Source organism: Buteo buteo, chromosome 14 (assembly GCF_964188355.1).
Source record: "Buteo buteo chromosome 14, bButBut1.hap1.1, whole genome shotgun sequence".
Classification (NCBI taxonomy): domain Eukaryota; kingdom Metazoa; phylum Chordata; class Aves; order Accipitriformes; family Accipitridae; genus Buteo; species Buteo buteo.
In genome coordinates this window covers 25459844-25530291 of record NC_134184.1, presented here as the reverse complement: position 1 = coordinate 25530291, position 70448 = coordinate 25459844, and positions in this window count along the sequence as shown.

Below are 70448 nucleotides of genomic sequence, written 5' to 3'. Positions count from 1 at the left end.
GCATAGACAGCTTCGCGAGGCAAAATGCCTCGGGGCACGTCACTGAGCCCGACCCGTGCCCTCTCTCCTCTTCTCCGCGTCTGCGCAACGGACACGGAAGGAGCAACCTGCATTTCGCACGGAAACAAGGCGGAAAGGTAAATGCTCCTTCCTCCCGCTGGCTTACCTGTGGGGTTGCTCTCGGGCTCGCGCACAGGAACGGACCAAGAAGTCGCGAAGCCACCAACGTCGAGAGGATCTTAAGGAAAATTGCACAGGCATAAGCTCTTGCCACATTGTCAATGTTTATTCTTGCAAGGAGAGGGACATTGAGAACTTACCTGCAGGATGCCCCAAGGGCTCCAAACCAGCATCCAGCCGAGAAGCTGGATAACCACTGCCACCACCCTCGTCTAGAAGCAAGCACAGATGAGAAACGTTTCCATTGCGTGCTGGGATCCACTTGTCCCTTGCTGAAGTGCAGGCACTGGAAGGGGGTCAGGCAACAACATGGGAGCCAGACAAAGGTGGAGACTGCCAAAGCTGCAGAGGGGCCTGGTGACCTCTTGGCCGGCACGTGGCAGCTCTCCCAACGCTCTTTCCAGGCCACGTGCAACGCCCCTCGAGGAGCGGCTGGACCAACGTCGGGCCCCGCGGCGCTTTCTTACTGGGAGAGCTCTCACGCACGCCGAGGAAGCCCTCGCTAAAGCACTGCAGGGAAATACCATCATCCACGCTTCTCGGGGACAAGAGCCCGCTGGTCTGTGAAAGGCTGCACCAGCGCCGCCCGCTTACCTGCTCCCCGTGCTCGCCACGGAGCAGCCCTGGCAGCCCTGACATGCAGGGCCACCAGGAGGACGACGAGGACGAGGAGGTGGCCGGCAGGGGCCATGGCTCCCTGCACTCACACCGTGATGATGCTGCCGCTGCTGCTGCTGCTGCTGCTGCTGCTGCCGCCGCCGCCGCCGCAGTGAGGGCCGGGGGCTGAGCGGTTGGTGCTCATGTCTGGCGCGTCACCGCGGGGCTCTGTGACCTCACATTCCCGCTGTGACCTCACGGTTGGGCCGAGAAGGTGTGAGGACGGCTCTCATCACGGGGTGCTCGTGGACAGCCGCTGGAGCCCAGCCAGGGGAGCTGCCCTCCCGGGCCAATTATTTGACAGGCAAAAGGAAACCTTGAGAGAGCACGTGGTGGGTATATGCTGCCTGACCAACCTAGTGGCCTTCTAGGATGGAGTGGCTACATCAGTGGACCAGGGAAACGCTACGGATGTCATCCCTCTGGACTTCTGCAAGGCCTTTGACACGGTCCCCCACAACGTCCTTCGCTTGGAGACATGTGGATCTGACGGATGGACTGTTCGGTGGAGGAGGAATTGGTTGCATGGTCACATCCAGGGGGTAGTGCTCAACGGCTCAATGTCTGGATGGAGATCCGTGACCAGGGGTGTCCCTCAGGGGTCCGTATTGGGACCAGTGCTGTTTAGTATCTTCCTCAGTGACACAGGCAGCGGGATCAAGTGCACCCTCAGCAGGTTTGCAGGCGACACCAAGCTGAGTCGTGTGGTTGACACGCCTGAGGGACGGGATGCCATCCAGAGGGATCTGGACGAGCTCGAGAAGCGAGCCCACGTGAACCTCACAAGGTTCAACAAGACCAAGTCCAAAGTCCTGCACCTGGGTCAGGAGAAGCTCCGGTGTACCGATACAGGCTGGGGGATGAAGGGACTGAGAGCAGCCCTGGCCAGAAGCACTTGCGGGTGCTGGTGGATGAAAAACGGGGCATCAGCCGGCAGCCTGCGGTTGCAGCCCAGAAGGCCAACCGTATCCTGGGTTGCATCAAAAGAAGCGTGGCCAGCAGGTCAAGGGAAGTAATTCTGCCCCTCTACTCCACTCTGGTGACATTCCACCTGCAGTCCTGGGTCCAGCTCTGGGGTCCTCAGCACAGGACGGACACGGACATTACTGCCACCATTACTGTCCCTCTTTATTTTGAAGCAAAGGGCTGAACCCGCGGCTGTCGGCAGGGCTTCTCTCAGCGCAAACCCAAGCCCTACCCCGGCGGGGCTGCCTTCATCCCCTGCTGGAGGGTCAGAGCAGCGTGCTGCGGGGGCGGGATGGCCGTGTTGGTTGGTCCTGGAGGCTGCTGGCCTCGTCCCGCTGCAGCAGAGCCGCCAGGGACGGGCTGGGGGGCCGCGGGGGCCGCGGGGAGGGCGAGCGCGCCGGTTTTTCCGGCAGCACCGTCGGCTGCTGTCGTTCATTCCATCTCTCAGCGGTGCCGGGGCGGCTGGTCCGGCTCTCCCGGCGCGAGGGGTAGGCTGAAGCGGCAGAGGCACGCCTGTGGAGAGAGGAGGCCGCTGAGGCCCTCAGCTGCAGACGGGACAGAGGGTCTCAGCTCCACAGCACGGCCCAGAGCTGGCAAGGCTCACCACCACGGGCAGAGCCGCTGGCACATCTCGGCCGAGGTGGACACTCGCACCTCACGGCACCAGCGAGCAGGGGCATTCCTGCGGGCAGGTTTGCTGGTCAGGAGCGGGCGCTTGTGCGCGTCTCGTGTTCTACGGCAACCTTATCCCCCGCTCTTTCGCGTCCTGACCTTGCTTTGCCTATAGCTCTCCCTCCGGGGGGGCTGCCCTTCTCCCGGCAGGGTCACTTGGAGCTAACACTGGCTCCAGCCAGAGTGGGCTCCCGAGAAGAGGGCCCGCGAATTAAGAGGCCTCAGCAGAAAGAGTCTTTTGGCCAGCCACTAACTCGTCACTCCACAGCAGCCTGACTAGAAATGCTTCGTGGCTACGAGCAGCCGTCGAAGGAAGCAGTGGGGGAGGGAAATCAAGAACTCACTCTTTCCTCTTCCTCCGCCGCCGGATCATGAAACAGCAAAACACCAGTCCAAGTGGCAGGACAATCATGAGAACTGCCGTGACTATCATGCAGCGCCTCCGCACATCTTGGGGACAGAGGACACTGCCGGAGCTCTGCGGCTCGTTATCACTCGTGGTTCTCTCGCTGACCACGTCTGCAGGAGCAATTGGGAACGTTAGATTGTCCTGGGCACCACTGGCAAGCTTGCTGCATGTTTGATAGGGCCAGGAAGGTCCCTCTTTCCCCCCAGTGCTGGTGTCTGGGGGCACGCTCCCACCCTTTGGGACACATTGTCCCACCAAAGAAAACTGGGAAGGCCAGAAGAGGAGCGCGGCGGGGAGCGCAGCTGCTCCTTTGAGGGACATGCCAAAAAACATCCCTGCAGCAGGCAGTGCCCCCCCCAGCTCTCCCTCCCCCTGGGCCAGCTCCCACCCCGAGGGGACAGAGTCAGGCCCTCTCAGGAGACACCTGGACCTTGCTCTCCCCTTCAGCCTTTTCTCCAGCATGCGCAGCCGCTCCCAGATTTTAGGACGTCTCTCCCACTTAGGGACCCCAGCAAGACTGCTCGGTACCTGAGTCCGCTCGAAGAAATTCATATACGCTGCCGCGGTGGTCTTCTCCGGGCTTTGACAGCGCTGCCAAAAACCAGAGACGGCAGCTGAAGCCTCAGCATGGCTCGGGCACAGAGGATGCAGGAGGACGGGGAGGCTCCCCCTAAGCCCCTGCCCAGTCTGCGAGTCAGGGCATCGCTCTGGACCTCAGCTCACGGGAGGGATCCCGCTCTGGGCTGCCTTTGTGCCTTGGGCCTCTAGAGACTCCGGGCAACCTCTGGGATGCAGCTACGGCGGGAGCCACATTCCATTAAGAGGCACATCTCCCACCATCTGCAGGACGTGGCCCAGAGGCCTCGAACCCAAAACACTTGCAGCTTTGGCTGCTGGCGTGACGTGCAAGAGCGAACGCGCGGGGAAGAGCCTGCTGACACGCAGCCATCCTGATGGGGGACACCAGCCGGCCACGGGACACCAATTACCTGGCGTGCCAGGGGCCTGCCTCGCCTCCAGTTCTTCAGCGGAGCCTGGCAGTGAGCCGCTGCTTTCTCCCGAAATCACCTCCTTCTGCGCAGCCTCTCGGTCCGTCTCTTGAGAAAGCAAGCGGGACAGTTGGATCAGACAGAACCGTTCCCCACGAGGGCGATGGCATCTTCAGGAGGCAGTCCTTCTCAAGGACATTGACGGGCTTTAGAAACAGCGCCTGGGCTTTCGGGGCTGCGCCTAGTCACCACTCCAGACAACAGCCACCCCTGAGCTGCTGGGAGACCAGCACATTGCACGCAACCTTCTGCTTTGCATTGCACGCAGTGCATTCCTGGCAAACCGCAAGGTGATGCTCAATGCCTTCCTTCAAAGAGGACGGGAAGAAGCTGCAGCCAGGACAGCCGGGGAAACAGCCCTTCCGAGAAGGGCTCCTCCGCAAGGCCCTCATGCCCTTCCCTGTAAGCACCGGCAACGGTCACATTCGTCCCATCCCAGCTCTCGGTCCGCAGACGGGAAGTCGAGCACACCCCAGAAAGCCTGCCAAACCAGCATCTCCACCTGACTTCCAGCATCAGGAAAGGGCAGCCAGCGTTGCTGGGGACCTCGCTCCCGCCTGGAACTGGCCCAGCGGCAAGCTGTGCTGCGTGTGAGCTGAACACAAGTTCAGCGCGCGCCAGGCCCTCAGATCTGCCTACCGACGTCTGCACGAGCCAGCTCGGACCCGTAACGGTAAAACCGGGGCAGCGGCTGCCCCTGTCACGCGGCTTGAACCACAACTGGCGGCACAGGCTCTGCACCATCTCTGTGCCTCACCAGCACCTGCAAGGCGCGAAACCCAGCATCGCTGCTGCGAGGCTCTGATCGACCCCTTCCCGCTGTGCAGGCTACGGCGTGTCCAGACAGCTACCTAAAACCTCTGGCTGCCGAGCCTCACCGCTAAGGCAGAGTGAAACACACCCACCGTGTCCTCTCTCCAGTTCCTCCAGCATTCGTCTTATGTATTCAGATGGCTGCAGGGACTTTTTTCCTCCGCCAGCTGGGTACTTGGCTCTCGGAGGACCTTAACGGAAAATACGTGGTTCAATTTCATGCAAATAAATTACAGAAAACCAGCGCTTAGCCTGTGAGGCCGGCAGAGACAGACTACTCACCCCTGCGATGCCGGCCGGGCTGTAGAACAGCATCCAGCCGAGGAGCTGCAAGAGTCCTCCCTACAGGCCCATCTGTAACTAAACACCCAGAGAAGCTTCCGTCATCTATCGTGATCTACATCGGCAGAACTGAACCGCAGGAGCGGTAAGGGGATCACGCAAGGAGAGGGCACGCACGTGCAGGTCTCCGTCCTCACACCTGCAGAGCCGCCCGGCTGGCAGCTCTCAAAGGGAGGGAAAAGCCGGGACGTACCCATGCCATCTCCCGGACCCTCAGTCCTGGAGCCCAGACGGGAAGCTGCATCGCCTTCGCCTGCCAGCACGGCTGCAAAAAAGCACAGGACAGAACAGCTCCCGTGACACGGTTCAAGATACTTCTTCAGATCGGAGTGGCAGTGAGCGCAGCTCAAAGACAAGATTGCCCCACGGCACTCATCTCTCCCTTCCACTCAGGAGCACGGCACGAAGAGTTGCTGCGTGCCTGCAGCGGCACCATGCTGGGGCAAAACGACCCACGCGCGGAGCTGCCAGCAGAAAAGACTCCCTGGAGCTCACGCCAGCTCTAAACTCAACCCCGACAAGCCCGCTGGCTCGGCACCCAGCACCGGGAGCAGCTCAGGCTCCGAGGGGCCGGCATAGACAGCTTCGCGAGGCAAAATGCCTCGGGGCACGTCACTGAGCCCGACCCGTGCCCTCTCTCCTCTTCTCCGCGTCTGCGCAACGGACACGGAAGGAGCAACCTGCATTTCGCACGGAAACAAGGCGGAAAGGTAAATGCTCCTTCCTCCCGCTGGCTTACCTGTGGGGTTGCTCTCGGGCTCGCGCACAGGAACGGACCAAGAAGTCGCGAAGCCACCAACGTCGAGAGGATCTTAAGGAAAATTGCACAGGCATAAGCTCTTGCCACATTGTCAATGTTTATTCTTGCAAGGAGAGGGACATTGAGAACTTACCTGCAGGATGCCCCAAGGGCTCCAAACCAGCATCCAGCCGAGAAGCTGGATAACCACTGCCACCACCCTCGTCTAGAAGCAAGCACAGATGAGAAACGTTTCCATTGCGTGCTGGGATCCACTTGTCCCTTGCTGAAGTGCAGGCACTGGAAGGGGGTCAGGCAACAACATGGGAGCCAGACAAAGGTGGAGACTGCCAAAGCTGCAGAGGGGCCTGGTGACCTCTTGGCCGGCACGTGGCAGCTCTCCCAACGCTCTTTCCAGGCCACGTGCAACGCCCCTCGAGGAGCGGCTGGACCAACGTCGGGCCCCGCGGCGCTTTCTTACTGGGAGAGCTCTCACGCACGCCGAGGAAGCCCTCGCTAAAGCACTGCAGGGAAATACCATCATCCACGCTTCTCGGGGACAAGAGCCCGCTGGTCTGTGAAAGGCTGCACCAGCGCCGCCCGCTTACCTGCTCCCCGTGCTCGCCACGGAGCAGCCCTGGCAGCCCTGACATGCAGGGCCACCAGGAGGACGACGAGGACGAGGAGGTGGCCGGCAGGGGCCATGGCTCCCTGCACTCACACCGTGATGCTGCTGCCGCTGCTGCTGCTGCTGCTGCTGCTGCTGCTGCTGCTGCTGCCGCCGCCGCCGCCGCCGCAGTGAGGGCCGGGGGCTGAGCGGTTGGTGCTCATGTCTGGCGCGTCACCGCGGGGCTCTGTGACCTCACATTCCCGCTGTGACCTCACGGTCGGGCCGAGAAGGTGTGAGGACGGCTCTCATCACGGGGTGCTCGTGGACAGCCGCTGGAGCCCAGCCAGGGGAGCTGCCCTCCCGGGCCAATTATTTGACAGGCAAAAGGAAACCTTGAGAGAGCACGTGGTGGGTATATGCTGCCTGACCAACCTAGTGGCCTTCTAGGATGGAGTGGCTACATCAGTGGACCAGGGAAACGCTACGGATGTCATCCCTCTGGACTTCTGCAAGGCCTTTGACACGGTCCCCCACAACGTCCTTCGCTTGGAGACATGTGGATCTGACGGATGGACTGTTCGGTGGAGGAGGAATTGGTTGCATGGTCACATCCAGGGGGTAGTGCTCAACGGCTCAATGTCTGGATGGAGATCCGTGACCAGGGGTGTCCCTCAGGGGTCCGTATTGGGACCAGTGCTGTTTAGTATCTTCCTCAGTGACACAGGCAGCGGGATCAAGTGCACCCTCAGCAGGTTTGCAGGCGACACCAAGCTGAGTCGTGTGGTTGACACGCCTGAGGGACGGGATGCCATCCAGAGGGATCTGGACGAGCTCGAGAAGCGAGCCCACGTGAACCTCACAAGGTTCAACAAGACCAAGTCCAAAGTCCTGCACCTGGGTCAGGAGAAGCTCCGGTGTACCGATACAGGCTGGGGGATGAAGGGACTGAGAGCAGCCCTGGCCAGAAGCACTTGCGGGTGCTGGTGGATGAAAAACGGGGCATCAGCCGGCAGCCTGCGGTTGCAGCCCAGAAGGCCAACCATAGCCTGGGTTGCATCAAAAGAAGCGTGGCCAGCAGGTCAAGGGAAGTAATTCTGCCCCTCTACTCCACTCTGGTGACATTCCACCTGCAGTCCTGGGTCCAGCTCTGGGGTCCTCAGCACAGGACGGACACGGACATTACTGCCACCATTACTGTCCCTCTTTATTTTGAAGCAAAGGGCTGAACCCGCGGCTGTCGGCAGGGCTTCTCTCAGCGCAAACCCAAGCCCTCCACCTGCAGGCTGCTGGCCATGTCCCGCTGCAGCAGAGCCGCCAGGGACGGGCTGGGGGGCCGCGGGGGCCGCTGGGAGGGCGAGCGCGCCGGTTTTTCCGGCAGGACCGTCGGCTGCTGTCGTTCTTTCCATCTCTCGGCGGTGCCGGGGCGGCTGGTCCGGCTCTCCCGGCGCGAGGGGTAGGCTGAAGCGGCAGAGGCACGCCTGTGGAGAGAGGAGGCCGCTGAGGCCCTCAGCTGCAGACGGGACAGAGGGTCTCAGCTCCACAGCACGGCCCAGAGCTGGCAAGGCTCACCACCACGGGCAGAGCCGCTGGCACATCTCGGCCGAGGTGGACACTCGCACCTCACGGCACCAGCGAGCAGGGGCATTCCTGCGGGCAGGTTTGCTGGTCAGGAGCGGGCGCTTGTGCGCGTCTCGTGTTCTACGGCAACCTTATCCCCCGCTCTTTCGCGTCCTGACCTTGCTTTGCCTATAGCTCTCCCTCCGGGGGGGCTGCCCTTCTCCCGGCAGGGTCACTTGGAGCTAACAGCCAGAGTGGGCTCCCAAGAAGAGGGCCCGCGAATTAAGAGGCCTCAGCAGAAAGAGTCTTTTGGCCAGCCACTAACTCGCCACTCCACAGCAGCCTGACTAGAAATGCTTCGTGGCTACGAGCAGCCGTCGAAGGAAGCAGTGGGGGAGGGAAATCAAGAACTCACTCTTTCCTCTTCCTCCGCCGCCGGATCATGAAACAGCAAAACACCAGTCCAAGTGGCAGGACAATCATGAGAACTGCCGTGACTATCATGCAGCGCCTCCGCACATCTTGGGGACAGAGGACACTGCCGGAGCTCTGCGGCTCGTTATCACTCGTGGTTCTCTCGCTGACCACGTCTGCAGGAGCAATTGGGAACGTTAGATTGTCCTGGGCACCACTGGCAAGCTTGCTGCATGTTTGATAGGGCCAGGAAGGTCCCTCTTTCCCCCCAGTGCTGGTGTCTGGGGGCACGCTCCCACCCTTTGGGACACATTGTCCCACCAAAGAAAACTGGGAAGGCCAGAAGAGGAGCGCGGCGGGGAGCGCAGCTGCTCCTTTGAGGGACATGCCAAAAAACATCCCTGCAGCAGGCAGTGCCCCCCCCAGCTCTCCCTCCCCCTGGGCCAGCTCCCACCCCGAGGGGACAGAGTCAGGCCCTCTCAGGAGACACCTGGACCTTGCTCTCCCCTTCAGCCTTTTCTCCAGCATGCGCAGCCGCTCCCAGATTTTAGGACGTCTCTCCCACTTAGGGACCCCAGCAAGACTGCTCGGTACCTGAGTCCGCTCGAAGAAATTCATATACGCTGCCGCGGTGGTCTTCTCCGGGCTTTGACAGCGCTGCCAAAAACCAGAGACGGCAGCTGAAGCCTCAGCATGGCTCGGGCACAGAGGATGCAGGAGGACGGGGAGGCTCCCCCTAAGCCCCTGCCCAGTCTGCGAGTCAGGGCATCGCTCTGGACCTCAGCTCACGGGAGGGATCCCGCTCTGGGCTGCCTTTGTGCCTTGGGCCTCTAGAGACTCCGGGCAACCTCTGGGATGCAGCTACGGCGGGAGCCACATTCCATTAAGAGGCACATCTCCCACCATCTGCAGGACGTGGCCCAGAGGCCTCGAACCCAAAACGCTTGCAGCTTTGGCTGCTGGCGTGACGTGCAAGAGCGAACGCGCGGGGAAGAGCCTGCTGACACGCAGCCATCCTGATGGGGGACACCAGCCGGCCACGGGACACCAATTACCTGGCGTGCCAGGGGCCTGCCTCGCCTCCAGTTCTTCAGCGGAGCCTGGCAGTGAGCCGCTGCTTTCTCCCGAAATCACCTCCTTCTGCGCAGCCTCTCGGTCCGTCTCTTGAGAAAGCAAGCGGGACAGTTGGATCAGACAGAACCGTTCCCCACGAGGGCGATGGCATCTTCAGGAGGCAGTCCTTCTCAAGGACATTGACGGGCTTTAGAAACAGCGCCTGGGCTTTCGGGGCTGCGCCTAGTCACCACTCCAGACAACAGCCACCCCTGAGCTGCTGGGAGACCAGCACATTGCACGCAACCTTCTGCTTTGCATTGCACGCAGTGCATTCCTGGCAAACCGCAAGGTGATGCTCAATGCCTTCCTTCAAAGAGGACGGGAAGAAGCTGCAGCCAGGACAGCCGGGGAAACAGCCCTTCCGAGAAGGGCTCCTCCGCAAGGCCCTCATGCCCTTCCCTGTAAGCACCGGCAACGGTCACATTCGTCCCATCCCAGCTCTCGGTCCGCAGACGGGAAGTCGAGCACACCCCAGAAAGCCTGCCAAACCAGCATCTCCACCTGACTTCCAGCATCAGGAAAGGGCAGCCAGCGTTGCTGGGGACCTCGCTCCCGCCTGGAACTGGCCCAGCGGCAAGCTGTGCTGCGTGTGAGCTGAACACAAGTTCAGCGCGCGCCAGGCCCTCAGATCTGCCTACCGACGTCTGCACGAGCCAGCTCGGACCCGTAACGGTAAAACCGGGGCAGCGGCTGCCCCTGTCACGCGGCTTGAACCACAACTGGCGGCACAGGCTCTGCACCATCTCTGTGCCTCACCAGCACCTGCAAGGCGCGAAACCCAGCATCGCTGCTGCGAGGCTCTGATCGACCCCTTCCCGCTGTGCAGGCTACGGCGTGTCCAGACAGCTACCTAAAACCTCTGGTTGCCGAGCCTCACCGCTAAGGCAGAGTGAAACACACCCACCGTGTCCTCTCTCCAGTTCCTCCAGCATTCGTCTTATGTATTCAGATGGCTGCAGGGACTTTTTTCCTCCGCCAGCTGGGTACTTGGCTCTCGGAGGACCTTAACGGAAAATACGTGGTTCAATTTCATGCAAATAAATTACAGAAAACCAGCGCTTAGCCTGTGAGGCCGGCAGAGACAGACTACTCACCCCTGCGATGCCGGCCGGGCTGTAGAACAGCATCCAGCCGAGGAGCTGCAAGAGTCCTCCCTACAGGCCCATCTGTAACTAAACACCCAGAGAAGCTTCCGTCATCTATCGTGATCTACATCGGCAGAACTGAACCGCAGGAGCGGTAAGGGGATCACGCAAGGAGAGGGCACGCACGTGCAGGTCTCCGTCCTCACACCTGCAGAGCCGCCCGGCTGGCAGCTCTCAAAGGGAGGGAAAAGCCGGGACGTACCCATGCCATCTCCCGGACCCTCAGTCCTGGAGCCCAGACGGGAAGCTGCATCGCCTTCGCCTGCCAGCACGGCTGCAAAAAAGCACAGGACAGAACAGCTCCCGTGACACGGTTCAAGATACTTCTTCAGATCGGAGTGGCAGTGAGCGCAGCTCAAAGACAAGATTGCCCCACGGCACTCATCTCTCCCTTCCACTCAGGAGCACGGCACGAAGAGTTGCTGCGTGCCTGCAGCGGCACCATGCTGGGGCAAAACGACCCACGCGCGGAGCTGCCAGCAGAAAAGACTCCCTGGAGCTCACGCCAGCTCTAAACTCAACCCCGACAAGCCCGCTGGCTCGGCACCCAGCACCGGGAGCAGCTCAGGCTCCGAGGGGCCGGCATAGACAGCTTCGCGAGGCAAAATGCCTCGGGGCACGTCACTGAGCCCGACCCGTGCCCTCTCTCCTCTTCTCCGCGTCTGCGCAACGGACACGGAAGGAGCAACCTGCATTTCGCACGGAAACAAGGCGGAAAGGTAAATGCTCCTTCCTCCCGCTGGCTTACCTGTGGGGTTGCTCTCGGGCTCGCGCACAGGAACGGACCAAGAAGTCGCGAAGCCACCAACGTCGAGAGGATCTTAAGGAAAATTGCACAGGCATAAGCTCTTGCCACATTGTCAATGTTTATTCTTGCAAGGAGAGGGACATTGAGAACTTACCTGCAGGATGCCCCAAGGGCTCCAAACCAGCATCCAGCCGAGAAGCTGGATAACCACTGCCACCACCCTCGTCTAGAAGCAAGCACAGATGAGAAACGTTTCCATTGCGTGCTGGGATCCACTTGTCCCTTGCTGAAGTGCAGGCACTGGAAGGGGGTCAGGCAACAACATGGGAGCCAGACAAAGGTGGAGACTGCCAAAGCTGCAGAGGGGCCTGGTGACCTCTTGGCCGGCACGTGGCAGCTCTCCCAACGCTCTTTCCAGGCCACGTGCAACGCCCCTCGAGGAGCGGCTGGACCAACGTCGGGCCCCGCGGCGCTTTCTTACTGGGAGAGCTCTCACGCACGCCGAGGAAGCCCTCGCTAAAGCACTGCAGGGAAATACCATCATCCACGCTTCTCGGGGACAAGAGCCCGCTGGTCTGTGAAAGGCTGCACCAGCGCCGCCCGCTTACCTGCTCCCCGTGCTCGCCACGGAGCAGCCCTGGCAGCCCTGACATGCAGGGCCACCAGGAGGACGACGAGGACGAGGAGGTGGCCGGCAGGGGCCATGGCTCCCTGCACTCACACCGTGATGATGCTGCCGCTGCTGCTGCTGCTGCTGCTGCTGCTGCTGCTGCTGCTGCTGCTGCCGCCGCCGCCGCAGTGAGGGCCGGGGGCTGAGCGGTTGGTGCTCATGTCTGGCGCGTCACCGCGGGGCTCTGTGACCTCACATTCCCGCTGTGACCTCACGGTCGGGCCGAGAAGGTGTGAGGACGGCTCTCATCACGGGGTGCTCGTGGACAGCTGCTGGAGCCCAGCCAGGGGAGCTGCCCTCCCGGGCCAATTATTTGACAGGCAAAAGGAAACCTTGAGAGAGCACGTGGTGGGTATATGCTGCCTGACCAACCTAGTGGCCTTCTAGGATGGAGTGGCTACATCAGTGGACCAGGGAAACGCTACGGATGTCATCCCTCTGGACTTCTGCAAGGCCTTTGACACGGTCCCCCACAACGTCCTTCGCTTGGAGACATGTGGATCTGACGGATGGACTGTTCGGTGGAGGAGGAATTGGTTGCATGGTCGCATCCAGGGGGTAGTGCTCAACGGCTCAATGTCTGGATGGAGATCCGTGACCAGGGGTGTCCCTCAGGGGTCCGTATTGGGACCAGTGCTGTTTAGTATCTTCCTCAGTGACACAGGCAGCGGGATCAAGTGCACCCTCAGCAGGTTTGCAGGCGACACCAAGCTGAGTCGTGTGGTTGACACGCCTGAGGGACGGGATGCCATCCAGAGGGATCTGGACGAGCTCGAGAAGCGAGCCCACGTGAACCTCACAAGGTTCAACAAGACCAAGTCCAAAGTCCTGCACCTGGGTCAGGAGAAGCTCCGGTGTACCGATACAGGCTGGGGGATGAAGGGACTGAGAGCAGCCCTGGCCAGAAGCACTTGCGGGTGCTGGTGGATGAAAAACGGGGCATCAGCCGGCAGCCTGCGGTTGCAGCCCAGAAGGCCAACCGTATCCTGGGTTGCATCAAAAGAAGCGTGGCCAGCAGGTCAAGGGAAGTAATTCTGCCCCTCTACTCCACTCTGGTGACATTCCACCTGCAGTCCTGGGTCCAGCTCTGGGGTCCTCAGCACAGGACGGACACGGACATTACTGCCACCATTACTGTCCCTCTTTATTTTGAAGCAAAGGGCTGAACCCGTGGCTGTCGGCAGGGCTTCTCTCAGCGCAAACCCAAGCCCTACCCCGGCGGGGCTGCCTTCATCCCCTGCTGGAGGGTCAGAGCAGCGTGCTGCGGGGGCGGGATGGCCGTGTTGGTTGGTCCTGGAGGCTGCTGGCCTCGTCCCGCTGCAGCAGAGCCGCCAGGGACGGGCTGGGGGGCCGCGGGGGCCGCTGGGAGGGCGAGCGCGCCGGTTTTTCCGGCAGGACCGTCGGCTGCTGTCGTTCATTCCATCTCTCAGCGGTGCCGGGGCGGCTGGTCCGGCTCTCCCGGCGCGAGGGGTAGGCTGAAGCGGCAGAGGCACGCCTGTGGAGAGAGGAGGCCGCTGAGGCCCTCAGCTGCAGACGGGACAGAGGGTCTCAGCTCCACAGCACGGCCCAGAGCTGGCAAGGCTCACCACCACGGGCAGAGCCGCTGGCACATCTCGGCCGAGGTGGACACTCGCACCTCACGGCACCAGCGAGCAGGGGCATTCCTGCGGGCAGGTTTGCTGGTCAGGAGCGGGCGCTTGTGCGCGTCTCGTGTTCTACGGCAACCTTATCCCCCGCTCTTTCGCGTCCTGACCTTGCTTTGCCTATAGCTCTCCCTCCGGGGGGGCTGCCCTTCTCCCGGCAGGGTCACTTGGAGCTAACACTGGCTCCAGCCAGAGTGGGCTCCCGAGAAGAGGGCCCGCGAATTAAGAGGCCTCAGCAGAAAGAGTCTTTTGGCCAGCCACTAACTCGTCACTCCACAGCAGCCTGACTAGAAATGCTTCGTGGCTACGAGCAGCCGTCGAAGGAAGCAGTGGGGGAGGGAAATCAAGAACTCACTCTTTCCTCTTCCTCCGCCGCCGGATCATGAAACAGCAAAACACCAGTCCAAGTGGCAGGACAATCATGAGAACTGCCGTGACTATCATGCAGCGCCTCCGCACATCTTGGGGACAGAGGACACTGCCGGAGCTCTGGGGCTCGTTATCACTCGTGGTTCTCTCGCTGACCACGTCTGCAGGAGCAATTGGGAACGTTAGATTGTCCTGGGCACCACTGGCAAGCTTGCTGCATGTTTGATAGGGCCAGGAAGGTCCCTCTTTCCCCCCAGTGCTGGTGTCTGGGGGCACGCTCCCACCCTTTGGGACACATTGTCCCACCAAAGAAAACTGGGAAGGCCAGAAGAGGAGCGTGGCGGGGAGCGCAGCTGCTCCTTTGAGGGACATGCCAAAAAACATCCCTGCAGCAGGCAGTGCCCCCCCCAGCTCTCCCTCCCCCTGGGCCAGCTCCCACCCCGAGGGGACAGAGTCAGGCCCTCTCAGGAGACACCTGGACCTTGCTCTCCCCTTCAGCCTTTTCTCCAGCATGCGCAGCCGCTCCCAGATTTTAGGACGTCTCTCCCACTTAGGGACCCCAGCAAGACTGCTCGGTACCTGAGTCCGCTCGAAGAAATTCATATACGCTGCCGCGGTGGTCTTCTCCGGGCTTTGACAGCGCTGCCAAAAACCAGAGACGGCAGCTGAAGCCTCAGCATGGCTCGGGCACAGAGGATGCAGGAGGACGGGGAGGCTCCCCCTAAGCCCCTGCCCAGTCTGCGAGTCAGGGCATCGCTCTGGACCTCAGCTCACGGGAGGGATCCCGCTCTGGGCTGCCTTTGTGCCTTGGGCCTCTAGAGACTCCGGGCAACCTCTGGGATGCAGCTACGGCGGGAGCCACATTCCATTAAGAGGCACATCTCCCACCATCTGCAGGACGTGGCCCAGAGGCCTCGAACCCAAAACGCTTGCAGCTTTGGCTGCTGGCGTGACGTGCAAGAGCGAACGCGCGGGGAAGAGCCTGCTGACACGCAGCCATCCTGATGGGGGACACCAGCCGGCCACGGGACACCAATTACCTGGCGTGCCAGGGGCCTGCCTCGCCTCCAGTTCTTCAGCGGAGCCTGGCAGTGAGCCGCTGCTTTCTCCCGAAATCACCTCCTTCTGCGCAGCCTCTCGGTCCGTCTCTTGAGAAAGCAAGCGGGACAGTTGGATCAGACAGAACCGTTCCCCACGAGGGCGATGGCATCTTCAGGAGGCAGTCCTTCTCAAGGACATTGACGGGCTTTAGAAACAGCGCCTGGGCTTTCGGGGCTGCGCCTAGTCACCACTCCAGACAACAGCCACCCCTGAGCTGCTGGGAGACCAGCACATTGCACGCAACCTTCTGCTTTGCATTGCACGCAGTGCATTCCTGGCAAACCGCAAGGTGATGCTCAATGCCTTCCTTCAAAGAGGACGGGAAGAAGCTGCAGCCAGGACAGCCGGGGAAACAGCCCTTCCGAGAAGGGCTCCTCCGCAAGGCCCTCATGCCCTTCCCTGTAAGCACCGGCAACGGTCACATTCGTCCCATCCCAGCTCTCGGTCCGCAGACGGGAAGTCGAGCACACCCCAGAAAGCCTGCCAAACCAGCATCTCCACCTGACTTCCAGCATCAGGAAAGGGCAGCCAGCGTTGCTGGGGACCTCGCTCCCGCCTGGAACTGGCCCAGCGGCAAGCTGTGCTGCGTGTGAGCTGAACACAAGTTCAGCGCGCGCCAGGCCCTCAGATCTGCCTACCGACGTCTGCACGAGCCAGCTCGGACCCGTAACGGTAAAACCGGGGCAGCGGCTGCCCCTGTCACGCGGCTTGAACCACAACTGGCGGCACAGGCTCTGCACCATCTCTGTGCCTCACCAGCACCTGCAAGGCGCGAAACCCAGCATCGCTGCTGCGAGGCTCTGATCGACCCCTTCCCGCTGTGCAGGCTACGGCGTGTCCAGACAGCTACCTAAAACCTCTGGTTGCCGAGCCTCACCGCTAAGGCAGAGTGAAACACACCCACCGTGTCCTCTCTCCAGTTCCTCCAGCATTCGTCTTATGTATTCAGATGGCTGCAGGGACTTTTTTCCTCCGCCAGCTGGGTACTTGGCTCTCGGAGGACCTTAACGGAAAATACGTGGTTCAATTTCATGCAAATAAATTACAGAAAACCAGCGCTTAGCCTGTGAGGCCGGCAGAGACAGACTACTCACCCCTGCGATGCCGGCCGGGCTGTAGAACAGCATCCAGCCGAGGAGCTGCAAGAGTCCTCCCTACAGGCCCATCTGTAACTAAACACCCAGAGAAGCTTCCGTCATCTATCGTGATCTACATCGGCAGAACTGAACCGCAGGAGCGGTAAGGGGATCACGCAAGGAGAGGGCACGCACGTGCAGGTCTCCGTCCTCACACCTGCAGAGCCGCCCGGCTGGCAGCTCTCAAAGGGAGGGAAAAGCCGGGACGTACCCATGCCATCTCCCGGACCCTCAGTCCTGGAGCCCAGACGGGAAGCTGCATCGCCTTCGCCTGCCAGCACGGCTGCAAAAAAGCACAGGACAGAACAGCTCCCGTGACACGGTTCAAGATACTTCTTCAGATCGGAGTGGCAGTGAGCGCAGCTCAAAGACAAGATTGCCCCACGGCACTCATCTCTCCCTTCCACTCAGGAGCACGGCACGAAGAGTTGCTGCGTGCCTGCAGCGGCACCATGCTGGGGCAAAACGACCCACGCGCGGAGCTGCCAGCAGAAAAGACTCCCTGGAGCTCACGCCAGCTCTAAACTCAACCCCGACAAGCCCGCTGGCTCGGCACCCAGCACCGGGAGCAGCTCAGGCTCCGAGGGGCCGGCATAGACAGCTTCGCGAGGCAAAATGCCTCGGGGCACGTCACTGAGCCCGACCCGTGCCCTCTCTCCTCTTCTCCGCGTCTGCGCAACGGACACGGAAGGAGCAACCTGCATTTCGCACGGAAACAAGGCGGAAAGGTAAATGCTCCTTCCTCCCGCTGGCTTACCTGTGGGGTTGCTCTCGGGCTCGCGCACAGGAACGGACCAAGAAGTCGCGAAGCCACCAACGTCGAGAGGATCTTAAGGAAAATTGCACAGGCATAAGCTCTTGCCACATTGTCAATGTTTATTCTTGCAAGGAGAGGGACATTGAGAACTTACCTGCAGGATGCCCCAAGGGCTCCAAACCAGCATCCAGCCGAGAAGCTGGATAACCACTGCCACCACCCTCGTCTAGAAGCAAGCACAGATGAGAAACGTTTCCATTGCGTGCTGGGATCCACTTGTCCCTTGCTGAAGTGCAGGCACTGGAAGGGGGTCAGGCAACAACATGGGAGCCAGACAAAGGTGGAGACTGCCAAAGCTGCAGAGGGGCCTGGTGACCTCTTGGCCGGCACGTGGCAGCTCTCCCAACGCTCTTTCCAGGCCACGTGCAACGCCCCTCGAGGAGCGGCTGGACCAACGTCGGGCCCCGCGGCGCTTTCTTACTGGGAGAGCTCTCACGCACGCCGAGGAAGCCCTCGCTAAAGCACTGCAGGGAAATACCATCATCCACGCTTCTCGGGGACAAGAGCCCGCTGGTCTGTGAAAGGCTGCACCAGCGCCGCCCGCTTACCTGCTCCCCGTGCTCGCCACGGAGCAGCCCTGGCAGCCCTGACATGCAGGGCCACCAGGAGGACGACGAGGACGAGGAGGTGGCCGGCAGGGGCCATGGCTCCCTGCACTCACACCGTGATGATGCTGCCGCTGCTGCTGCTGCTGCTGCTGCTGCTGCTGCTGCTGCTGCTGCTGCTGCCGCCGCCGCCGCCGCAGTGAGGGCCGGGGGCTGAGCGGTTGGTGCTCATGTCTGGCGCGTCACCGCGGGGCTCTGTGACCTCACATTCCCGCTGTGACCTCACGGTCGGGCCGAGAAGGTGTGAGGACGGCTCTCATCACGGGGTGCTCGTGGACAGCCGCTGGAGCCCAGCCAGGGGAGCTGCCCTCCCGGGGCAATTATTTGACAGGCAAAAGGAAACCTTGAGAGAGCACGTGGTGGGTATATGCTGCCTGACCAACCTAGTGGCCTTCTAGGATGGAGTGGCTACATCAGTGGACCAGGGAAACGCTACGGATGTCATCCCTCTGGACTTCTGCAAGGCCTTTGACACGGTCCCCCACAACGTCCTTCGCTTGGAGACATGTGGATCTGACGGATGGACTGTTCGGTGGAGGAGGAATTGGTTGCATGGTCACATCCAGGGGGTAGTGCTCAACGGCTCAATGTCTGGATGGAGATCCGTGACCAGGGGTGTCCCTCAGGGGTCCGTATTGGGACCAGTGCTGTTTAGTATCTTCCTCAGTGACACAGGCAGCGGGATCAAGTGCACCCTCAGCAGGTTTGCAGGCGACACCAAGCTGAGTCGTGTGGTTGACACGCCTGAGGGACGGGATGCCATCCAGAGGGATCTGGACGAGCTCGAGAAGCGAGCCCACGTGAACCTCACAAGGTTCAACAAGACCAAGTCCAAAGTCCTGCACCTGGGTCAGGAGAAGCTCCGGTGTACCGATACAGGCTGGGGGATGAAGGGACTGAGAGCAGCCCTGGCCAGAAGCACTTGCGGGTGCTGGTGGATGAAAAACGGGGCATCAGCCGGCAGCCTGCGGTTGCAGCCCAGAAGGCCAACCGTATCCTGGGTTGCATCAAAAGAAGCGTGGCCAGCAGGTCAAGGGAAGTAATTCTGCCCCTCTACTCCACTCTGGTGACATTCCACCTGCAGTCCTGGGTCCAGCTCTGGGGTCCTCAGCACAGGACGGACACGGACATTACTGCCACCATTACTGTCCCTCTTTATTTTGAAGCAAAGGGCTGAACCCGCGGCTGTCGGCAGGGCTTCTCTCAGCGCAAACCCAAGCCCTCCACCTGCAGGCTGCTGGCCATGTCCCGCTGCAGCAGAGCCGCCAGGGATGGGCTGGGGGGCCGCGGGGGCCGCGGGGAGGGCGAGCGCGCCGGTTTTTCCGGCAGGACCGTCGGCTGCTGTCGTTCTTTCCATCTCTCGGCGGTGCCGGGGCGGCTGGTCCGGCTCTCCCGGCGCGAGGGGTAGGCTGAAGCGGCAGAGGCACGCCTGTGGAGAGAGGAGGCCGCTGAGGCCCTCAGCTGCAGACGGGACAGAGGGTCTCAGCTCCACAGCACGGCCCAGAGCTGGCAAGGCTCACCACCACGGGCAGAGCCGCTGGCACATCTCGGCCGAGGTGGACACTCGCACCTCACGGCACCAGCGAGCAGGGGCATTCCTGCGGGCAGGTTTGCTGGTCAGGAGCGGGCGCTTGTGCGCGTCTCGTGTTCTACGGCAACCTTATCCCCCGCTCTTTCGCGTCCTGACCTTGCTTTGCCTATAGCTCTCCCTCCGGGGGGGCTGCCCTTCTCCCGGCAGGGTCACTTTGAGCTAACAGCCAGAGTGGGCTCCCAAGAAGAGGGCCCGCGAATTAAGAGGCCTCAGCAGAAAGAGTCTTTTGGCCAGCCACTAACTCGCCACTCCACAGCAGCCTGACTAGAAATGCTTCGTGGCTACGAGCAGCCGTCGAAGGAAGCAGTGGGGGAGGGAAATCAAGAACTCACTCTTTCCTCTTCCTCCGCCGCCGGATCATGAAACAGCAAAACACCAGTCCAAGTGGCAGGACAATCATGAGAACTGCCGTGACTATCATGCAGCGCCTCCGCACATCTTGGGGACAGAGGACACTGCCGGAGCTCTGGGGCTCGTTATCACTCGTGGTTCTCTCGCTGACCACGTCTGCAGGAGCAATTGGGAACGTTAGATTGTCCTGGGCACCACTGGCAAGCTTGCTGCATGTTTGATAGGGCCAGGAAGGTCCCTCTTTCCCCCCAGTGCTGGTGTCTGGGGGCACGCTCCCACCCTTTGGGACACATTGTCCCACCAAAGAAAACTGGGAAGGCCAGAAGAGGAGCGCGGCGGGGAGCGCAGCTGCTCCTTTGAGGGACATGCCAAAAAACATCCCTGCAGCAGGCAGTGCCCCCCCCAGCTCTCCCTCCCCCTGGGCCAGCTCCCACCCCGAGGGGACAGAGTCAGGCCCTCTCAGGAGACACCTGGACCTTGCTCTCCCCTTCAGCCTTTTCTCCAGCATGCGCAGCCGCTCCCAGATTTTAGGACGTCTCTCCCACTTAGGGACCCCAGCAAGACTGCTCGGTACCTGAGTCCGCTCGAAGAAATTCATATACGCTGCCGCGGTGGTCTTCTCCGGGCTTTGACAGCGCTGCCAAAAACCAGAGACGGCAGCTGAAGCCTCAGCATGGCTCGGGCACAGAGGATGCAGGAGGACGGGGAGGCTCCCCCTAAGCCCCTGCCCAGTCTGCGAGTCAGGGCATCGCTCTGGACCTCAGCTCACGGGAGGGATCCCGCTCTGGGCTGCCTTTGTGCCTTGGGCCTCTAGAGACTCCGGGCAACCTCTGGGATGCAGCTACGGCGGGAGCCACATTCCATTAAGAGGCACATCTCCCACCATCTGCAGGACGTGGCCCAGAGGCCTCGAACCCAAAACGCTTGCAGCTTTGGCTGCTGGCGTGACGTGCAAGAGCGAACGCGCGGGGAAGAGCCTGCTGACACGCAGCCATCCTGATGGGGGACACCAGCCGGCCACGGGACACCAATTACCTGGCGTGCCAGGGGCCTGCCTCGCCTCCAGTTCTTCAGCGGAGCCTGGCAGTGAGCCGCTGCTTTCTCCCGAAATCACCTCCTTCTGCGCAGCCTCTCGGTCCGTCTCTTGAGAAAGCAAGCGGGACAGTTGGATCAGACAGAACCGTTCCCCACGAGGGCGATGGCATCTTCAGGAGGCAGTCCTTCTCAAGGACATTGACGGGCTTTAGAAACAGCGCCTGGGCTTTCGGGGCTGCGCCTAGTCACCACTCCAGACAACAGCCACCCCTGAGCTGCTGGGAGACCAGCACATTGCACGCAACCTTCTGCTTTGCATTGCACGCAGTGCATTCCTGGCAAACCGCAAGGTGATGCTCAATGCCTTCCTTCAAAGAGGACGGGAAGAAGCTGCAGCCAGGACAGCCGGGGAAACAGCCCTTCCGAGAAGGGCTCCTCCGCAAGGCCCTCATGCCCTTCCCTGTAAGCACCGGCAACGGTCACATTCGTCCCATCCCAGCTCTCGGTCCGCAGACGGGAAGTCGAGCACACCCCAGAAAGCCTGCCAAACCAGCATCTCCACCTGACTTCCAGCATCAGGAAAGGGCAGCCAGCGTTGCTGGGGACCTCGCTCCCGCCTGGAACTGGCCCAGCGGCAAGCTGTGCTGCGTGTGAGCTGAACACAAGTTCAGCGCGCGCCAGGCCCTCAGATCTGCCTACCGACGTCTGCACGAGCCAGCTCGGACCCGTAACGGTAAAACCGGGGCAGCGGCTGCCCCTGTCACGCGGCTTGAACCACAACTGGCGGCACAGGCTCTGCACCATCTCTGTGCCTCACCAGCACCTGCAAGGCGCGAAACCCAGCATCGCTGCTGCGAGGCTCTGATCGACCCCTTCCCGCTGTGCAGGCTACGGCGTGTCCAGACAGCTACCTAAAACCTCTGGTTGCCGAGCCTCACCGCTAAGGCAGAGTGAAACACACCCACCGTGTCCTCTCTCCAGTTCCTCCAGCATTCGTCTTATGTATTCAGATGGCTGCAGGGACTTTTTTCCTCCGCCAGCTGGGTACTTGGCTCTCGGAGGACCTTAACGGAAAATACGTGGTTCAATTTCATGCAAATAAATTACAGAAAACCAGCGCTTAGCCTGTGAGGCCGGCAGAGACAGACTACTCACCCCTGCGATGCCGGCCGGGCTGTAGAACAGCATCCAGCCGAGGAGCTGCAAGAGTCCTCCCTACAGGCCCATCTGTAACTAAACACCCAGAGAAGCTTCCGTCATCTATCGTGATCTACATCGGCAGAACTGAACCGCAGGAGCGGTAAGGGGATCACGCAAGGAGAGGGCACGCACGTGCAGGTCTCCGTCCTCACACCTGCAGAGCCGCCCGGCTGGCAGCTCTCAAAGGGAGGGAAAAGCCGGGACGTACCCATGCCATCTCCCGGACCCTCAGTCCTGGAGCCCAGACGGGAAGCTGCATCGCCTTCGCCTGCCAGCACGGCTGCAAAAAAGCACAGGACAGAACAGCTCCCGTGACACGGTTCAAGATACTTCTTCAGATCGGAGTGGCAGTGAGCGCAGCTCAAAGACAAGATTGCCCCACGGCACTCATCTCTCCCTTCCACTCAGGAGCACGGCACGAAGAGTTGCTGCGTGCCTGCAGCGGCACCATGCTGGGGCAAAACGACCCACGCGCGGAGCTGCCAGCAGAAAAGACTCCCTGGAGCTCACGCCAGCTCTAAACTCAACCCCGACAAGCCCGCTGGCTCGGCACCCAGCACCGGGAGCAGCTCAGGCTCCGAGGGGCCGGCATAGACAGCTTCGCGAGGCAAAATGCCTCGGGGCACGTCACTGAGCCCGACCCGTGCCCTCTCTCCTCTTCTCCGCGTCTGCGCAACGGACACGGAAGGAGCAACCTGCATTTCGCACGGAAACAAGGCGGAAAGGTAAATGCTCCTTCCTCCCGCTGGCTTACCTGTGGGGTTGCTCTCGGGCTCGCGCACAGGAACGGACCAAGAAGTCGCGAAGCCACCAACGTCGAGAGGATCTTAAGGAAAATTGCACAGGCATAAGCTCTTGCCACATTGTCAATGTTTATTCTTGCAAGGAGAGGGACATTGAGAACTTACCTGCAGGATGCCCCAAGGGCTCCAAACCAGCATCCAGCCGAGAAGCTGGATAACCACTGCCACCACCCTCGTCTAGAAGCAAGCACAGATGAGAAACGTTTCCATTGCGTGCTGGGATCCACTTGTCCCTTGCTGAAGTGCAGGCACTGGAAGGGGGTCAGGCAACAACATGGGAGCCAGACAAAGGTGGAGACTGCCAAAGCTGCAGAGGGGCCTGGTGACCTCTTGGCCGGCACGTGGCAGCTCTCCCAACGCTCTTTCCAGGCCACGTGCAACGCCCCTCGAGGAGCGGCTGGACCAACGTCGGGCCCCGCGGCGCTTTCTTACTGGGAGAGCTCTCACGCACGCCGAGGAAGCCCTCGCTAAAGCACTGCAGGGAAATACCATCATCCACGCTTCTCGGGGACAAGAGCCCGCTGGTCTGTGAAAGGCTGCACCAGCGCCGCCCGCTTACCTGCTCCCCGTGCTCGCCACGGAGCAGCCCTGGCAGCCCTGACATGCAGGGCCACCAGGAGGACGACGAGGACGAGGAGGTGGCCGGCAGGGGCCATGGCTCCCTGCACTCACACCGTGATGATGCTGCCGCTGCTGCTGCTGCTGCTGCTGCTGCTGCTGCTGCCGCCGCCGCCGCCGCAGTGAGGGCCGGGGGCTGAGCGGTTGGTGCTCATGTCTGGCGCGTCACCGCGGGGCTCTGTGACCTCACATTCCCGCTGTGACCTCACGGTCGGGCCGAGAAGGTGTGAGGACGGCTCTCATCACGGGGTGCTCGTGGACAGCCGCTGGAGCCCAGCCAGGGGAGCTGCCCTCCCGGGCCAATTATTTGACAGGCAAAAGGAAACCTTGAGAGAGCACGTGGTGGGTATATGCTGCCTGACCAACCTAGTGGCCTTCTAGGATGGAGTGGCTACATCAGTGGACCAGGGAAACGCTACGGATGTCATCCCTCTGGACTTCTGCAAGGCCTTTGACACGGTCCCCCACAACGTCCTTCGCTTGGAGACATGTGGATCTGACGGATGGACTGTTCGGTGGAGGAGGAATTGGTTGCATGGTCACATCCAGGGGGTAGTGCTCAACGGCTCAATGTCTGGATGGAGATCCGTGACCAGGGGTGTCCCTCAGGGGTCCGTATTGGGACCAGTGCTGTTTAGTATCTTCCTCAGTGACACAGGCAGCGGGATCAAGTGCACCCTCAGCAGGTTTGCAGGCGACACCAAGCTGAGTCGTGTGGTTGACACGCCTGAGGGACGGGATGCCATCCAGAGGGATCTGGACGAGCTCGAGAAGCGAGCCCACGTGAACCTCACAAGGTTCAACAAGACCAAGTCCAAAGTCCTGCACCTGGGTCAGGAGAAGCTCCGGTGTACCGATACAGGCTGGGGGATGAAGGGACTGAGAGCAGCCCTGGCCAGAAGCACTTGCGGGTGCTGGTGGATGAAAAACGGGGCATCAGCCGGCAGCCTGCGGTTGCAGCCCAGAAGGCCAACCATAGCCTGGGTTGCATCAAAAGAAGCGTGGCCAGCAGGTCAAGGGAAGTAATTCTGCCCCTCTACTCCACTCTGGTGACATTCCACCTGCAGTCCTGGGTCCAGCTCTGGGGTCCTCAGCACAGGACGGACACGGACATTACTGCCACCATTACTGTCCCTCTTTATTTTGAAGCAAAGGGCTGAACCCGCGGCTGTCGGCAGGGCTTCTCTCAGCGCAAACCCAAGCCCTCCACCTGCAGGCTGCTGGCCATGTCCCGCTGCAGCAGAGCCGCCAGGGACGGGCTGGGGGGCCGCGGGGGCCGCTGGGAGGGCGAGCGCGCCGGTTTTTCCGGCAGGACCGTCGGCTGCTGTCGTTCTTTCCATCTCTCGGCGGTGCCGGGGCGGCTGGTCCGGCTCTCCCGGCGCGAGGGGTAGGCTGAAGCGGCAGAGGCACGCCTGTGGAGAGAGGAGGCCGCTGAGGCCCTCAGCTGCAGACGGGACAGAGGGTCTCAGCTCCACAGCACGGCCCAGAGCTGGCAAGGCTCACCACCACGGGCAGAGCCGCTGGCACATCTCGGCCGAGGTGGACACTCGCACCTCACGGCACCAGCGAGCAGGGGCATTCCTGCGGGCAGGTTTGCTGGTCAGGAGCGGGCGCTTGTGCGCGTCTCGTGTTCTACGGCAACCTTATCCCCCGCTCTTTCGCGTCCTGACCTTGCTTTGCCTATAGCTCTCCCTCCGGGGGGGCTGCCCTTCTCCCGGCAGGGTCACTTGGAGCTAACAGCCAGAGTGGGCTCCCGAGAAGAGGGCCCGCGAATTAAGAGGCCTCAGCAGAAAGAGTCTTTTGGCCAGCCACTAACTCGCCACTCCACAGCAGCCTGACTAGAAATGCTTCGTGGCTACGAGCAGCCGTCGAAGGAAGCAGTGGGGGAGGGAAATCAAGAACTCACTCTTTCCTCTTCCTCCGCCGCCGGATCATGAAACAGCAAAACACCAGTCCAAGTGGCAGGACAATCATGAGAACTGCCGTGACTATCATGCAGCGCCTCCGCACATCTTGGGGACAGAGGACACTGCCGGAGCTCTGGGGCTCGTTATCACTCGTGGTTCTCTCGCTGACCACGTCTGCAGGAGCAATTGGGAACGTTAGATTGTCCTGGGCACCACTGGCAAGCTTGCTGCATGTTTGATAGGGCCAGGAAGGTCCCTCTTTCCCCCCAGTGCTGGTGTCTGGGGGCACGCTCCCACCCTTTGGGACACATTGTCCCACCAAAGAAAACTGGGAAGGCCAGAAGAGGAGCGCGGCGGGGAGCGCAGCTGCTCCTTTGAGGGACATGCCAAAAAACATCCCTGCAGCAGGCAGTGCCCCCCCCAGCTCTCCCTCCCCCTGGGCCAGCTCCCACCCCGAGGGGACAGAGTCAGGCCCTCTCAGGAGACACCTGGACCTTGCTCTCCCCTTCAGCCTTTTCTCCAGCATGCGCAGCCGCTCCCAGATTTTAGGACGTCTCTCCCACTTAGGGACCCCAGCAAGACTGCTCGGTACCTGAGTCCGCTCGAAGAAATTCATATACGCTGCCGCGGTGGTCTTCTCCGGGCTTTGACAGCGCTGCCAAAAACCAGAGACGGCAGCTGAAGCCTCAGCATGGCTCGGGCACAGAGGATGCAGGAGGACGGGGAGGCTCCCCCTAAGCCCCTGCCCAGTCTGCGAGTCAGGGCATCGCTCTGGACCTCAGCTCACGGGAGGGATCCCGCTCTGGGCTGCCTTTGTGCCTTGGGCCTCTAGAGACTCCGGGCAACCTCTGGGATGCAGCTACGGCGGGAGCCACATTCCATTAAGAGGCACATCTCCCACCATCTGCAGGACGTGGCCCAGAGGCCTCGAACCCAAAACACTTGCAGCTTTGGCTGCTGGCGTGACGTGCAAGAGCGAACGCGCGGGGAAGAGCCTGCTGACACGCAGCCATCCTGATGGGGGACACCAGCCGGCCACGGGACACCAATTACCTGGCGTGCCAGGGGCCTGCCTCGCCTCCAGTTCTTCAGCGGAGCCTGGCAGTGAGCCGCTGCTTTCTCCCGAAATCACCTCCTTCTGCGCAGCCTCTCGGTCCGTCTCTTGAGAAAGCAAGCGGGACAGTTGGATCAGACAGAACCGTTCCCCACGAGGGCGATGGCATCTTCAGGAGGCAGTCCTTCTCAAGGACATTGACGGGCTTTAGAAACAGCGCCTGGGCTTTCGGGGCTGCGCCTAGTCACCACTCCAGACAACAGCCACCCCTGAGCTGCTGGGAGACCAGCACATTGCACGCAGCCTTCTGCTTTGCATTGCACGCAGTGCATTCCTGGCAAACCGCAAGGTGATGCTCAATGCCTTCCTTCAAAGAGGACGGGAAGAAGCTGCAGCCAGGACAGCCGGGGAAACAGCCCTTCCGAGAAGGGCTCCTCCGCAAGGCCCTCATGCCCTTCCCTGTAAGCACCGGCAACGGTCACATTCGTCCCATCCCAGCTCTCGGTCCGCAGACGGGAAGTCGAGCACACCCCAGAAAGCCTGCCAAACCAGCATCTCCACCTGACTTCCAGCATCAGGAAAGGGCAGCCAGCGCTGCTGGGGACCTCGCTCCCGCCTGGAACTGGCCCAGCGGCAAGCTGTGCTGCGTGTGAGCTGAACACAAGTTCAGCGCGCGCCAGGCCCTCAGATCTGCCTACCGACGTCTGCACGAGCCAGCTCGGACCCGTAACGGTAAAACCGGGGCAGCGGCTGCCCCTGTCACGCGGCTTGAACCACAACTGGCGGCACAGGCTCTGCACCATCTCTGTGCCTCACCAGCACCTGCAAGGCGCGAAACCCAGCATCGCTGCTGCGAGGCTCTGATCGACCCCTTCCCGCTGTGCAGGCTACGGCGTGTCCAGACAGCTACCTAAAACCTCTGGTTGCCGAGCCTCACCGCTAAGGCAGAGTGAAACACACCCACCGTGTCCTCTCTCCAGTTCCTCCAGCATTCGTCTTATGTATTCAGATGGCTGCAGGGACTTTTTTCCTCCGCCAGCTGGGTACTTGGCTCTCGGAGGACCTTAACGGAAAATACGTGGTTCAATTTCATGCAAATAAATTACAGAAAACCAGCGCTTAGCCTGTGAGGCCGGCAGAGACAGACTACTCACCCCTGCGATGCCGGCCGGGCTGTAGAACAGCATCCAGCCGAGGAGCTGCAAGAGTCCTCCCTACAGGCCCATCTGTAACTAAACACCCAGAGAAGCTTCCGTCATCTATCGTGATCTACATCGGCAGAACTGAACCGCAGGAGCGGTAAGGGGATCACGCAAGGAGAGGGCACGCACGTGCAGGTCTCCGTCCTCACACCTGCAGAGCCGCCCGGCTGGCAGCTCTCAAAGGGAGGGAAAAGCCGGGACGTACCCATGCCATCTCCCGGACCCTCAGTCCTGGAGCCCAGACGGGAAGCTGCATCGCCTTCGCCTGCCAGCACGGCTGCAAAAAAGCACAGGACAGAACAGCTCCCGTGACACGGTTCAAGATACTTCTTCAGATCGGAGTGGCAGTGAGCGCAGCTCAAAGACAAGATTGCCCCACGGCACTCATCTCTCCCTTCCACTCAGGAGCACGGCACGAAGAGTTGCTGCGTGCCTGCAGCGGCACCATGCTGGGGCAAAACGACCCACGCGCGGAGCTGCCAGCAGAAAAGACTCCCTGGAGCTCACGCCAGCTCTAAACTCAACCCCGACAAGCCCGCTGGCTCGGCACCCAGCACCGGGAGCAGCTCAGGCTCCGAGGGGCCGGCATAGACAGCTTCGCGAGGCAAAATGCCTCGGGGCACGTCACTGAGCCCGACCCGTGCCCTCTCTCCTCTTCTCCGCGTCTGCGCAACGGACACGGAAGGAGCAACCTGCATTTCGCACGGAAACAAGGCGGAAAGGTAAATGCTCCTTCCTCCCGCTGGCTTACCTGTGGGGTTGCTCTCGGGCTCGCGCACAGGAACGGACCAAGAAGTCGCGAAGCCACCAACGTCGAGAGGATCTTAAGGAAAATTGCACAGGCATAAGCTCTTGCCACATTGTCAATGTTTATTCTTGCAAGGAGAGGGACATTGAGAACTTACCTGCAGGATGCCCCAAGGGCTCCAAACCAGCATCCAGCCGAGAAGCTGGATAACCACTGCCACCACCCTCGTCTAGAAGCAAGCACAGATGAGAAACGTTTCCATTGCGTGCTGGGATCCACTTGTCCCTTGCTGAAGTGCAGGCACTGGAAGGGGGTCAGGCAACAACATGGGAGCCAGACAAAGGTGGAGACTGCCAAAGCTGCAGAGGGGCCTGGTGACCTCTTGGCCGGCACGTGGCAGCTCTCCCAACGCTCTTTCCAGGCCACGTGCAACGCCCCTCGAGGAGCGGCTGGACCAACGTCGGGCCCCGCGGCGCTTTCTTACTGGGAGAGCTCTCACGCACGCCGAGGAAGCCCTCGCTAAAGCACTGCAGGGAAATACCATCATCCACGCTTCTCGGGGACAAGAGCCCGCTGGTCTGTGAAAGGCTGCACCAGCGCCGCCCGCTTACCTGCTCCCCGTGCTCGCCACGGAGCAGCCCTGGCAGCCCTGACATGCAGGGCCACCAGGAGGACGACGAGGACGAGGAGGTGGCCGGCAGGGGCCATGGCTCCCTGCACTCACACCGTGATGATGCTGCCGCTGCTGCTGCTGCTGCTGCTGCTGCTGCTGCTGCTGCTGCTGCTGCTGCTGCCGCCGCAGTGAGGGCCGGGGGCTGAGCGGTTGGTGCTCATGTCTGGCGCGTCACCGCGGGGCTCTGTGACCTCACATTCCCGCTGTGACCTCACGGTCGGGCCGAGAAGGTGTGAGGACGGCTCTCATCACGGGGTGCTCGTGGACAGCCGCTGGAGCCCAGCCAGGGGAGCTGCCCTCCCGGGCCAATTATTTGACAGGCAAAAGGAAACCTTGAGAGAGCACGTGGTGGGTATATGCTGCCTGACCAACCTAGTGGCCTTCTAGGATGGAGTGGCTACATCAGTGGACCAGGGAAACGCTACGGATGTCATCCCTCTGGACTTCTGCAAGGCCTTTGACACGGTCCCCCACAACGTCCTTCGCTTGGAGACATGTGGATCTGACGGATGGACTGTTCGGTGGAGGAGGAATTGGTTGCATGGTCACATCCAGGGGGTAGTGCTCAACGGCTCAATGTCTGGATGGAGATCCGTGACCAGGGGTGTCCCTCAGGGGTCCGTATTGGGACCAGTGCTGTTTAGTATCTTCCTCAGTGACACAGGCAGCGGGATCAAGTGCACCCTCAGCAGGTTTGCAGGCGACACCAAGCTGAGTCGTGTGGTTGACACGCCTGAGGGACGGGATGCCATCCAGAGGGATCTGGACGAGCTCGAGAAGCGAGCCCACGTGAACCTCACAAGGTTCAACAAGACCAAGTCCAAAGTCCTGCACCTGGGTCAGGAGAAGCTCCGGTGTACCGATACAGGCTGGGGGATGAAGGGACTGAGAGCAGCCCTGGCCAGAAGCACTTGCGGGTGCTGGTGGATGAAAAACGGGGCATCAGCCGGCAGCCTGCGGTTGCAGCCCAGAAGGCCAACCGTATCCTGGGTTGCATCAAAAGAAGCGTGGCCAGCAGGTCAAGGGAAGTAATTCTGCCCCTCTACTCCACTCTGGTGACATTCCACCTGCAGTCCTGGGTCCAGCTCTGGGGTCCTCAGCACAGGACGGACACGGACATTACTGCCACCATTACTGTCCCTCTTTATTTTGAAGCAAAGGGCTGAACCCGCGGCTGTCGGCAGGGCTTCTCTCAGCGCAAACCCAAGCCCTACCCCGGCGGGGCTGCCTTCATCCCCTGCTGGAGGGTCAGAGCAGCGTGCTGCGGGGGCGGGATGGCCGTGTTGGTTGGTCCTGGAGGCTGCTGGCCTCGTCCCGCTGCAGCAGAGCCGCCAGGGACGGGCTGGGGGGCCGCGGGGGCCGCTGGGAGGGCGAGCGCGCCGGTTTTTCCGGCAGGACCGTCGGCTGCTGTCGTTCATTCCATCTCTCAGCGGTGCCGGGGCGGCTGGTCCGGCTCTCCCGGCGCGAGGGGTAGGCTGAAGCGGCAGAGGCACGCCTGTGGAGAGAGGAGGCCGCTGAGGCCCTCAGCTGCAGACGGGACAGAGGGTCTCAGCTCCACAGCACGGCCCAGAGCTGGCAAGGCTCACCACCACGGGCAGAGCCGCTGGCACATCTCGGCCGAGGTGGACACTCGCACCTCACGGCACCAGCGAGCAGGGGCATTCCTGCGGGCAGGTTTGCTGGTCAGGAGCGGGCGCTTGTGCGCGTCTCGTGTTCTACGGCAACCTTATCCCCCGCTCTTTCGCGTCCTGACCTTGCTTTGCCTATAGCTCTCCCTCCGGGGGGGCTGCCCTTCTCCCGGCAGGGTCACTTTGAGCTAACACTGGCTCCAGCCAGAGTGGGCTCCCGAGAAGAGGGCCCGCGAATTAAGAGGCCTCAGCAGAAAGAGTCTTTTGGCCAGCCACTAACTCGTCACTCCACAGCAGCCTGACTAGAAATGCTTCGTGGCTACGAGCAGCCGTCGAAGGAAGCAGTGGGGGAGGGAAATCAAGAACTCACTCTTTCCTCTTCCTCCGCCGCCGGATCATGAAACAGCAAAACACCAGTCCAAGTGGCAGGACAATCATGAGAACTGCCGTGACTATCATGCAGCGCCTCCGCACATCTTGGGGACAGAGGACACTGCCGGAGCTCTGGGGCTCGTTATCACTCGTGGTTCTCTCGCTGACCACGTCTGCAGGAGCAATTGGGAACGTTAGATTGTCCTGGGCACCACTGGCAAGCTTGCTGCATGTTTGATAGGGCCAGGAAGGTCCCTCTTTCCCCCCAGTGCTGGTGTCTGGGGGCATGCTCCCACCCTTTGGGACACATTGTCCCACCAAAGAAAACTGGGAAGGCCAGAAGAGGAGCGTGGCGGGGAGCGCAGCTGCTCCTTTGAGGGACATGCCAAAAAACATCCCTGCAGCAGGCAGTGCCCCCCCCAGCTCTCCCTCCCCCTGGGCCAGCTCCCACCCCGAGGGGACAGAGTCAGGCCCTCTCAGGAGACACCTGGACCTTGCTCTCCCCTTCAGCCTTTTCTCCAGCATGCGCAGCCGCTCCCAGATTTTAGGACGTCTCTCCCACTTAGGGACCCCAGCAAGACTGCTCGGTACCTGAGTCCGCTCGAAGAAATTCATATACGCTGCCGCGGTGGTCTTCTCCGGGCTTTGACAGCGCTGCCAAAAACCAGAGACGGCAGCTGAAGCCTCAGCATGGCTCGGGCACAGAGGATGCAGGAGGACGGGGAGGCTCCCCCTAAGCCCCTGCCCAGTCTGCGAGTCAGGGCATCGCTCTGGACCTCAGCTCACGGGAGGGATCCCGCTCTGGGCTGCCTTTGTGCCTTGGGCCTCTAGAGACTCCGGGCAACCTCTGGGATGCAGCTACGGCGGGAGCCACATTCCATTAAGAGGCACATCTCCCACCATCTGCAGGACGTGGCCCAGAGGCCTCGAACCCAAAACACTTGCAGCTTTGGCTGCTGGCGTGACGTGCAAGAGCGAACGCGCGGGGAAGAGCCTGCTGACACGCAGCCATCCTGATGGGGGACACCAGCCGGCCACGGGACACCAATTACCTGGCGTGCCAGGGGCCTGCCTCGCCTCCAGTTCTTCAGCGGAGCCTGGCAGTGAGCCGCTGCTTTCTCCCGAAATCACCTCCTTCTGCGCAGCCTCTCGGTCCGTCTCTTGAGAAAGCAAGCGGGACAGTTGGATCAGACAGAACCGTTCCCCACGAGGGCGATGGCATCTTCAGGAGGCAGTCCTTCTCAAGGACATTGACGGGCTTTAGAAACAGCGCCTGGGCTTTCGGGGCTGCGCCTAGTCACCACTCCAGACAACAGCCACCCCTGAGCTGCTGGGAGACCAGCACATTGCACGCAACCTTCTGCTTTGCATTGCACGCAGTGCATTCCTGGCAAACCGCAAGGTGATGCTCAATGCCTTCCTTCAAAGAGGACGGGAAGAAGCTGCAGCCAGGACAGCCGGGGAAACAGCCCTTCCGAGAAGGGCTCCTCCGCAAGGCCCTCATGCCCTTCCCTGTAAGCACCGGCAACGGTCACATTCGTCCCATCCCAGCTCTCGGTCCGCAGACGGGAAGTCGAGCACACCCCAGAAAGCCTGCCAAACCAGCATCTCCACCTGACTTCCAGCATCAGGAAAGGGCAGCCAGCGTTGCTGGGGACCTCGCTCCCGCCTGGAACTGGCCCAGCGGCAAGCTGTGCTGCGTGTGAGCTGAACACAAGTTCAGCGCGCGCCAGGCCCTCAGATCTGCCTACCGACGTCTGCACGAGCCAGCTCGGACCCGTAACGGTAAAACCGGGGCAGCGGCTGCCCCTGTCACGCGGCTTGAACCACAACTGGCGGCACAGGCTCTGCACCATCTCTGTGCCTCACCAGCACCTGCAAGGCGCGAAACCCAGCATCGCTGCTGCGAGGCTCTGATCGACCCCTTCCCGCTGTGCAGGCTACGGCGTGTCCAGACAGCTACCTAAAACCTCTGGTTGCCGAGCCTCACCGCTAAGGCAGAGTGAAACACACCCACCGTGTCCTCTCTCCAGTTCCTCCAGCATTCGTCTTATGTATTCAGATGGCTGCAGGGACTTTTTTCCTCCGCCAGCTGGGTACTTGGCTCTCGGAGGACCTTAACGGAAAATACGTGGTTCAATTTCATGCAAATAAATTACAGAAAACCAGCGCTTAGCCTGTGAGGCCGGCAGAGACAGACTACTCACCCCTGCGATGCCGGCCGGGCTGTAGAACAGCATCCAGCCGAGGAGCTGCAAGAGTCCTCCCTACAGGCCCATCTGTAACTAAACACCCAGAGAAGCTTCCGTCATCTATCGTGATCTACATCGGCAGAACTGAACCGCAGGAGCGGTAAGGGGATCACGCAAGGAGAGGGCACGCACGTGCAGGTCTCCGTCCTCACACCTGCAGAGCCGCCCGGCTGGCAGCTCTCAAAGGGAGGGAAAAGCCGGGACGTACCCATGCCATCTCCCGGACCCTCAGTCCTGGAGCCCAGACGGGAAGCTGCATCGCCTTCGCCTGCCAGCACGGCTGCAAAAAAGCACAGGACAGAACAGCTCCCGTGACACGGTTCAAGATACTTCTTCAGATCGGAGTGGCAGTGAGCGCAGCTCAAAGACAAGATTGCCCCACGGCACTCATCTCTCCCTTCCACTCAGGAGCACGGCACGAAGAGTTGCTGCGTGCCTGCAGCGGCACCATGCTGGGGCAAAACGACCCACGCGCGGAGCTGCCAGCAGAAAAGACTCCCTGGAGCTCACGCCAGCTCTAAACTCAACCCCGACAAGCCCGCTGGCTCGGCACCCAGCACCGGGAGCAGCTCAGGCTCCGAGGGGCCGGCATAGACAGCTTCGCGAGGCAAAATGCCTCGGGGCACGTCACTGAGCCCGACCCGTGCCCTCTCTCCTCTTCTCCGCGTCTGCGCAACGGACACGGAAGGAGCAACCTGCATTTCGCACGGAAACAAGGCGGAAAGGTAAATGCTCCTTCCTCCCGCTGGCTTACCTGTGGGGTTGCTCTCGGGCTCGCGCACAGGAACGGACCAAGAAGTCGCGAAGCCACCAACGTCGAGAGGATCTTAAGGAAAATTGCACAGGCATAAGCTCTTGCCACATTGTCAATGTTTATTCTTGCAAGGAGAGGGACATTGAGAACTTACCTGCAGGATGCCCCAAGGGCTCCAAACCAGCATCCAGCCGAGAAGCTGGATAACCACTGCCACCACCCTCGTCTAGAAGCAAGCACAGATGAGAAACGTTTCCATTGCGTGCTGGGATCCACTTGTCCCTTGCTGAAGTGCAGGCACTGGAAGGGGGTCAGGCAACAACATGGGAGCCAGACAAAGGTGGAGACTGCCAAAGCTGCAGAGGGGCCTGGTGACCTCTTGGCCGGCACGTGGCAGCTCTCCCAACGCTCTTTCCAGGCCACGTGCAACGCCCCTCGAGGAGCGGCTGGACCAACGTCGGGCCCCGCGGCGCTTTCTTACTGGGAGAGCTCTCACGCACGCCGAGGAAGCCCTCGCTAAAGCACTGCAGGGAAATACCATCATCCACGCTTCTCGGGGACAAGAGCCCGCTGGTCTGTGAAAGGCTGCACCAGCGCCGCCCGCTTACCTGCTCCCCGTGCTCGCCACGGAGCAGCCCTGGCAGCCCTGACATGCAGGGCCACCAGGAGGACGACGAGGACGAGGAGGTGGCCGGCAGGGGCCATGGCTCCCTGCACTCACACCGTGATGATGCTGCCGCTGCTGCTGCTGCTGCTGCTGCTGCTGCTGCTGCTGCTGCTGCTGCTGCTGCCGCCGCAGTGAGGGCCGGGGGCTGAGCGGTTGGTGCTCATGTCTGGCGCGTCACCGCGGGGCTCTGTGACCTCACATTCCCGCTGTGACCTCACGGTCGGGCCGAGAAGGTGTGAGGACGGCTCTCATCACGGGGTGCTCGTGGACAGCCGCTGGAGCCCAGCCAGGGGAGCTGCCCTCCCGGGGCAATTATTTGACAGGCAAAAGGAAACCTTGAGAGAGCACGTGGTGGGTATATGCTGCCTGACCAACCTAGTGGCCTTCTAGGATGGAGTGGCTACATCAGTGGACCAGGGAAACGCTACGGATGTCATCCCTCTGGACTTCTGCAAGGCCTTTGACACGGTCCCCCACAACGTCCTTCGCTTGGAGACATGTGGATCTGACGGATGGACTGTTCGGTGGAGGAGGAATTGGTTGCATGGTCACATCCAGGGGGTAGTGCTCAACGGCTCAATGTCTGGATGGAGATCCGTGACCAGGGGTGTCCCTCAGGGGTCCGTATTGGGACCAGTGCTGTTTAGTATCTTCCTCAGTGACACAGGCAGCGGGATCAAGTGCACCCTCAGCAGGTTTGCAGGCGACACCAAGCTGAGTCGTGTGGTTGACACGCCTGAGGGACGGGATGCCATCCAGAGGGATCTGGACGAGCTCGAGAAGCGAGCCCACGTGAACCTCACAAGGTTCAACAAGACCAAGTCCAAAGTCCTGCACCTGGGTCAGGAGAAGCTCCGGTGTACCGATACAGGCTGGGGGATGAAGGGACTGAGAGCAGCCCTGGCCAGAAGCACTTGCGGGTGCTGGTGGATGAAAAACGGGGCATCAGCCGGCAGCCTGCGGTTGCAGCCCAGAAGGCCAACCGTATCCTGGGTTGCATCAAAAGAAGCGTGGCCAGCAGGTCAAGGGAAGTAATTCTGCCCCTCTACTCCACTCTGGTGACATTCCACCTGCAGTCCTGGGTCCAGCTCTGGGGTCCTCAGCACAGGACGGACACGGACATTACTGCCACCATTACTGTCCCTCTTTATTTTGAAGCAAAGGGCTGAACCCGCGGCTGTCGGCAGGGCTTCTCTCAGCGCAAACCCAAGCCCTACCCCGGCGGGGCTGCCTTCATCCCCTGCTGGAGGGTCAGAGCAGCGTGCTGCGGGGGCGGGATGGCCGTGTTGGTTGGTCCTGGAGGCTGCTGGCCTCGTCCCGCTGCAGCAGAGCCGCCAGGGACGGGCTGGGGGGCCGCGGGGGCCGCTGGGAGGGCGAGCGCGCCGGTTTTTCCGGCAGGACCGTCGGCTGCTGTCGTTCATTCCATCTCTCAGCGGTGCCGGGGCGGCTGGTCCGGCTCTCCCGGCGCGAGGGGTAGGCTGAAGCGGCAGAGGCACGCCTGTGGAGAGAGGAGGCCGCTGAGGCCCTCAGCTGCAGACGGGACAGAGGGTCTCAGCTCCACAGCACGGCCCAGAGCTGGCAAGGCTCACCACCACGGGCAGAGCCGCTGGCACATCTCGGCCGAGGTGGACACTCGCACCTCACGGCACCAGCGAGCAGGGGCATTCCTGCGGGCAGGTTTGCTGGTCAGGAGCGGGCGCTTGTGCGCGTCTCGTGTTCTACGGCAACCTTATCCCCCGCTCTTTCGCGTCCTGACCTTGCTTTGCCTATAGCTCTCCCTCCGGGGGGGCTGCCCTTCTCCCGGCAGGGTCACTTTGAGCTAACACTGGCTCCAGCCAGAGTGGGCTCCCGAGAAGAGGGCCCGCGAATTAAGAGGCCTCAGCAGAAAGAGTCTTTTGGCCAGCCACTAACTCGTCACTCCACAGCAGCCTGACTAGAAATGCTTCGTGGCTACGAGCAGCCGTCGAAGGAAGCAGTGGGGGAGGGAAATCAAGAACTCACTCTTTCCTCTTCCTCCGCCGCCGGATCATGAAACAGCAAAACACCAGTCCAAGTGGCAGGACAATCATGAGAACTGCCGTGACTATCATGCAGCGCCTCCGCACATCTTGGGGACAGAGGACACTGCCGGAGCTCTGGGGCTCGTTATCACTCGTGGTTCTCTCGCTGACCACGTCTGCAGGAGCAATTGGGAACGTTAGATTGTCCTGGGCACCACTGGCAAGCTTGCTGCATGTTTGATAGGGCCAGGAAGGTCCCTCTTTCCCCCCAGTGCTGGTGTCTGGGGGCATGCTCCCACCCTTTGGGACACATTGTCCCACCAAAGAAAACTGGGAAGGCCAGAAGAGGAGCGTGGCGGGGAGCGCAGCTGCTCCTTTGAGGGACATGCCAAAAAACATCCCTGCAGCAGGCAGTGCCCCCCCCAGCTCTCCCTCCCCCTGGGCCAGCTCCCACCCCGAGGGGACAGAGTCAGGCCCTCTCAGGAGACACCTGGACCTTGCTCTCCCCTTCAGCCTTTTCTCCAGCATGCGCAGCCGCTCCCAGATTTTAGGACGTCTCTCCCACTTAGGGACCCCAGCAAGACTGCTCGGTACCTGAGTCCGCTCGAAGAAATTCATATACGCTGCCGCGGTGGTCTTCTCCGGGCTTTGACAGCGCTGCCAAAAACCAGAGACGGCAGCTGAAGCCTCAGCATGGCTCGGGCACAGAGGATGCAGGAGGACGGGGAGGCTCCCCCTAAGCCCCTGCCCAGTCTGCGAGTCAGGGCATCGCTCTGGACCTCAGCTCACGGGAGGGATCCCGCTCTGGGCTGCCTTTGTGCCTTGGGCCTCTAGAGACTCCGGGCAACCTCTGGGATGCAGCTACGGCGGGAGCCACATTCCATTAAGAGGCACATCTCCCACCATCTGCAGGACGTGGCCCAGAGGCCTCGAACCCAAAACACTTGCAGCTTTGGCTGCTGGCGTGACGTGCAAGAGCGAACGCGCGGGGAAGAGCCTGCTGACACGCAGCCATCCTGATGGGGGACACCAGCCGGCCACGGGACACCAATTACCTGGCGTGCCAGGGGCCTGCCTCGCCTCCAGTTCTTCAGCGGAGCCTGGCAGTGAGCCGCTGCTTTCTCCCGAAATCACCTCCTTCTGCGCAGCCTCTCGGTCCGTCTCTTGAGAAAGCAAGCGGGACAGTTGGATCAGACAGAACCGTTCCCCACGAGGGCGATGGCATCTTCAGGAGGCAGTCCTTCTCAAGGACATTGACGGGCTTTAGAAACAGCGCCTGGGCTTTCGGGGCTGCGCCTAGTCACCACTCCAGACAACAGCCACCCCTGAGCTGCTGGGAGACCAGCACATTGCACGCAACCTTCTGCTTTGCATTGCACGCAGTGCATTCCTGGCAAACCGCAAGGTGATGCTCAATGCCTTCCTTCAAAGAGGACGGGAAGAAGCTGCAGCCAGGACAGCCGGGGAAACAGCCCTTCCGAGAAGGGCTCCTCCGCAAGGCCCTCATGCCCTTCCCTGTAAGCACCGGCAACGGTCACATTCGTCCCATCCCAGCTCTCGGTCCGCAGACGGGAAGTCGAGCACACCCCAGAAAGCCTGCCAAACCAGCATCTCCACCTGACTTCCAGCATCAGGAAAGGGCAGCCAGCGTTGCTGGGGACCTCGCTCCCGCCTGGAACTGGCCCAGCGGCAAGCTGTGCTGCGTGTGAGCTGAACACAAGTTCAGCGCGCGCCAGGCCCTCAGATCTGCCTACCGACGTCTGCACGAGCCAGCTCGGACCCGTAACGGTAAAACCGGGGCAGCGGCTGCCCCTGTCACGCGGCTTGAACCACAACTGGCGGCACAGGCTCTGCACCATCTCTGTGCCTCACCAGCACCTGCAAGGCGCGAAACCCAGCATCGCTGCTGCGAGGCTCTGATCGACCCCTTCCCGCTGTGCAGGCTACGGCGTGTCCAGACAGCTACCTAAAACCTCTGGTTGCCGAGCCTCACCGCTAAGGCAGAGTGAAACACACCCACCGTGTCCTCTCTCCAGTTCCTCCAGCATTCGTCTTATGTATTCAGATGGCTGCAGGGACTTTTTTCCTCCGCCAGCTGGGTACTTGGCTCTCGGAGGACCTTAACGGAAAATACGTGGTTCAATTTCATGCAAATAAATTACAGAAAACCAGCGCTTAGCCTGTGAGGCCGGCAGAGACAGACTACTCACCCCTGCGATGCCGGCCGGGCTGTAGAACAGCATCCAGCCGAGGAGCTGCAAGAGTCCTCCCTACAGGCCCATCTGTAACTAAACACCCAGAGAAGCTTCCGTCATCTATCGTGATCTACATCGGCAGAACTGAACCGCAGGAGCGGTAAGGGGATCACGCAAGGAGAGGGCACGCACGTGCAGGTCTCCGTCCTCACACCTGCAGAGCCGCCCGGCTGGCAGCTCTCAAAGGGAGGGAAAAGCCGGGACGTACCCATGCCATCTCCCGGACCCTCAGTCCTGGAGCCCAGACGGGAAGCTGCATCGCCTTCGCCTGCCAGCACGGCTGCAAAAAAGCACAGGACAGAACAGCTCCCGTGACACGGTTCAAGATACTTCTTCAGATCGGAGTGGCAGTGAGCGCAGCTCAAAGACAAGATTGCCCCACGGCACTCATCTCTCCCTTCCACTCAGGAGCACGGCACGAAGAGTTGCTGCGTGCCTGCAGCGGCACCATGCTGGGGCAAAACGACCCACGCGCGGAGCTGCCAGCAGAAAAGACTCCCTGGAGCTCACGCCAGCTCTAAACTCAACCCCGACAAGCCCGCTGGCTCGGCACCCAGCACCGGGAGCAGCTCAGGCTCCGAGGGGCCGGCATAGACAGCTTCGCGAGGCAAAATGCCTCGGGGCACGTCACTGAGCCCGACCCGTGCCCTCTCTCCTCTTCTCCGCGTCTGCGCAACGGACACGGAAGGAGCAACCTGCATTTCGCACGGAAACAAGGCGGAAAGGTAAATGCTCCTTCCTCCTGCTGGCTTACCTGTGGGGTTGCTCTCGGGCTCGCGCACAGGAACGGACCAAGAAGTCGCGAAGCCACCAACGTCGAGAGGATCTTAAGGAAAATTGCACAGGCATAAGCTCTTGCCACATTGTCAATGTTTATTCTTGCAAGGAGAGGGACATTGAGAACTTACCTGCAGGATGCCCCAAGGGCTCCAAACCAGCATCCAGCCGAGAAGCTGGATAACCACTGCCACCACCCTCGTCTAGAAGCAAGCACAGATGAGAAACGTTTCCATTGCGTGCTGGGATCCACTTGTCCCTTGCTGAAGTGCAGGCACTGGAAGGGGGTCAGGCAACAACATGGGAGCCAGACAAAGGTGGAGACTGCCAAAGCTGCAGAGGGGCCTGGTGACCTCTTGGCCGGCACGTGGCAGCTCTCCCAACGCTCTTTCCAGGCCACGTGCAACGCCCCTCGAGGAGCGGCTGGACCAACGTCGGGCCCCGCGGCGCTTTCTTACTGGGAGAGCTCTCACGCACGCCGAGGAAGCCCTCGCTAAAGCACTGCAGGGAAATACCATCATCCACGCTTCTCGGGGACAAGAGCCCGCTGGTCTGTGAAAGGCTGCACCAGCGCCGCCCGCTTACCTGCTCCCCGTGCTCGCCACGGAGCAGCCCTGGCAGCCCTGACATGCAGGGCCACCAGGAGGACGACGAGGACGAGGAGGTGGCCGGCAGGGGCCATGGCTCCCTGCACTCACACCGTGATGCTGCTGCCGCTGCTGCTGCTGCTGCTGCTGCTGCTGCTGCTGCTGCCGCCGCCGCCGCCGCCGCCGCAGTGAGGGCCGGGGGCTGAGCGGTTGGTGCTCATGTCTGGCGCGTCACCGCGGGGCTCTGTGACCTCACATTCCCGCTGTGACCTCACGGTCGGGCCGAGAAGGTGTGAGGACGGCTCTCATCACGGGGTGCTCGTGGACAGCCGCTGGAGCCCAGCCAGGGGAGCTGCCCTCCCGGGCCAATTATTTGACAGGCAAAAGGAAACCTTGAGAGAGCACGTGGTGGGTATATGCTGCCTGACCAACCTAGTGGCCTTCTAGGATGGAGTGGCTACATCAGTGGACCAGGGAAACGCTACGGATGTCATCCCTCTGGACTTCTGCAAGGCCTTTGACACGGTCCCCCACAACGTCCTTCGCTTGGAGACATGTGGATCTGACGGATGGACTGTTCGGTGGAGGAGGAATTGGTTGCATGGTCACATCCAGGGGGTAGTGCTCAACGGCTCAATGTCTGGATGGAGATCCGTGACCAGGGGTGTCCCTCAGGGGTCCGTATTGGGACCAGTGCTGTTTAGTATCTTCTTCAGTGACACAGGCAGCGGGATCAAGTGCACCCTCAGCAGGTTTGCAGGCGACACCAAGCTGAGTCGTGTGGTTGACACGCCTGAGGGACGGGATGCCATCCAGAGGGATCTGGACGAGCTCGAGAAGCGAGCCCACGTGAACCTCACAAGGTTCAACAAGACCAAGTCCAAAGTCCTGCACCTGGGTCAGGAGAAGCTCCGGTGTACCGATACAGGCTGGGGGATGAAGGGACTGAGAGCAGCCCTGGCCAGAAGCACTTGCGGGTGCTGGTGGATGAAAAACGGGGCATCAGCCGGCAGCCTGCGGTTGCAGCCCAGAAGGCCAACCATAGCCTGGGTTGCATCAAAAGAAGCGTGGCCAGCAGGTCAAGGGAAGTAATTCTGCCCCTCTACTCCACTCTGGTGACATTCCACCTGCAGTCCTGGGTCCAGCTCTGGGGTCCTCAGCACAGGACGGACACGGACATTACTGCCACCATTACTGTCCCTCTTTATTTTGAAGCAAAGGGCTGAACCCGCGGCTGTCGGCAGGGCTTCTCTCAGCGCAAACCCAAGCCCTCCACCTGCAGGCTGCTGGCCATGTCCCGCTGCAGCAGAGCCGCCAGGGACGGGCTGGGGGGCCGCGGGGGCCGCGGGGAGGGCGAGCGCGCCGGTTTTTCCGGCAGCACCGTCGGCTGCTGTCGTTCATTCCATCTCTCGGCAGTGCCGGGGCGGCTGGTCCGGCTCTCCCGGCGCGAGGGGTAGGCTGAAGCGGCAGAGGCACGCCTGTGGAGAGAGGAGGCCGCTGAGGCCCTCAGCTGCAGACGGGACAGAGGGTCTCAGCTCCACAGCACGGCCCAGAGCTGGCAAGGCTCACCACCACGGGCAGAGCCGCTGGCACATCTCGGCCGAGGTGGACACTCGCACCTCACGGCACCAGCGAGCAGGGGCATTCCTGCGGGCAGGTTTGCTGGTCAGGAGCGGGCGCTTGTGCGCGTCTCGTGTTCTACGGCAACCTTATCCCCCGCTCTTTCGCGTCCTGACCTTGCTTTGCCTATAGCTCTCCCTCCGGGGGGGCTGCCCTTCTCCCGGCAGGGTCACTTTGAGCTAACAGCCAGAGTGGGCTCCCAAGAAGAGGGCCCGCGAATTAAGAGGCCTCAGCAGAAAGAGTCTTTTGGCCAGCCACTAACTCGCCACTCCACAGCAGCCTGACTAGAAATGCTTCGTGGCTACGAGCAGCCGTCGAAGGAAGCAGTGGGGGAGGGAAATCAAGAACTCACTCTTTCCTCTTCCTCCGCCGCCGGATCATGAAACAGCAAAACACCAGTCCAAGTGGCAGGACAATCATGAGAACTGCCGTGACTATCATGCAGCGCCTCCGCACATCTTGGGGACAGAGGACACTGCCGGAGCTCTGCGGCTCGTTATCACTCGTGGTTCTCTCGCTGACCACGTCTGCAGGAGCAATTGGGAACGTTAGATTGTCCTGGGCACCACTGGCAAGCTTGCTGCATGTTTGATAGGGCCAGGAAGGTCCCTCTTTCCCCCCAGTGCTGGTGTCTGGGGGCACGCTCCCACCCTTTGGGACACATTGTCCCACCAAAGAAAACTGGGAAGGCCAGAAGAGGAGCGCGGCGGGGAGCGCAGCTGCTCCTTTGAGGGACATGCCAAAAAACATCCCTGCAGCAGGCAGTGCCCCCCCCAGCTCTCCCTCCCCCTGGGCCAGCTCCCACCCCGAGGGGACAGAGTCAGGCCCTCTCAGGAGACACCTGGACCTTGCTCTCCCCTTCAGCCTTTTCTCCAGCATGCGCAGCCGCTCCCAGATTTTAGGACGTCTCTCCCACTTAGGGACCCCAGCAAGACTGCTCGGTACCTGAGTCCGCTCGAAGAAATTCATATACGCTGCCGCGGTGGTCTTCTCCGGGCTTTGACAGCGCTGCCAAAAACCAGAGACGGCAGCTGAAGCCTCAGCATGGCTCGGGCACAGAGGATGCAGGAGGACGGGGAGGCTCCCCCTAAGCCCCTGCCCAGTCTGCGAGTCAGGGCATCGCTCTGGACCTCAGCTCACGGGAGGGATCCCGCTCTGGGCTGCCTTTGTGCCTTGGGCCTCTAGAGACTCCGGGCAACCTCTGGGATGCAGCTACGGCGGGAGCCACATTCCATTAAGAGGCACATCTCCCACCATCTGCAGGACGTGGCCCAGAGGCCTCGAACCCAAAACGCTTGCAGCTTTGGCTGCTGGCGTGACGTGCAAGAGCGAACGCGCGGGGAAGAGCCTGCTGACACGCAGCCATCCTGATGGGGGACACCAGCCGGCCACGGGACACCAATTACCTGGCGTGCCAGGGGCCTGCCTCGCCTCCAGTTCTTCAGCGGAGCCTGGCAGTGAGCCGCTGCTTTCTCCCGAAATCACCTCCTTCTGCGCAGCCTCTCGGTCCGTCTCTTGAGAAAGCAAGCGGGACAGTTGGATCAGACAGAACCGTTCCCCACGAGGGCGATGGCATCTTCAGGAGGCAGTCCTTCTCAAGGACATTGACGGGCTTTAGAAACAGCGCCTGGGCTTTCGGGGCTGCGCCTAGTCACCACTCCAGACAACAGCCACCCCTGAGCTGCTGGGAGACCAGCACATTGCACGCAACCTTCTGCTTTGCATTGCACGCAGTGCATTCCTGGCAAACCGCAAGGTGATGCTCAATGCCTTCCTTCAAAGAGGACGGGAAGAAGCTGCAGCCAGGACAGCCGGGGAAACAGCCCTTCCGAGAAGGGCTCCTCCGCAAGGCCCTCATGCCCTTCCCTGTAAGCACCGGCAACGGTCACATTCGTCCCATCCCAGCTCTCGGTCCGCAGACGGGAAGTCGAGCACACCCCAGAAAGCCTGCCAAACCAGCATCTCCACCTGACTTCCAGCATCAGGAAAGGGCAGCCAGCGTTGCTGGGGACCTCGCTCCCGCCTGGAACTGGCCCAGCGGCAAGCTGTGCTGCGTGTGAGCTGAACACAAGTTCAGCGCGCGCCAGGCCCTCAGATCTGCCTACCGACGTCTGCACGAGCCAGCTCGGACCCGTAACGGTAAAACCGGGGCAGCGGCTGCCCCTGTCACGCGGCTTGAACCACAACTGGCGGCACAGGCTCTGCACCATCTCTGTGCCTCACCAGCACCTGCAAGGCGCGAAACCCAGCATCGCTGCTGCGAGGCTCTGATCGACCCCTTCCCGCTGTGCAGGCTACGGCGTGTCCAGACAGCTACCTAAAACCTCTGGTTGCCGAGCCTCACCGCTAAGGCAGAGTGAAACACACCCACCGTGTCCTCTCTCCAGTTCCTCCAGCATTCGTCTTATGTATTCAGATGGCTGCAGGGACTTTTTTCCTCCGCCAGCTGGGTACTTGGCTCTCGGAGGACCTTAACGGAAAATACGTGGTTCAATTTCATGCAAATAAATTACAGAAAACCAGCGCTTAGCCTGTGAGGCCGGCAGAGACAGACTACTCACCCCTGCGATGCCGGCCGGGCTGTAGAACAGCATCCAGCCGAGGAGCTGCAAGAGTCCTCCCTACAGGCCCATCTGTAACTAAACACCCAGAGAAGCTTCCGTCATCTATCGTGATCTACATCGGCAGAACTGAACCGCAGGAGCGGTAAGGGGATCACGCAAGGAGAGGGCACGCACGTGCAGGTCTCCGTCCTCACACCTGCAGAGCCGCCCGGCTGGCAGCTCTCAAAGGGAGGGAAAAGCCGGGACGTACCCATGCCATCTCCCGGACCCTCAGTCCTGGAGCCCAGACGGGAAGCTGCATCGCCTTCGCCTGCCAGCACGGCTGCAAAAAAGCACAGGACAGAACAGCTCCCGTGACACGGTTCAAGATACTTCTTCAGATCGGAGTGGCAGTGAGCGCAGCTCAAAGACAAGATTGCCCCACGGCACTCATCTCTCCCTTCCACTCAGGAGCACGGCACGAAGAGTTGCTGCGTGCCTGCAGCGGCACCATGCTGGGGCAAAACGACCCACGCGCGGAGCTGCCAGCAGAAAAGACTCCCTGGAGCTCACGCCAGCTCTAAACTCAACCCCGACAAGCCCGCTGGCTCGGCACCCAGCACCGGGAGCAGCTCAGGCTCCGAGGGGCCGGCATAGACAGCTTCACGAGGCAAAATGCCTCGGGGCACGTCACTGAGCCCGACCCGTGCCCTCTCTCCTCTTCTCCGCGTCTGCGCAACGGACACGGAAGGAGCAACCTGCATTTCGCACAGAAACAAGGCGGAAAGGTAAATGCTCCTTCCTCCCGCTGGCTTACCTGTGGGGTTGCTCTCGGGCTCGCGCACAGGAACGGACCAAGAAGTCGCGAAGCCACCAACGTCGAGAGGATCTTAAGGAAAATTGCACAGGCATAAGCTCTTGCCACATTGTCAATGTTTATTCTTGCAAGGAGAGGGACATTGAGAACTTACCTGCAGGATGCCCCAAGGGCTCCAAACCAGCATCCAGCCGAGAAGCTGGATAACCACTGCCACCACCCTCGTCTAGAAGCAAGCACAGATGAGAAACGTTTCCATTGCGTGCTGGGATCCACTTGTCCCTTGCTGAAGTGCAGGCACTGGAAGGGGGTCAGGCAACAACATGGGAGCCAGACAAAGGTGGAGACTGCCAAAGCTGCAGAGGGGCCTGGTGACCTCTTGGCCGGCACGTGGCAGCTCTCCCAACGCTCTTTCCAGGCCACGTGCAACGCCCCTCGAGGAGCGGCTGGACCAACGTCGGGCCCCGCGGCGCTTTCTTACTGGGAGAGCTCTCACGCACGCCGAGGAAGCCCTCGCTAAAGCACTGCAGGGAAATACCATCATCCACGCTTCTCGGGGACAAGAGCCCGCTGGTCTGTGAAAGGCTGCACCAGCGCCGCCCGCTTACCTGCTCCCCGTGCTCGCCACGGAGCAGCCCTGGCAGCCCTGACATGCAGGGCCACCAGGAGGACGACGAGGACGAGGAGGTGGCCGGCAGGGGCCATGGCTCCCTGCACTCACACCGTGATGATGCTGCCGCTGCTGCTGCTGCTGCTGCTGCTGCTGCTGCTGCTGCTGCTGCTGCCGCCGCCGCCGCAGTGAGGGCCGGGGGCTGAGCGGTTGGTGCTCATGTCTGGCGCGTCACCGCGGGGCTCTGTGACCTCACATTCCCGCTGTGACCTCACGGTCGGGCCGAGAAGGTGTGAGGACGGCTCTCATCACGGGGTGCTCGTGGACAGCCGCTGGAGCCCAGCCAGGGGAGCTGCCCTCCCGGGGCAATTATTTGACAGGCAAAAGGAAACCTTGAGAGAGCACGTGGTGGGTATATGCTGCCTGACCAACCTAGTGGCCTTCTAGGATGGAGTGGCTACATCAGTGGACCAGGGAAACGCTACGGATGTCATCCCTCTGGACTTCTGCAAGGCCTTTGACACGGTCCCCCACAACGTCCTTCGCTTGGAGACATGTGGATCTGACGGATGGACTGTTCGGTGGAGGAGGAATTGGTTGCATGGTCACATCCAGGGGGTAGTGCTCAACGGCTCAATGTCTGGATGGAGATCCGTGACCAGGGGTGTCCCTCAGGGGTCCGTATTGGGACCAGTGCTGTTTAGTATCTTCCTCAGTGACACAGGCAGCGGGATCAAGTGCACCCTCAGCAGGTTTGCAGGCGACACCAAGCTGAGTCGTGTGGTTGACACGCCTGAGGGACGGGATGCCATCCAGAGGGATCTGGACGAGCTCGAGAAGCGAGCCCACGTGAACCTCACAAGGTTCAACAAGACCAAGTCCAAAGTCCTGCACCTGGGTCAGGAGAAGCTCCGGTGTACCGATACAGGCTGGGGGATGAAGGGACTGAGAGCAGCCCTGGCCAGAAGCACTTGCGGGTGCTGGTGGATGAAAAACGGGGCATCAGCCGGCAGCCTGCGGTTGCAGCCCAGAAGGCCAACCATAGCCTGGGTTGCATCAAAAGAAGCGTGGCCAGCAGGTCAAGGGAAGTAATTCTGCCCCTCTACTCCACTCTGGTGACATTCCACCTGCAGTCCTGGGTCCAGCTCTGGGGTCCTCAGCACAGGACGGACACGGACATTACTGCCACCATTACTGTCCCTCTTTATTTTGAAGCAAAGGGCTGAACCCGCGGCTGTCGGCAGGGCTTCTCTCAGCGCAAACCCAAGCCCTCCACCTGCAGGCTGCTGGCCATGTCCCGCTGCAGCAGAGCCGCCAGGGACGGGCTGGGGGGCCGCGGGGGCCGCTGGGAGGGCGAGCGCGCCGGTTTTTCCGGCAGGACCGTCGGCTGCTGTCGTTCTTTCCATCTCTCGGCGGTGCCGGGGCGGCTGGTCCGGCTCTCCCGGCGCGAGGGGTAGGCTGAAGCGGCAGAGGCACGCCTGTGGAGAGAGGAGGCCGCTGAGGCCCTCAGCTGCAGACGGGACAGAGGGTCTCAGCTCCACAGCACGGCCCAGAGCTGGCAAGGCTCACCACCACGGGCAGAGCCGCTGGCACATCTCGGCCGAGGTGGACACTCGCACCTCACGGCACCAGCGAGCAGGGGCATTCCTGCGGGCAGGTTTGCTGGTCAGGAGCGGGCGCTTGTGCGCGTCTCGTGTTCTACGGCAACCTTATCCCCCGCTCTTTCGCGTCCTGACCTTGCTTTGCCTATAGCTCTCCCTCCGGGGGGGCTGCCCTTCTCCCGGCAGGGTCACTTGGAGCTAACAGCCAGAGTGGGCTCCCAAGAAGAGGGCCCGCGAATTAAGAGGCCTCAGCAGAAAGAGTCTTTTGGCCAGCCACTAACTCGCCACTCCACAGCAGCCTGACTAGAAATGCTTCGTGGCTACGAGCAGCCGTCGAAGGAAGCAGTGGGGGAGGGAAATCAAGAACTCACTCTTTCCTCTTCCTCCGCCGCCGGATCATGAAACAGCAAAACACCAGTCCAAGTGGCAGGACAATCATGAGAACTGCCGTGACTATCATGCAGCGCCTCCGCACATCTTGGGGACAGAGGACACTGCCGGAGCTCTGCGGCTCGTTATCACTCGTGGTTCTCTCGCTGACCACGTCTGCAGGAGCAATTGGGAACGTTAGATTGTCCTGGGCACCACTGGCAAGCTTGCTGCATGTTTGATAGGGCCAGGAAGGTCCCTCTTTCCCCCCAGTGCTGGTGTCTGGGGGCACGCTCCCACCCTTTGGGACACATTGTCCCACCAAAGAAAACTGGGAAGGCCAGAAGAGGAGCGCGGCGGGGAGCGCAGCTGCTCCTTTGAGGGACATGCCAAAAAACATCCCTGCAGCAGGCAGTGCCCCCCCCAGCTCTCCCTCCCCCTGGGCCAGCTCCCACCCCGAGGGGACAGAGTCAGGCCCTCTCAGGAGACACCTGGACCTTGCTCTCCCCTTCAGCCTTTTCTCCAGCATGCGCAGCCGCTCCCAGATTTTAGGACGTCTCTCCCACTTAGGGACCCCAGCAAGACTGCTCGGTACCTGAGTCCGCTCGAAGAAATTCATATACGCTGCCGCGGTGGTCTTCTCCGGGCTTTGACAGCGCTGCCAAAAACCAGAGACGGCAGCTGAAGCCTCAGCATGGCTCGGGCACAGAGGATGCAGGAGGACGGGGAGGCTCCCCCTAAGCCCCTGCCCAGTCTGCGAGTCAGGGCATCGCTCTGGACCTCAGCTCACGGGAGGGATCCCGCTCTGGGCTGCCTTTGTGCCTTGGGCCTCTAGAGACTCCGGGCAACCTCTGGGATGCAGCTACGGCGGGAGCCACATTCCATTAAGAGGCACATCTCCCACCATCTGCAGGACGTGGCCCAGAGGCCTCGAACCCAAAACGCTTGCAGCTTTGGCTGCTGGCGTGACGTGCAAGAGCGAACGCGCGGGGAAGAGCCTGCTGACACGCAGCCATCCTGATGGGGGACACCAGCCGGCCACGGGACACCAATTACCTGGCGTGCCAGGGGCCTGCCTCGCCTCCAGTTCTTCAGCGGAGCCTGGCAGTGAGCCGCTGCTTTCTCCCGAAATCACCTCCTTCTGCGCAGCCTCTCGGTCCGTCTCTTGAGAAAGCAAGCGGGACAGTTGGATCAGACAGAACCGTTCCCCACGAGGGCGATGGCATCTTCAGGAGGCAGTCCTTCTCAAGGACATTGACGGGCTTTAGAAACAGCGCCTGGGCTTTCGGGGCTGCGCCTAGTCACCACTCCAGACAACAGCCACCCCTGAGCTGCTGGGAGACCAGCACATTGCACGCAACCTTCTGCTTTGCATTGCACGCAGTGCATTCCTGGCAAACCGCAAGGTGATGCTCAATGCCTTCCTTCAAAGAGGACGGGAAGAAGCTGCAGCCAGGACAGCCGGGGAAACAGCCCTTCCGAGAAGGGCTCCTCCGCAAGGCCCTCATGCCCTTCCCTGTAAGCACCGGCAACGGTCACATTCGTCCCATCCCAGCTCTCGGTCCGCAGACGGGAAGTCGAGCACACCCCAGAAAGCCTGCCAAACCAGCATCTCCACCTGACTTCCAGCATCAGGAAAGGGCAGCCAGCGTTGCTGGGGACCTCGCTCCCGCCTGGAACTGGCCCAGCGGCAAGCTGTGCTGCGTGTGAGCTGAACACAAGTTCAGCGCGCGCCAGGCCCTCAGATCTGCCTACCGACGTCTGCACGAGCCAGCTCGGACCCGTAACGGTAAAACCGGGGCAGCGGCTGCCCCTGTCACGCGGCTTGAACCACAACTGGCGGCACAGGCTCTGCACCATCTCTGTGCCTCACCAGCACCTGCAAGGCGCGAAACCCAGCATCGCTGCTGCGAGGCTCTGATCGACCCCTTCCCGCTGTGCAGGCTACGGCGTGTCCAGACAGCTACCTAAAACCTCTGGCTGCCGAGCCTCACCGCTAAGGCAGAGTGAAACACACCCACCGTGTCCTCTCTCCAGTTCCTCCAGCATTCGTCTTATGTATTCAGATGGCTGCAGGGACTTTTTTCCTCCGCCAGCTGGGTACTTGGCTCTCGGAGGACCTTAACGGAAAATACGTGGTTCAATTTCATGCAAATAAATTACAGAAAACCAGCGCTTAGCCTGTGAGGCCGGCAGAGACAGACTACTCACCCCTGCGATGCCGGCCGGGCTGTAGAACAGCATCCAGCCGAGGAGCTGCAAGAGTCCTCCCTACAGGCCCATCTGTAACTAAACACCCAGAGAAGCTTCCGTCATCTATCGTGATCTACATCGGCAGAACTGAACCGCAGGAGCGGTAAGGGGATCACGCAAGGAGAGGGCACGCACGTGCAGGTCTCCGTCCTCACACCTGCAGAGCCGCCCGGCTGGCAGCTCTCAAAGGGAGGGAAAAGCCGGGACGTACCCATGCCATCTCCCGGACCCTCAGTCCTGGAGCCCAGACGGGAAGCTGCATCGCCTTCGCCTGCCAGCACGGCTGCAAAAAAGCACAGGACAGAACAGCTCCCGTGACACGGTTCAAGATACTTCTTCAGATCGGAGTGGCAGTGAGCGCAGCTCAAAGACAAGATTGCCCCACGGCACTCATCTCTCCCTTCCACTCAGGAGCACGGCACGAAGAGTTGCTGCGTGCCTGCAGCGGCACCATGCTGGGGCAAAACGACCCACGCGCGGAGCTGCCAGCAGAAAAGACTCCCTGGAGCTCACGCCAGCTCTAAACTCAACCCCGACAAGCCCGCTGGCTCGGCACCCAGCACCGGGAGCAGCTCAGGCTCCGAGGGGCCGGCATAGACAGCTTCGCGAGGCAAAATGCCTCGGGGCACGTCACTGAGCCCGACCCGTGCCCTCTCTCCTCTTCTCCGCGTCTGCGCAACGGACACGGAAGGAGCAACCTGCATTTCGCACGGAAACAAGGCGGAAAGGTAAATGCTCCTTCCTCCCGCTGGCTTACCTGTGGGGTTGCTCTCGGGCTCGCGCACAGGAACGGACCAAGAAGTCGCGAAGCCACCAACGTCGAGAGGATCTTAAGGAAAATTGCACAGGCATAAGCTCTTGCCACATTGTCAATGTTTATTCTTGCAAGGAGAGGGACATTGAGAACTTACCTGCAGGATGCCCCAAGGGCTCCAAACCAGCATCCAGCCGAGAAGCTGGATAACCACTGCCACCACCCTCGTCTAGAAGCAAGCACAGATGAGAAACGTTTCCATTGCGTGCTGGGATCCACTTGTCCCTTGCTGAAGTGCAGGCACTGGAAGGGGGTCAGGCAACAACATGGGAGCCAGACAAAGGTGGAGACTGCCAAAGCTGCAGAGGGGCCTGGTGACCTCTTGGCCGGCACGTGGCAGCTCTCCCAACGCTCTTTCCAGGCCACGTGCAACGCCCCTCGAGGAGCGGCTGGACCAACGTCGGGCCCCGCGGCGCTTTCTTACTGGGAGAGCTCTCACGCACGCCGAGGAAGCCCTCGCTAAAGCACTGCAGGGAAATACCATCATCCACGCTTCTCGGGGACAAGAGCCCGCTGGTCTGTGAAAGGCTGCACCAGCGCCGCCCGCTTACCTGCTCCCCGTGCTCGCCACGGAGCAGCCCTGGCAGCCCTGACATGCAGGGCCACCAGGAGGACGACGAGGACGAGGAGGTGGCCGGCAGGGGCCATGGCTCCCTGCACTCACACCGTGATGATGCTGCCGCTGCTGCTGCTGCTGCTGCTGCTGCTGCTGCTGCTGCTGCTGCTGCTGCTGCTGCTGCTGCTGCTGCCGCCGCCGCAGTGAGGGCCGGGGGCTGAGCGGTTGGTGCTCATGTCTGGCGCGTCACCGCGGGGCTCTGTGACCTCACATTCCCGCTGTGACCTCACGGTCGGGCCGAGAAGGTGTGAGGACGGCTCTCATCACGGGGTGCTCGTGGACAGCCGCTGGAGCCCAGCCAGGGGAGCTGCCCTCCCGGGGCAATTATTTGACAGGCAAAAGGAAACCTTGAGAGAGCACGTGGTGGGTATATGCTGCCTGACCAACCTATGGCCTTCTAGGATGGAGTGGCTACATCAGTGGACCAGGGAAACGCTACGGATGTCATCCCTCTGGACTTCTGCAAGGCCTTTGACACGGTCCCCCACAACGTCCTTCGCTTGGAGACATGTGGATCTGACGGATGGACTGTTCGGTGGAGGAGGAATTGGTTGCATGGTCACATCCAGGGGGTAGTGCTCAACGGCTCAATGTCTGGATGGAGATCCGTGACCAGGGGTGTCCCTCAGGGGTCCGTATTGGGACCAGTGCTGTTTAGTATCTTCCTCAGTGACACAGGCAGCGGGATCAAGTGCACCCTCAGCAGGTTTGCAGGCGACACCAAGCTGAGTCGTGTGGTTGACACGCCTGAGGGACGGGATGCCATCCAGAGGGATCTGGACGAGCTCGAGAAGCGAGCCCACGTGAACCTCACAAGGTTCAACAAGTCCAAAGTCCTGCACCTGGGTCAGGAGAAGCTCCGGTGTACCGATACAGGCTGGGGGATGAAGGGACTGAGAGCAGCCCTGGCCAGAAGCACTTGCGGGTGCTGGTGGATGAAAAACGGGGCATCAGCCGGCAGCCTGCGGTTGCAGCCCAGAAGGCCAACCGTATCCTGGGTTGCATCAAAAGAAGCGTGGCCAGCAGGTCAAGGGAAGTAATTCTGCCCCTCTACTCCACTCTGGTGACATTCCACCTGCAGTCCTGGGTCCAGCTCTGGGGTCCTCAGCACAGGACGGACACGGACATTACTGCCACCATTACTGTCCCTCTTTATTTTGAAGCAAAGGGCTGAACCCGCGGCTGTCGGCAGGGCTTCTCTCAGCGCAAACCCAAGCCCTACCCCGGCGGGGCTGCCTTCATCCCCTGCTGGAGGGTCAGAGCAGCGTGCTGCGGGGGCGGGATGGCCGTGTTGGTTGGTCCTGGAGGCTGCTGGCCTCGTCCCGCTGCAGCAGAGCCACCAGGGACGGGCTGGGGGGCCGCGGGGGCCGCTGGGAGGGCGAGCGCGCCGGTTTTTCCGGCAGGACCGTCGGCTGCTGTCGTTCATTCCATCTCTCGGCGGTGCCGGGGCGGCTGGTCCGGCTCTCCCGGCGCGAGGGGTAGGCTGAAGCGGCAGAGGCACGCCTGTGGAGAGAGGAGGCCGCTGAGGCCCTCAGCTGCAGACGGGACAGAGGGTCTCAGCTCCACAGCACGGCCCAGAGCTGGCAAGGCTCACCACCACGGGCAGAGCCGCTGGCACATCTCGGCCGAGGTGGACACTCGCACCTCACGGCACCAGCGAGCAGGGGCATTCCTGCGGGCAGGTTTGCTGGTCAGGAGCGGGCGCTTGTGCGCGTCTCGTGTTCTACGGCAACCTTATCCCCCGCTCTTTCGCGTCCTGACCTTGCTTTGCCTATAGCTCTCCCTCCGGGGGGGCTGCCCTTCTCACGGCAGGGTCACTTTGAGCTAACACTGGCTCCAGCCAGAGTGGGCTCCCGAGAAGAGGGCCCGCGAATTAAGAGGCCTCAGCAGAAAGAGTCTTTTGGCCAGCCACTAACTCGTCACTCCACAGCAGCCTGACTAGAAATGCTTCGTGGCTACGAGCAGCCGTCGAAGGAAGCAGTGGGGGAGGGAAATCAAGAACTCACTCTTTCCTCTTCCTCCGCCGCCGGATCATGAAACAGCAAAACACCAGTCCAAGTGGCAGGACAATCATGAGAACTGCCGTGACTATCATGCAGCGCCTCCGCACATCTTGGGGACAGAGGACACTGCCGGAGCTCTGCGGCTCGTTATCACTCGTGGTTCTCTCGCTGACCACGTCTGCAGGAGCAATTGGGAACGTTAGATTGTCCTGGGCACCACTGGCAAGCTTGCTGCATGTTTGATAGGGCCAGGAAGGTCCCTCTTTCCCCCCAGTGCTGGTGTCTGGGGGCACGCTCCCACCCTTTGGGACACATTGTCCCACCAAAGAAAACTGGGAAGGCCAGAAGAGGAGCGCGGCGGGGAGCGCAGCTGCTCCTTTGAGGGACATGCCAAAAAACATCCCTGCAGCAGGCAGTGCCCCCCCCAGCTCTCCCTCCCCCTGGGCCAGCTCCCACCCCGAGGGGACAGAGTCAGGCCCTCTCAGGAGACACCTGGACCTTGCTCTCCCCTTCAGCCTTTTCTCCAGCATGCGCAGCCGCTCCCAGATTTTAGGACGTCTCTCCCACTTAGGGACCCCAGCAAGACTGCTCGGTACCTGAGTCCGCTCGAAGAAATTCATATACGCTGCCGCGGTGGTCTTCTCCGGGCTTTGACAGCGCTGCCAAAAACCAGAGACGGCAGCTGAAGCCTCAGCATGGCTCGGGCACAGAGGATGCAGGAGGACGGGGAGGCTCCCCCTAAGCCCCTGCCCAGTCTGCGAGTCAGGGCATCGCTCTGGACCTCAGCTCACGGGAGGGATCCCGCTCTGGGCTGCCTTTGTGCCTTGGGCCTCTAGAGACTCCGGGCAACCTCTGGGATGCAGCTACGGCGGGAGCCACATTCCATTAAGAGGCACATCTCCCACCATCTGCAGGACGTGGCCCAGAGGCCTCGAACCCAAAACACTTGCAGCTTTGGCTGCTGGCGTGACGTGCAAGAGCGAACGCGCGGGGAAGAGCCTGCTGACACGCAGCCATCCTGATGGGGGACACCAGCCGGCCACGGGACACCAATTACCTGGCGTGCCAGGGGCCTGCCTCGCCTCCAGTTCTTCAGCGGAGCCTGGCAGTGAGCCGCTGCTTTCTCCCGAAATCACCTCCTTCTGCGCAGCCTCTCGGTCCGTCTCTTGAGAAAGCAAGCGGGACAGTTGGATCAGACAGAACCGTTCCCCACGAGGGCGATGGCATCTTCAGGAGGCAGTCCTTCTCAAGGACATTGACGGGCTTTAGAAACAGCGCCTGGGCTTTCGGGGCTGCGCCTAGTCACCACTCCAGACAACAGCCACCCCTGAGCTGCTGGGAGACCAGCACATTGCACGCAACCTTCTGCTTTGCATTGCACGCAGTGCATTCCTGGCAAACCGCAAGGTGATGCTCAATGCCTTCCTTCAAAGAGGACGGGAAGAAGCTGCAGCCAGGACAGCCGGGGAAACAGCCCTTCCGAGAAGGGCTCCTCCGCAAGGCCCTCATGCCCTTCCCTGTAAGCACCGGCAACGGTCACATTCGTCCCATCCCAGCTCTCGGTCCGCAGACGGGAAGTCGAGCACACCCCAGAAAGCCTGCCAAACCAGCATCTCCACCTGACTTCCAGCATCAGGAAAGGGCAGCCAGCGTTGCTGGGGACCTCGCTCCCGCCTGGAACTGGCCCAGCGGCAAGCTGTGCTGCGTGTGAGCTGAACACAAGTTCAGCGCGCGCCAGGCCCTCAGATCTGCCTACCGACGTCTGCACGAGCCAGCTCGGACCCGTAACGGTAAAACCGGGGCAGCGGCTGCCCCTGTCACGCGGCTTGAACCACAACTGGCGGCACAGGCTCTGCACCATCTCTGTGCCTCACCAGCACCTGCAAGGCGCGAAACCCAGCATCGCTGCTGCGAGGCTCTGATCGACCCCTTCCCGCTGTGCAGGCTACGGCGTGTCCAGACAGCTACCTAAAACCTCTGGTTGCCGAGCCTCACCGCTAAGGCAGAGTGAAACACACCCACCGTGTCCTCTCTCCAGTTCCTCCAGCATTCGTCTTATGTATTCAGATGGCTGCAGGGACTTTTTTCCTCCGCCAGCTGGGTACTTGGCTCTCGGAGGACCTTAACGGAAAATACGTGGTTCAATTTCATGCAAATAAATTACAGAAAACCAGCGCTTAGCCTGTGAGGCCGGCAGAGACAGACTACTCACCCCTGCGATGCCGGCCGGGCTGTAGAACAGCATCCAGCCGAGGAGCTGCAAGAGTCCTCCCTACAGGCCCATCTGTAACTAAACACCCAGAGAAGCTTCCGTCATCTATCGTGATCTACATCGGCAGAACTGAACCGCAGGAGCGGTAAGGGGATCACGCAAGGAGAGGGCACGCACGTGCAGGTCTCCGTCCTCACACCTGCAGAGCCGCCCGGCTGGCAGCTCTCAAAGGGAGGGAAAAGCCGGGACGTACCCATGCCATCTCCCGGACCCTCAGTCCTGGAGCCCAGACGGGAAGCTGCATCGCCTTCGCCTGCCAGCACGGCTGCAAAAAAGCACAGGACAGAACAGCTCCCGTGACACGGTTCAAGATACTTCTTCAGATCGGAGTGGCAGTGAGCGCAGCTCAAAGACAAGATTGCCCCACGGCACTCATCTCTCCCTTCCACTCAGGAGCACGGCACGAAGAGTTGCTGCGTGCCTGCAGCGGCACCATGCTGGGGCAAAACGACCCACGCGCGGAGCTGCCAGCAGAAAAGACTCCCTGGAGCTCACGCCAGCTCTAAACTCAACCCCGACAAGCCCGCTGGCTCGGCACCCAGCACCGGGAGCAGCTCAGGCTCCGAGGGGCCGGCATAGACAGCTTCGCGAGGCAAAATGCCTCGGGGCACGTCACTGAGCCCGACCCGTGCCCTCTCTCCTCTTCTCCGCGTCTGCGCAACGGACACGGAAGGAGCAACCTGCATTTCGCACGGAAACAAGGCGGAAAGGTAAATGCTCCTTCCTCCCGCTGGCTTACCTGTGGGGTTGCTCTCGGGCTCGCGCACAGGAACGGACCAAGAAGTCGCGAAGCCACCAACGTCGAGAGGATCTTAAGGAAAATTGCACAGGCATAAGCTCTTGCCACATTGTCAATGTTTATTCTTGCAAGGAGAGGGACATTGAGAACTTACCTGCAGGATGCCCCAAGGGCTCCAAACCAGCATCCAGCCGAGAAGCTGGATAACCACTGCCACCACCCTCGTCTAGAAGCAAGCACAGATGAGAAACGTTTCCATTGCGTGCTGGGATCCACTTGTCCCTTGCTGAAGTGCAGGCACTGGAAGGGGGTCAGGCAACAACATGGGAGCCAGACAAAGGTGGAGACTGCCAAAGCTGCAGAGGGGCCTGGTGACCTCTTGGCCGGCACGTGGCAGCTCTCCCAACGCTCTTTCCAGGCCACGTGCAACGCCCCTCGAGGAGCGGCTGGACCAACGTCGGGCCCCGCGGCGCTTTCTTACTGGGAGAGCTCTCACGCACGCCGAGGAAGCCCTCGCTAAAGCACTGCAGGGAAATACCATCATCCACGCTTCTCGGGGACAAGAGCCCGCTGGTCTGTGAAAGGCTGCACCAGCGCCGCCCGCTTACCTGCTCCCCGTGCTCGCCACGGAGCAGCCCTGGCAGCCCTGACATGCAGGGCCACCAGGAGGACGACGAGGACGAGGAGGTGGCCGGCAGGGGCCATGGCTCCCTGCACTCACACCGTGATGATGCTGCCGCTGCTGCTGCTGCTGCTGCTGCTGCTGCTGCCGCCGCCGCCGCCGCAGTGAGGGCCGGGGGCTGAGCGGTTGGTGCTCATGTCTGGCGCGTCACCGCGGGGCTCTGTGACCTCACATTCCCGCTGTGACCTCACGGTCGGGCCGAGAAGGTGTGAGGACGGCTCTCATCACGGGGTGCTCGTGGACAGCCGCTGGAGCCCAGCCAGGGGAGCTGCCCTCCCGGGGCAATTATTTGACAGGCAAAAGGAAACCTTGAGAGAGCACGTGGTGGGTATATGCTGCCTGACCAACCTAGTGGCCTTCTAGGATGGAGTGGCTACATCAGTGGACCAGGGAAACGCTACGGATGTCATCCCTCTGGACTTCTGCAAGGCCTTTGACACGGTCCCCCACAACGTCCTTCGCTTGGAGACATGTGGATCTGACGGATGGACTGTTCGGTGGAGGAGGAATTGGTTGCATGGTCACATCCAGGGGGTAGTGCTCAACGGCTCAATGTCTGGATGGAGATCCGTGACCAGGGGTGTCCCTCAGGGGTCCGTATTGGGACCAGTGCTGTTTAGTATCTTCCTCAGTGACACAGGCAGCGGGATCAAGTGCACCCTCAGCAGGTTTGCAGGCGACACCAAGCTGAGTCGTGTGGTTGACACGCCTGAGGGACGGGATGCCATCCAGAGGGATCTGGACGAGCTCGAGAAGCGAGCCCACGTGAACCTCACAAGGTTCAACAAGACCAAGTCCAAAGTCCTGCACCTGGGTCAGGAGAAGCTCCGGTGTACCGATACAGGCTGGGGGATGAAGGGACTGAGAGCAGCCCTGGCCAGAAGCACTTGCGGGTGCTGGTGGATGAAAAACGGGGCATCAGCCGGCAGCCTGCGGTTGCAGCCCAGAAGGCCAACCATAGCCTGGGTTGCATCAAAAGAAGCGTGGCCAGCAGGTCAAGGGAAGTAATTCTGCCCCTCTACTCCACTCTGGTGACATTCCACCTGCAGTCCTGGGTCCAGCTCTGGGGTCCTCAGCACAGGACGGACACGGACATTACTGCCACCATTACTGTCCCTCTTTATTTTGAAGCAAAGGGCTGAACCCGCGGCTGTCGGCAGGGCTTCTCTCAGCGCAAACCCAAGCCCTCCACCTGCAGGCTGCTGGCCATGTCCCGCTGCAGCAGAGCCGCCAGGGACGGGCTGGGGGGCCGCGGGGGCCGCTGGGAGGGCGAGCGCGCCGGTTTTTCCGGCAGGACCGTCGGCTGCTGTCGTTCTTTCCATCTCTCGGCGGTGCCGGGGCGGCTGGTCCGGCTCTCCCGGCGCGAGGGGTAGGCTGAAGCGGCAGAGGCACGCCTGTGGAGAGAGGAGGCCGCTGAGGCCCTCAGCTGCAGACGGGACAGAGGGTCTCAGCTCCACAGCACGGCCCAGAGCTGGCAAGGCTCACCACCACGGGCAGAGCCGCTGGCACATCTCGGCCGAGGTGGACACTCGCACCTCACGGCACCAGCGAGCAGGGGCATTCCTGCGGGCAGGTTTGCTGGTCAGGAGCGGGCGCTTGTGCGCGTCTCGTGTTCTACGGCAACCTTATCCCCCGCTCTTTCGCGTCCTGACCTTGCTTTGCCTATAGCTCTCCCTCCGGGGGGGCTGCCCTTCTCCCGGCAGGGTCACTTGGAGCTAACAGCCAGAGTGGGCTCCCAAGAAGAGGGCCCGCGAATTAAGAGGCCTCAGCAGAAAGAGTCTTTTGGCCAGCCACTAACTCGTCACTCCACAGCAGCCTGACTAGAAATGCTTCGTGGCTACGAGCAGCCGTCGAAGGAAGCAGTGGGGGAGGGAAATCAAGAACTCACTCTTTCCTCTTCCTCCGCCGCCGGATCATGAAACAGCAAAACACCAGTCCAAGTGGCAGGACAATCATGAGAACTGCCGTGACTATCATGCAGCGCCTCCGCACATCTTGGGGACAGAGGACACTGCCGGAGCTCTGGGGCTCGTTATCACTCGTGGTTCTCTCGCTGACCACGTCTGCAGGAGCAATTGGGAACGTTAGATTGTCCTGGGCACCACTGGCAAGCTTGCTGCATGTTTGATAGGGCCAGGAAGGTCCCTCTTTCCCCCCAGTGCTGGTGTCTGGGGGCACGCTCCCACCCTTTGGGACACATTGTCCCACCAAAGAAAACTGGGAAGGCCAGAAGAGGAGCGTGGCGGGGAGCGCAGCTGCTCCTTTGAGGGACATGCCAAAAAACATCCCTGCAGCAGGCAGTGCCCCCCCCAGCTCTCCCTCCCCCTGGGCCAGCTCCCACCCCGAGGGGACAGAGTCAGGCCCTCTCAGGAGACACCTGGACCTTGCTCTCCCCTTCAGCCTTTTCTCCAGCATGCGCAGCCGCTCCCAGATTTTAGGACGTCTCTCCCACTTAGGGACCCCAGCAAGACTGCTCGGTACCTGAGTCCGCTCGAAGAAATTCATATACGCTGCCGCGGTGGTCTTCTCCGGGCTTTGACAGCGCTGCCAAAAACCAGAGACGGCAGCTGAAGCCTCAGCATGGCTCGGGCACAGAGGATGCAGGAGGACGGGGAGGCTCCCCCTAAGCCCCTGCCCAGTCTGCGAGTCAGGGCATCGCTCTGGACCTCAGCTCACGGGAGGGATCCCGCTCTGGGCTGCCTTTGTGCCTTGGGCCTCTAGAGACTCCGGGCAACCTCTGGGATGCAGCTACGGCGGGAGCCACATTCCATTAAGAGGCACATCTCCCACCATCTGCAGGACGTGGCCCAGAGGCCTCGAACCCAAAACACTTGCAGCTTTGGCTGCTGGCGTGACGTGCAAGAGCGAACGCGCGGGGAAGAGCCTGCTGACACGCAGCCATCCTGATGGGGGACACCAGCCGGCCACGGGACACCAATTACCTGGCGTGCCAGGGGCCTGCCTCGCCTCCAGTTCTTCAGCGGAGCCTGGCAGTGAGCCGCTGCTTTCTCCCGAAATCACCTCCTTCTGCGCAGCCTCTCGGTCCGTCTCTTGAGAAAGCAAGCGGGACAGTTGGATCAGACAGAACCGTTCCCCACGAGGGCGATGGCATCTTCAGGAGGCAGTCCTTCTCAAGGACATTGACGGGCTTTAGAAACAGCGCCTGGGCTTTCGGGGCTGCGCCTAGTCACCACTCCAGACAACAGCCACCCCTGAGCTGCTGGGAGACCAGCACATTGCACGCAACCTTCTGCTTTGCATTGCACGCAGTGCATTCCTGGCAAACCGCAAGGTGATGCTCAATGCCTTCCTTCAAAGAGGACGGGAAGAAGCTGCAGCCAGGACAGCCGGGGAAACAGCCCTTCCGAGAAGGGCTCCTCCGCAAGGCCCTCATGCCCTTCCCTGTAAGCACCGGCAACGGTCACATTCGTCCCATCCCAGCTCTCGGTCCGCAGACGGGAAGTCGAGCACACCCCAGAAAGCCTGCCAAACCAGCATCTCCACCTGACTTCCAGCATCAGGAAAGGGCAGCCAGCGTTGCTGGGGACCTCGCTCCCGCCTGGAACTGGCCCAGCGGCAAGCTGTGCTGCGTGTGAGCTGAACACAAGTTCAGCGCGCGCCAGGCCCTCAGATCTGCCTACCGACGTCTGCACGAGCCAGCTCGGACCCGTAACGGTAAAACCGGGGCAGCGGCTGCCCCTGTCACGCGGCTTGAACCACAACTGGCGGCACAGGCTCTGCACCATCTCTGTGCCTCACCAGCACCTGCAAGGCGCGAAACCCAGCATCGCTGCTGCGAGGCTCTGATCGACCCCTTCCCGCTGTGCAGGCTACGGCGTGTCCAGACAGCTACCTAAAACCTCTGGCTGCCGAGCCTCACCGCTAAGGCAGAGTGAAACACACCCACCGTGTCCTCTCTCCAGTTCCTCCAGCATTCGTCTTATGTATTCAGATGGCTGCAGGGACTTTTTTCCTCCGCCAGCTGGGTACTTGGCTCTCGGAGGACCTTAACGGAAAATACGTGGTTCAATTTCATGCAAATAAATTACAGAAAACCAGCGCTTAGCCTGTGAGGCCGGCAGAGACAGACTACTCACCCCTGCGATGCCGGCCGGGCTGTAGAACAGCATCCAGCCGAGGAGCTGCAAGAGTCCTCCCTACAGGCCCATCTGTAACTAAACACCCAGAGAAGCTTCCGTCATCTATCGTGATCTACATCGGCAGAACTGAACCGCAGGAGCGGTAAGGGGATCACGCAAGGAGAGGGCACGCACGTGCAGGTCTCCGTCCTCACACCTGCAGAGCCGCCCGGCTGGCAGCTCTCAAAGGGAGGGAAAAGCCGGGACGTACCCATGCCATCTCCCGGACCCTCAGTCCTGGAGCCCAGACGGGAAGCTGCATCGCCTTCGCCTGCCAGCACGGCTGCAAAAAAGCACAGGACAGAACAGCTCCCGTGACACGGTTCAAGATACTTCTTCAGATCGGAGTGGCAGTGAGCGCAGCTCAAAGACAAGATTGCCCCACGGCACTCATCTCTCCCTTCCACTCAGGAGCACGGCACGAAGAGTTGCTGCGTGCCTGCAGCGGCACCATGCTGGGGCAAAACGACCCACGCGCGGAGCTGCCAGCAGAAAAGACTCCCTGGAGCTCACGCCAGCTCTAAACTCAACCCCGACAAGCCCGCTGGCTCGGCACCCAGCACCGGGAGCAGCTCAGGCTCCGAGGGGCCGGCATAGACAGCTTCGCGAGGCAAAATGCCTCGGGGCACGTCACTGAGCCCGACCCGTGCCCTCTCTCCTCTTCTCCGCGTCTGCGCAACGGACACGGAAGGAGCAACCTGCATTTCGCACGGAAACAAGGCGGAAAGGTAAATGCTCCTTCCTCCCGCTGGCTTACCTGTGGGGTTGCTCTCGGGCTCGCGCACAGGAACGGACCAAGAAGTCGCGAAGCCACCAACGTCGAGAGGATCTTAAGGAAAATTGCACAGGCATAAGCTCTTGCCACATTGTCAATGTTTATTCTTGCAAGGAGAGGGACATTGAGAACTTACCTGCAGGATGCCCCAAGGGCTCCAAACCAGCATCCAGCCGAGAAGCTGGATAACCACTGCCACCACCCTCGTCTAGAAGCAAGCACAGATGAGAAACGTTTCCATTGCGTGCTGGGATCCACTTGTCCCTTGCTGAAGTGCAGGCACTGGAAGGGGGTCAGGCAACAACATGGGAGCCAGACAAAGGTGGAGACTGCCAAAGCTGCAGAGGGGCCTGGTGACCTCTTGGCCGGCACGTGGCAGCTCTCCCAACGCTCTTTCCAGGCCACGTGCAACGCCCCTCGAGGAGCGGCTGGACCAACGTCGGGCCCCGCGGCGCTTTCTTACTGGGAGAGCTCTCACGCACGCCGAGGAAGCCCTCGCTAAAGCACTGCAGGGAAATACCATCATCCACGCTTCTCGGGGACAAGAGCCCGCTGGTCTGTGAAAGGCTGCACCAGCGCCGCCCGCTTACCTGCTCCCCGTGCTCGCCACGGAGCAGCCCTGGCAGCCCTGACATGCAGGGCCACCAGGAGGACGACGAGGACGAGGAGGTGGCCGGCAGGGGCCATGGCTCCCTGCACTCACACCGTGATGATGCTGCCGCTGCTGCTGCTGCTGCTGCTGCTGCTGCTGCTGCCGCCGCCGCCGCCGCAGTGAGGGCCGGGGGCTGAGCGGTTGGTGCTCATGTCTGGCGCGTCACCGCGGGGCTCTGTGACCTCACATTCCCGCTGTGACCTCACGGTCGGGCCGAGAAGGTGTGAGGACGGCTCTCATCACGGGGTGCTCGTGGACAGCCGCTGGAGCCCAGCCAGGGGAGCTGCCCTCCCGGGCCAATTATTTGACAGGCAAAAGGAAACCTTGAGAGAGCACGTGGTGGGTATATGCTGCCTGACCAACCTAGTGGCCTTCTAGGATGGAGTGGCTACATCAGTGGACCAGGGAAACGCTACGGATGTCATCCCTCTGGACTTCTGCAAGGCCTTTGACACGGTCCCCCACAACGTCCTTCGCTTGGAGACATGTGGATCTGACGGATGGACTGTTCGGTGGAGGAGGAATTGGTTGCATGGTCACATCCAGGGGGTAGTGCTCAACGGCTCAATGTCTGGATGGAGATCCGTGACCAGGGGTGTCCCTCAGGGGTCCGTATTGGGACCAGTGCTGTTTAGTATCTTCCTCAGTGACACAGGCAGCGGGATCAAGTGCACCCTCAGCAGGTTTGCAGGCGACACCAAGCTGAGTCGTGTGGTTGACACGCCTGAGGGACGGGATGCCATCCAGAGGGATCTGGACGAGCTCGAGAAGCGAGCCCACGTGAACCTCACAAGGTTCAACAAGACCAAGTCCAAAGTCCTGCACCTGGGTCAGGAGAAGCTCCGGTGTACCGATACAGGCTGGGGGATGAAGGGACTGAGAGCAGCCCTGGCCAGAAGCACTTGCGGGTGCTGGTGGATGAAAAACGGGGCATCAGCCGGCAGCCTGCGGTTGCAGCCCAGAAGGCCAACCATAGCCTGGGTTGCATCAAAAGAAGCGTGGCCAGCAGGTCAAGGGAAGTAATTCTGCCCCTCTACTCCACTCTGGTGACATTCCACCTGCAGTCCTGGGTCCAGCTCTGGGGTCCTCAGCACAGGACGGACACGGACATTACTGCCACCATTACTGTCCCTCTTTATTTTGAAGCAAAGGGCTGAACCCGCGGCTGTCGGCAGGGCTTCTCTCAGCGCAAACCCAAGCCCTCCACCTGCAGGCTGCTGGCCATGTCCCGCTGCAGCAGAGCCGCCAGGGACGGGCTGGGGGGCCGCGGGGGCCGCTGGGAGGGCGAGCGCGCCGGTTTTTCCGGCAGGACCGTCGGCTGCTGTCGTTCTTTCCATCTCTCGGCGGTGCCGGGGCGGCTGGTCCGGCTCTCCCGGCGCGAGGGGTAGGCTGAAGCGGCAGAGGCACGCCTGTGGAGAGAGGAGGCCGCTGAGGCCCTCAGCTGCAGACGGGACAGAGGGTCTCAGCTCCACAGCACGGCCCAGAGCTGGCAAGGCTCACCACCACGGGCAGAGCCGCTGGCACATCTCGGCCGAGGTGGACACTCGCACCTCACGGCACCAGCGAGCAGGGGCATTCCTGCGGGCAGGTTTGCTGGTCAGGAGCGGGCGCTTGTGCGCGTCTCGTGTTCTACGGCAACCTTATCCCCCGCTCTTTCGCGTCCTGACCTTGCTTTGCCTATAGCTCTCCCTCCGGGGGGGCTGCCCTTCTCCCGGCAGGGTCACTTGGAGCTAACAGCCAGAGTGGGCTCCCAAGAAGAGGGCCCGCGAATTAAGAGGCCTCAGCAGAAAGAGTCTTTTGGCCAGCCACTAACTCGCCACTCCACAGCAGCCTGACTAGAAATGCTTCGTGGCTACGAGCAGCCGTCGAAGGAAGCAGTGGGGGAGGGAAATCAAGAACTCACTCTTTCCTCTTCCTCCGCCGCCGGATCATGAAACAGCAAAACACCAGTCCAAGTGGCAGGACAATCATGAGAACTGCCGTGACTATCATGCAGCGCCTCCGCACATCTTGGGGACAGAGGACACTGCCGGAGCTCTGGGGCTCGTTATCACTCGTGGTTCTCTCGCTGACCACGTCTGCAGGAGCAATTGGGAACGTTAGATTGTCCTGGGCACCACTGGCAAGCTTGCTGCATGTTTGATAGGGCCAGGAAGGTCCCTCTTTCCCCCCAGTGCTGGTGTCTGGGGGCACGCTCCCACCCTTTGGGACACATTGTCCCACCAAAGAAAACTGGGAAGGCCAGAAGAGGAGCGTGGCGGGGAGCGCAGCTGCTCCTTTGAGGGACATGCCAAAAAACATCCCTGCAGCAGGCAGTGCCCCCCCCAGCTCTCCCTCCCCCTGGGCCAGCTCCCACCCCGAGGGGACAGAGTCAGGCCCTCTCAGGAGACACCTGGACCTTGCTCTCCCCTTCAGCCTTTTCTCCAGCATGCGCAGCCGCTCCCAGATTTTAGGACGTCTCTCCCACTTAGGGACCCCAGCAAGACTGCTCGGTACCTGAGTCCGCTCGAAGAAATTCATATACGCTGCCGCGGTGGTCTTCTCCGGGCTTTGACAGCGCTGCCAAAAACCAGAGACGGCAGCTGAAGCCTCAGCATGGCTCGGGCACAGAGGATGCAGGAGGACGGGGAGGCTCCCCCTAAGCCCCTGCCCAGTCTGCGAGTCAGGGCATCGCTCTGGACCTCAGCTCACGGGAGGGATCCCGCTCTGGGCTGCCTTTGTGCCTTGGGCCTCTAGAGACTCCGGGCAACCTCTGGGATGCAGCTACGGCGGGAGCCACATTCCATTAAGAGGCACATCTCCCACCATCTGCAGGACGTGGCCCAGAGGCCTCGAACCCAAAACACTTGCAGCTTTGGCTGCTGGCGTGACGTGCAAGAGCGAACGCGCGGGGAAGAGCCTGCTGACACGCAGCCATCCTGATGGGGGACACCAGCCGGCCACGGGACACCAATTACCTGGCGTGCCAGGGGCCTGCCTCGCCTCCAGTTCTTCAGCGGAGCCTGGCAGTGAGCCGCTGCTTTCTCCCGAAATCACCTCCTTCTGCGCAGCCTCTCGGTCCGTCTCTTGAGAAAGCAAGCGGGACAGTTGGATCAGACAGAACCGTTCCCCACGAGGGCGATGGCATCTTCAGGAGGCAGTCCTTCTCAAGGACATTGACGGGCTTTAGAAACAGCGCCTGGGCTTTCGGGGCTGCGCCTAGTCACCACTCCAGACAACAGCCACCCCTGAGCTGCTGGGAGACCAGCACATTGCACGCAACCTTCTGCTTTGCATTGCACGCAGTGCATTCCTGGCAAACCGCAAGGTGATGCTCAATGCCTTCCTTCAAAGAGGACGGGAAGAAGCTGCAGCCAGGACAGCCGGGGAAACAGCCCTTCCGAGAAGGGCTCCTCCGCAAGGCCCTCATGCCCTTCCCTGTAAGCACCGGCAACGGTCACATTCGTCCCATCCCAGCTCTCGGTCCGCAGACGGGAAGTCGAGCACACCCCAGAAAGCCTGCCAAACCAGCATCTCCACCTGACTTCCAGCATCAGGAAAGGGCAGCCAGCGTTGCTGGGGACCTCGCTCCCGCCTGGAACTGGCCCAGCGGCAAGCTGTGCTGCGTGTGAGCTGAACACAAGTTCAGCGCGCGCCAGGCCCTCAGATCTGCCTACCGACGTCTGCACGAGCCAGCTCGGACCCGTAACGGTAAAACCGGGGCAGCGGCTGCCCCTGTCACGCGGCTTGAACCACAACTGGCGGCACAGGCTCTGCACCATCTCTGTGCCTCACCAGCACCTGCAAGGCGCGAAACCCAGCATCGCTGCTGCGAGGCTCTGATCGACCCCTTCCCGCTGTGCAGGCTACGGCGTGTCCAGACAGCTACCTAAAACCTCTGGTTGCCGAGCCTCACCGCTAAGGCAGAGTGAAACACACCCACCGTGTCCTCTCTCCAGTTCCTCCAGCATTCGTCTTATGTATTCAGATGGCTGCAGGGACTTTTTTCCTCCGCCAGCTGGGTACTTGGCTCTCGGAGGACCTTAACGGAAAATACGTGGTTCAATTTCATGCAAATAAATTACAGAAAACCAGCGCTTAGCCTGTGAGGCCGGCAGAGACAGACTACTCACCCCTGCGATGCCGGCCGGGCTGTAGAACAGCATCCAGCCGAGGAGCTGCAAGAGTCCTCCCTACAGGCCCATCTGTAACTAAACACCCAGAGAAGCTTCCGTCATCTATCGTGATCTACATCGGCAGAACTGAACCGCAGGAGCGGTAAGGGGATCACGCAAGGAGAGGGCACGCACGTGCAGGTCTCCGTCCTCACACCTGCAGAGCCGCCCGGCTGGCAGCTCTCAAAGGGAGGGAAAAGCCGGGACGTACCCATGCCATCTCCCGGACCCTCAGTCCTGGAGCCCAGACGGGAAGCTGCATCGCCTTCGCCTGCCAGCACGGCTGCAAAAAAGCACAGGACAGAACAGCTCCCGTGACACGGTTCAAGATACTTCTTCAGATCGGAGTGGCAGTGAGCGCAGCTCAAAGACAAGATTGCCCCACGGCACTCATCTCTCCCTTCCACTCAGGAGCACGGCACGAAGAGTTGCTGCGTGCCTGCAGCGGCACCATGCTGGGGCAAAACGACCCACGCGCGGAGCTGCCAGCAGAAAAGACTCCCTGGAGCTCACGCCAGCTCTAAACTCAACCCCGACAAGCCCGCTGGCTCGGCACCCAGCACCGGGAGCAGCTCAGGCTCCGAGGGGCCGGCATAGACAGCTTCGCGAGGCAAAATGCCTCGGGGCACGTCACTGAGCCCGACCCGTGCCCTCTCTCCTCTTCTCCGCGTCTGCGCAACGGACACGGAAGGAGCAACCTGCATTTCGCACGGAAACAAGGCGGAAAGGTAAATGCTCCTTCCTCCCGCTGGCTTACCTGTGGGGTTGCTCTCGGGCTCGCGCACAGGAACGGACCAAGAAGTCGCGAAGCCACCAACGTCGAGAGGATCTTAAGGAAAATTGCACAGGCATAAGCTCTTGCCACATTGTCAATGTTTATTCTTGCAAGGAGAGGGACATTGAGAACTTACCTGCAGGATGCCCCAAGGGCTCCAAACCAGCATCCAGCCGAGAAGCTGGATAACCACTGCCACCACCCTCGTCTAGAAGCAAGCACAGATGAGAAACGTTTCCATTGCGTGCTGGGATCCACTTGTCCCTTGCTGAAGTGCAGGCACTGGAAGGGGGTCAGGCAACAACATGGGAGCCAGACAAAGGTGGAGACTGCCAAAGCTGCAGAGGGGCCTGGTGACCTCTTGGCCGGCACGTGGCAGCTCTCCCAACGCTCTTTCCAGGCCACGTGCAACGCCCCTCGAGGAGCGGCTGGACCAACGTCGGGCCCCGCGGCGCTTTCTTACTGGGAGAGCTCTCACGCACGCCGAGGAAGCCCTCGCTAAAGCACTGCAGGGAAATACCATCATCCACGCTTCTCGGGGACAAGAGCCCGCTGGTCTGTGAAAGGCTGCACCAGCGCCGCCCGCTTACCTGCTCCCCGTGCTCGCCACGGAGCAGCCCTGGCAGCCCTGACATGCAGGGCCACCAGGAGGACGACGAGGACGAGGAGGTGGCCGGCAGGGGCCATGGCTCCCTGCACTCACACCGTGATGATGCTGCCGCTGCTGCTGCTGCTGCTGCTGCTGCCGCCGCCGCCGCCGCCGCAGTGAGGGCCGGGGGCTGAGCGGTTGGTGCTCATGTCTGGCGCGTCACCGCGGGGCTCTGTGACCTCACATTCCCGCTGTGACCTCACGGTCGGGCCGAGAAGGTGTGAGGACGGCTCTCATCACGGGGTGCTCGTGGACAGCCGCTGGAGCCCAGCCAGGGGAGCTGCCCTCCCGGGCCAATTATTTGACAGGCTAAAGGAAACCTTGAGAGAGCACGTGGTGGGTATATGCTGCCTGACCAACCTAGTGGCCTTCTAGGATGGAGTGGCTACATCAGTGGACCAGGGAAACGCTACGGATGTCATCCCTCTGGACTTCTGCAAGGCCTTTGACACGGTCCCCCACAACGTCCTTCGCTTGGAGACATGTGGATCTGACGGATGGACTGTTCGGTGGAGGAGGAATTGGTTGCATGGTCACATCCAGGGGGTAGTGCTCAACGGCTCAATGTCTGGATGGAGATCCGTGACCAGGGGTGTCCCTCAGGGGTCCGTATTGGGACCAGTGCTGTTTAGTATCTTCCTCAGTGACACAGGCAGCGGGATCAAGTGCACCCTCAGCAGGTTTGCAGGCGACACCAAGCTGAGTCGTGTGGTTGACACGCCTGAGGGACGGGATGCCATCCAGAGGGATCTGGACGAGCTCGAGAAGCGAGCCCACGTGAACCTCACAAGGTTCAACAAGACCAAGTCCAAAGTCCTGCACCTGGGTCAGGAGAAGCTCCGGTGTACCGATACAGGCTGGGGGATGAAGGGACTGAGAGCAGCCCTGGCCAGAAGCACTTGCGGGTGCTGGTGGATGAAAAACGGGGCATCAGCCGGCAGCCTGCGGTTGCAGCCCAGAAGGCCAACCGTATCCTGGGTTGCATCAAAAGAAGCGTGGCCAGCAGGTCAAGGGAAGTAATTCTGCCCCTCTACTCCACTCTGGTGACATTCCACCTGCAGTCCTGGGTCCAGCTCTGGGGTCCTCAGCACAGGACGGACACGGACATTACTGCCACCATTACTGTCCCTCTTTATTTTGAAGCAAAGGGCTGAACCCGCGGCTGTCGGCAGGGCTTCTCTCAGCGCAAACCCAAGCCCTACCCCGGCGGGGCTGCCTTCATCCCCTGCTGGAGGGTCAGAGCAGCGTGCTGCGGGGGCGGGATGGCCGTGTTGGTTGGTCCTGGAGGCTGCTGGCCTCGTCCCGCTGCAGCAGAGCCGCCAGGGACGGGCTGGGGGGCCGCGGGGGCCGCTGGGAGGGCGAGCGCGCCGGTTTTTCCGGCAGGACCGTCGGCTGCTGTCGTTCATTCCATCTCTCAGCGGTGCCGGGGCGGCTGGTCCGGCTCTCCCGGCGCGAGGGGTAGGCTGAAGCGGCAGAGGCACGCCTGTGGAGAGAGGAGGCCGCTGAGGCCCTCAGCTGCAGACGGGACAGAGGGTCTCAGCTCCACAGCACGGCCCAGAGCTGGCAAGGCTCACCACCACGGGCAGAGCCGCTGGCACATCTCGGCCGAGGTGGACACTCGCACCTCACGGCACCAGCGAGCAGGGGCATTCCTGCGGGCAGGTTTGCTGGTCAGGAGCGGGCGCTTGTGCGCGTCTCGTGTTCTACGGCAACCTTATCCCCCGCTCTTTCGCGTCCTGACCTTGCTTTGCCTATAGCTCTCCCTCCGGGGGGGCTGCCCTTCTCCCGGCAGGGTCACTTTGAGCTAACACTGGCTCCAGCCAGAGTGGGCTCCCGAGAAGAGGGCCCGCGAATTAAGAGGCCTCAGCAGAAAGAGTCTTTTGGCCAGCCACTAACTCGTCACTCCACAGCAGCCTGACTAGAAATGCTTCGTGGCTACGAGCAGCCGTCGAAGGAAGCAGTGGGGGAGGGAAATCAAGAACTCACTCTTTCCTCTTCCTCCGCCGCCGGATCATGAAACAGCAAAACACCAGTCCAAGTGGCAGGACAATCATGAGAACTGCCGTGACTATCATGCAGCGCCTCCGCACATCTTGGGGACAGAGGACACTGCCGGAGCTCTGCGGCTCGTTA